Source organism: Aspergillus eucalypticola (assembly GCF_003184535.1).
Source record: "Aspergillus eucalypticola CBS 122712 chromosome Unknown BO83scaffold_22, whole genome shotgun sequence".
NCBI classification, from domain to species: domain Eukaryota; kingdom Fungi; phylum Ascomycota; class Eurotiomycetes; order Eurotiales; family Aspergillaceae; genus Aspergillus; species Aspergillus eucalypticola.
In genome coordinates, this window is record NW_020290296.1 from 1 (window position 1) to 52,185 (window position 52,185).

General features: G+C 50.1%; 17 protein-coding genes across 17 annotated transcripts; 6 read left to right on the plus strand and 11 right to left on the minus strand.

Annotated features, from left to right (window-relative positions):
• On the minus strand, window positions 1–1,070 carry BO83DRAFT_96448 (putative SIR2 family histone deacetylase (Hst4); the record flags this gene model as incomplete). The annotated part of the gene is made up of 2 exons (XM_025537751.1): window positions 520–1,070; window positions 1–428 (listed from the first exon to the last, which is right to left on the minus strand). Coding segments are annotated over exons 1-2 (876 nt in total), but the record flags the coding sequence as incomplete, so codon positions are not given.
• Window positions 1,071–3,876: 2,806 nt separating this feature from the next.
• Window positions 3,877–7,460, plus strand: BO83DRAFT_439436 (mediator of RNA polymerase II transcription subunit 16). The gene is made up of 9 exons (XM_025536176.1): window positions 3,877–4,260; window positions 4,327–4,669; window positions 4,719–5,438; window positions 5,493–5,712; window positions 5,766–5,891; window positions 5,950–6,060; window positions 6,114–6,380; window positions 6,436–6,567; window positions 6,619–7,460. The coding sequence occupies exons 1-9, from the start codon at window positions 4,115–4,117 to the stop codon at window positions 7,332–7,334; spliced, it is 2,781 nt and encodes a 926-aa protein (XP_025385378.1). The 5' UTR covers window positions 3,877–4,114; the 3' UTR covers window positions 7,335–7,460.
• A 246-nt stretch (window positions 7,461–7,706) lies between these two features.
• BO83DRAFT_380489 (60S ribosomal protein uL29) lies at window positions 7,707–8,983 on the minus strand. The gene is made up of 4 exons (XM_025531763.1): window positions 8,903–8,983; window positions 8,679–8,818; window positions 8,040–8,265; window positions 7,707–7,920 (listed from the first exon to the last, which is right to left on the minus strand). Exons 1-4 carry the CDS (start codon window positions 8,903–8,905, stop codon window positions 7,915–7,917), a joined length of 375 nt encoding a protein of 124 aa, XP_025385379.1. The 5' UTR covers window positions 8,906–8,983; the 3' UTR covers window positions 7,707–7,914.
• A 181-nt stretch (window positions 8,984–9,164) lies between these two features.
• Window positions 9,165–10,567, plus strand: BO83DRAFT_410065 (putative vesicle transport v-SNARE protein Gos1). The gene is made up of 3 exons (XM_025534185.1): window positions 9,165–9,515; window positions 9,580–9,693; window positions 9,762–10,567. Exons 1-3 carry the CDS (start codon window positions 9,450–9,452, stop codon window positions 10,263–10,265), a joined length of 684 nt encoding a protein of 227 aa, XP_025385380.1. The 5' UTR covers window positions 9,165–9,449; the 3' UTR covers window positions 10,266–10,567.
• Window positions 10,568–10,576: 9 nt separating this feature from the next.
• Window positions 10,577–12,005, minus strand: BO83DRAFT_96553 (mitochondrial ATPase complex subunit ATP10). The gene is made up of 2 exons (XM_025537752.1): window positions 11,373–12,005; window positions 10,577–11,295 (listed from the first exon to the last, which is right to left on the minus strand). Exons 1-2 carry the CDS (start codon window positions 11,807–11,809, stop codon window positions 10,602–10,604), a joined length of 1,131 nt encoding a protein of 376 aa, XP_025385381.1. The 5' UTR covers window positions 11,810–12,005; the 3' UTR covers window positions 10,577–10,601.
• Window positions 12,006–12,201: 196 nt separating this feature from the next.
• BO83DRAFT_318772 (DNA-directed DNA polymerase IV) lies at window positions 12,202–14,520 on the plus strand (the record flags this gene model as incomplete). The annotated part of the gene is made up of 4 exons (XM_025527752.1): window positions 12,202–12,628; window positions 12,692–12,864; window positions 12,916–13,266; window positions 13,321–14,520. 4 exons carry the CDS (start codon window positions 12,202–12,204, stop codon window positions 14,518–14,520), a joined length of 2,151 nt encoding a protein of 716 aa, XP_025385382.1.
• A 1,647-nt stretch (window positions 14,521–16,167) lies between these two features.
• BO83DRAFT_96564 (uncharacterized protein) lies at window positions 16,168–16,667 on the minus strand. Its single transcript, XM_025537753.1, has one exon. It carries the CDS (start codon window positions 16,600–16,602, stop codon window positions 16,318–16,320), a length of 285 nt encoding a protein of 94 aa, XP_025385383.1. The 5' UTR covers window positions 16,603–16,667; the 3' UTR covers window positions 16,168–16,317.
• A 219-nt stretch (window positions 16,668–16,886) lies between these two features.
• BO83DRAFT_380492 (uncharacterized protein) lies at window positions 16,887–20,219 on the plus strand. Its single transcript, XM_025531764.1, has 8 exons — window positions 16,887–17,096; window positions 17,178–17,779; window positions 17,878–18,401; window positions 18,457–18,568; window positions 18,619–18,986; window positions 19,042–19,431; window positions 19,488–19,677; window positions 19,733–20,219. Exons 2-8 carry the CDS (start codon window positions 17,284–17,286, stop codon window positions 19,840–19,842), a joined length of 2,190 nt encoding a protein of 729 aa, XP_025385384.1. The 5' UTR covers window positions 16,887–17,096; window positions 17,178–17,283; the 3' UTR covers window positions 19,843–20,219.
• A 744-nt stretch (window positions 20,220–20,963) lies between these two features.
• On the minus strand, window positions 20,964–22,851 carry BO83DRAFT_96616 (uncharacterized protein). The gene is made up of 5 exons (XM_025537755.1): window positions 22,564–22,851; window positions 22,444–22,487; window positions 22,207–22,391; window positions 21,059–22,144; window positions 20,964–21,001 (listed from the first exon to the last, which is right to left on the minus strand). Exons 2-4 carry the CDS (start codon window positions 22,444–22,446, stop codon window positions 21,235–21,237), a joined length of 1,098 nt encoding a protein of 365 aa, XP_025385385.1. The 5' UTR covers window positions 22,447–22,487; window positions 22,564–22,851; the 3' UTR covers window positions 20,964–21,001; window positions 21,059–21,234.
• On the minus strand, window positions 22,728–23,425 carry BO83DRAFT_96611 (uncharacterized protein). The gene is made up of 2 exons (XM_025537754.1): window positions 23,113–23,425; window positions 22,728–23,030 (listed from the first exon to the last, which is right to left on the minus strand). Exons 1-2 carry the CDS (start codon window positions 23,313–23,315, stop codon window positions 22,934–22,936), a joined length of 300 nt encoding a protein of 99 aa, XP_025385386.1. The 5' UTR covers window positions 23,316–23,425; the 3' UTR covers window positions 22,728–22,933.
• A 497-nt stretch (window positions 23,426–23,922) lies between these two features.
• Window positions 23,923–27,262, minus strand: BO83DRAFT_365844 (uncharacterized protein). The gene is made up of 3 exons (XM_025529683.1): window positions 26,064–27,262; window positions 24,547–25,990; window positions 23,923–24,492 (listed from the first exon to the last, which is right to left on the minus strand). The coding sequence occupies exons 1-3, from the start codon at window positions 26,802–26,804 to the stop codon at window positions 24,053–24,055; spliced, it is 2,625 nt and encodes an 874-aa protein (XP_025385387.1). The 5' UTR covers window positions 26,805–27,262; the 3' UTR covers window positions 23,923–24,052.
• A 1,135-nt stretch (window positions 27,263–28,397) lies between these two features.
• BO83DRAFT_439443 (uncharacterized protein) lies at window positions 28,398–30,902 on the minus strand. The gene is made up of 2 exons (XM_025536177.1): window positions 30,384–30,902; window positions 28,398–30,307 (listed from the first exon to the last, which is right to left on the minus strand). The coding sequence occupies exons 1-2, from the start codon at window positions 30,769–30,771 to the stop codon at window positions 28,593–28,595; spliced, it is 2,103 nt and encodes a 700-aa protein (XP_025385388.1). The 5' UTR covers window positions 30,772–30,902; the 3' UTR covers window positions 28,398–28,592.
• A 243-nt stretch (window positions 30,903–31,145) lies between these two features.
• Window positions 31,146–32,749, minus strand: BO83DRAFT_380496 (uncharacterized protein). Its single transcript, XM_025531765.1, has 4 exons — window positions 32,186–32,749; window positions 32,089–32,117; window positions 31,874–32,011; window positions 31,146–31,808 (listed from the first exon to the last, which is right to left on the minus strand). Exons 1-4 carry the CDS (start codon window positions 32,358–32,360, stop codon window positions 31,431–31,433), a joined length of 720 nt encoding a protein of 239 aa, XP_025385389.1. The 5' UTR covers window positions 32,361–32,749; the 3' UTR covers window positions 31,146–31,430.
• A 1,155-nt stretch (window positions 32,750–33,904) lies between these two features.
• On the minus strand, window positions 33,905–34,670 carry BO83DRAFT_419162 (uncharacterized protein; the record flags this gene model as incomplete). The annotated part of the gene is made up of 2 exons (XM_025534867.1): window positions 33,905–34,515; window positions 34,618–34,670. 2 exons carry the CDS (start codon window positions 34,668–34,670, stop codon window positions 34,017–34,019), a joined length of 552 nt encoding a protein of 183 aa, XP_025385390.1. The 3' UTR covers window positions 33,905–34,016.
• A 1,266-nt stretch (window positions 34,671–35,936) lies between these two features.
• BO83DRAFT_365853 (uncharacterized protein) lies at window positions 35,937–37,182 on the plus strand (the record flags this gene model as incomplete). Its single annotated transcript, XM_025529684.1, has 3 exons — window positions 35,937–35,981; window positions 36,034–36,051; window positions 36,098–37,182. 3 exons carry the CDS (start codon window positions 35,937–35,939, stop codon window positions 36,692–36,694), a joined length of 660 nt encoding a protein of 219 aa, XP_025385391.1. The 3' UTR covers window positions 36,695–37,182.
• Window positions 37,183–39,240: 2,058 nt separating this feature from the next.
• BO83DRAFT_342921 (nucleoporin Nup120/160) lies at window positions 39,241–43,593 on the plus strand (the record flags this gene model as incomplete). The annotated part of the gene is made up of 3 exons (XM_025528676.1): window positions 39,241–39,880; window positions 39,956–42,097; window positions 42,151–43,593. 3 exons carry the CDS (start codon window positions 39,241–39,243, stop codon window positions 43,383–43,385), a joined length of 4,017 nt encoding a protein of 1,338 aa, XP_025385392.1. The 3' UTR covers window positions 43,386–43,593.
• Window positions 43,594–44,548: 955 nt separating this feature from the next.
• On the minus strand, window positions 44,549–50,132 carry abcB (putative ABC multidrug transporter). Its single transcript, XM_025528677.1, has 15 exons — window positions 49,829–50,132; window positions 49,116–49,653; window positions 48,834–49,060; window positions 48,495–48,774; window positions 48,197–48,430; window positions 47,354–48,144; window positions 47,136–47,298; window positions 46,717–47,073; window positions 46,538–46,661; window positions 46,413–46,484; window positions 46,250–46,365; window positions 45,569–46,187; window positions 45,426–45,506; window positions 44,996–45,370; window positions 44,549–44,932 (listed from the first exon to the last, which is right to left on the minus strand). Exons 1-15 carry the CDS (start codon window positions 50,042–50,044, stop codon window positions 44,686–44,688), a joined length of 4,440 nt encoding a protein of 1,479 aa, XP_025385393.1. The 5' UTR covers window positions 50,045–50,132; the 3' UTR covers window positions 44,549–44,685.
• Window positions 50,133–52,185: the final 2,053 nt, after the last annotated feature.

A 52,185-nucleotide genomic window follows, 5' to 3' on the forward strand; every position in this document is an offset into this window, starting at 1 on the left:
CTCCGGGCATTCGGGGGCATCAGGACGGTCAAATAAGCCCGCATCGAAGTCACTCAGATGTCGACATTTCTGGCAAACCATCTTGTCAAGACTGCCATGCAATTGGATGGTGCGTGGCCAGGGCGCTTTGACGTTCAACGGGATCTGCGTGGCCAACGGAGGCATTGAGGTCTCAATGCCATCGATGTTTTGTGTGTAGAGACGAGTGAGACGGTTCTCCTGGCCCAGTCGCGCCAGCATGTGGTGGAAAGCTGTGGGAGAGGTCTTGGCTGCTTCCTCGGACAGCGACCGTACCATGTCCTGGAAGGAGGCGGTCAACGCCTCATCCTGGTAGACGGCTGCATCAAACAAGAGCTTGCCCGATGCTTTGAGGTTGTGTTTCTTCTGCAAAGTCTTAAAGAGACCGTCGGTCGAGCGGAAATCAGGAACTATGATAGATTAGAAAATACGAGGGAAAGAGGCAAGAGCGGACAGTCGCGTGGTGGTGACAGGATCAGGAGTGGGGATGGGAAAGCATACTTCCTGCGGAGGTGGAGATACCCGCACCGGCGATGACGACAATTTTGCGGTGACGCTGAATCGTTTTGACGAGATAGTCAATTTGCGACTGCTGTTCAGTGTAGGACAAGCCGGCGGTGGCCGACAGGTCGAGATGCTGAGTTCGGCGTTCTTTGGGGGCGGCGACCCGACGCTTCTTCCTGGCGGGCGGCAACTCGTCTTGGCTGCGGGCGGCGCTAGGCTCATCCGCGTCCTGCGACGGGGGCGGCGACGGATAGAAACCAGGCGGTGCCAGAGGTGATGCCGGCGCTGAGCTTAAACTCGAGCAATCCGAGTCATCATCCATGCCTAATGACGCCAGAAGACTTTTCGGAGACGAGCGGGAGGAGTTGGTGGTAGAGTGTGTAGTAGTAGTGGTAGTGGAGGTGGTAGTGGTGGACGAAGTGGTGGCAGTACGACGGGGCGCCATTTAGGTCAGGCCGTCGCGGTGACGAAGCAAACAGCGAGCACAAAGAGATCGGGGGAAGAAAAATTGGATTCGAGGGTGGGAGGGAAAAGACTCAAAGGAGGGCTCGCTGTTCACGGAAAGCTGGGGGGGATCAAAGCTAGATATCGTCCCGAGAGAAAACCATGGAGGACCGGAAAAGAAACGGAAAACATCAATTGACAAGTGGGAATGACGGTAAGGGGGATAATTTCGGACAGATATTGCTTCTTTGTTTTCCCCTGTCGTTCACGTCTGGCTCCCTTATTTCGGGCGGAGGTAGCAGCGAGAAGGGAGTTGGGTGGAAGAAGAAGAGGAAGAAGAAGAATGACGAAAAGAAGACAATGAAGGCAGATGAAGAAGAAGAAGAGGAATGGGCAGCACAGGAGGAACCGCCCCGTGACTGGGACAGCGCAAGTCTGGGTCGAGGACAGCAAGTGGTGAGGTCAAGTGGAAAACGGATGGAGAGGGAGAGCGAAAGAAAAGGGCTACTAGCAGCAAGCCAGCACAACTAGAATGGACTGACGGACTGCTGCTTGGGAGTGTTGCAGCAGGTTCGACGGCAGGCCGGTCAGATCCTCTCGCTTGCAGTGTGTTTATTTTGACCCACGGGTATCGCTCGGGAAGAGTCGATGAAGGCTCTGCATCAAAGAGGGCTAATGGGGAAATGGGGGGAGTTCGAGGTAGAGGAAGAGGGGATTGTCCTGCAGCAAAAACACAAACTCGGGCAACGAAGTGGTATGCTCAGAGGAATGTGTCTGGAAACAAGAGGGGTAGATAGATATGATCGCGTGTTGATCAAGTTGGGATGAATGCCGGTGGGAATGATGATATTGCTCTACTACACCTAAATTTACTAGTCAGTGTTTGGGACATGCTACTATACTGCTATGCTACTAACACTCACTTTGATTGCCAGTTACATTACATTGTTACGGGGTTGCAGTGACTATTGGGAATTTTCCCGTATCAACCCTGTATGGACAGCCCGGTGGGGGCTGGCTCTTGGGTGCATTTGGAGTTAACCTCGTCTTTTTACTCCTGCAAATTCGGTTTTGTGCTGCCAACCTCGTTACCGATCCCGTACCGCGCTAAAGGGGGCTGTCGGCCTGGGGAGCTTCTTCCATTGGCCGTGGAAGCTTCACCCAATTCTCCGGCCAACCACAGCCCAAACATATACTTGCCCGTGCGAGGCAATCCTCACCATGCCTTTCCCACACATTGGAGAGCCGGCGGAATGAACAAAGAGGTCGGATATCCCTTTGGTTTAGTGATTATCCCCTAGCATAACCCGAGTGGGCTCGACTGCAGTTATCAGAATCCCACATCGCGACCGTCATTCGCACTAGCCGGCCTCCGACTATCGTTCCGAATCCGTCGCGTCAAACGCTACGATTGTTGGGAAGGCTGAGCGTTTATTTCATAATCAGTAACCAGGGTCACAGGGATACTACTTTACGTATGCTCGCCATCTCCTTGCGGGGCTGGCCATCTGCCAGTAGAACTCTGTGATATAATTATCGTATAAGTCGTGAACCCATACTGGAATCATTGCTGCTGCCTTTACCATGTCATTGATGTTCACCTTTTGTTTGTGTGATCGAACCGGACACAGCATAATCCACGGACGGACCAGCGCGGGGTATCGGATGGAGCTACCAGTCAAATTATGCTTGAGGCATTTGTCGGAAAGTGCGGCGCTGTTTTAGCAAGAACTGGCATGATCCGGTTTTCCAGGGTGTCCGGATCTTCCACGGACTTTCGTTCCCCGCACCTGTATTATTGTTAAGCTGCGTTCTCTGCTATCTGAAGAGCGAACTTGAATGTAGATACGTGTAATTGATGAGATGTATTTGGTGATCACCACCGAGCTCTATGAAGGAGTCGCGTCGGTTATGTTCTCCCGCATCATCTGCCGGGCCTCGTGTTTCTTTCTCCGTCCGATCAGGCGCTCATCTTGTTGCTAGCAAGCCCGCTGTAAGACTGCACTATGACTGCGATTCAGAAATCCATCCCTGCTATAGAGGAAGGTGCTATGATTTCGGCGTGGTTTGCATTATATCATCCGTCCGAGATGATCGGACGTTGTTTGCGGGAAGGTGGATGATTCGACAAGTGAGGCGGGTTGAGCCCCGCTCTTTAAACGGTCTTCTTCTCCATCTTGAACGATGCAATAGACGCTTCTCTCGGATGACATGTCTTTTAGCCCACGAATTAGGGAATGGGATATCATCAGATAGCTCATATTCATTGCGGTAAGTAGTAGTAAGGAACCATCACGCATCATGCCCTTCCGTATCTGGTCTGAACATGTTTCTTCACAATGCCCTTGATGGCTATTTTTTGCGACTATTACTTCCGGAAATTCCTCAGTTCATGGAATTATGACGCATTTACTAACAGACAGTGATTATTGTATCTGAAAGGGTACAGCCGCAGCTGGCATTAGTGAGCAAGCGCTTGGTTGTAAGCCGACCACAGACCTCAAGCAAGTACTAGTGTTCCAAGGAGTAGTCATGATAGGGTTCACGATTGACGTATATAGGCGGGAACTATAGGGAATATCTGCACGGTCGCCTAGCACAGACTTGGCCTATTAACAACTCCTTCTGTTTTACATACTATCAGCCGGTGCTAGAATGGCAACTGCCACAAGGTGGTCAAGGTGGTCGTGCAGCTCCTGGAACTTCCCTCCAGCAGCGAAGTCCAAAGATGGATCTCGCCGATATCGTTGCGCCCATGGCTGGTGGGGCCGGTGTGATTGGTTGTCCTGGTTACGACAGCACATGACCTCACATGACGCTGACTAAGAGGCGCGGAGAGCTCCACCTGACCACTAGTCCCGAGTAATGAAACTATCATCTTGGAGAGTCAACTTAGCCCATGATCATCCTCCCGGCCAAAGGGTAGCGTCTGGATCCGGGGTTTAAATGCCATGAGGGTTCTGTTTGCTATCAACTAAGCCCTTTGCATATCATTCAGTGCCCCTCTGTGGCTACACCCCGCCCATCTTACCTGCGCAATTGCCTGCCGAGGTTCAATTGTATCGAACTATGATATCTGAGTCTTGCGATCACTGGCCTCCCAAGACATTTTACTTCCCCCATTGGATTTAGAGCTTCGCACCCCACAATGCCCTTAATGATGGACGATAGTATCAATGTTGACGATCTATTTGGCGAACCCACCTCCCTCGAGCTGGGCCTGCCACCATCAGCTTCTTCTGCCAGAGGCCTTGCCCAGCGTCTGGATGAGATGCGACTGCTTGGCTGTTGCCAGTAAGTTACTGTCTTCTGAGGTGTCGCGAAACCTAGCTTGGATCTGTAGGCTAATATTATTCAAAGAAAGATTGCATGGTCCAAACTGGGATGTATTGCTTACATCTCACAAGACTCCTTGAGGGTGAAAGTCCGCCATCTGCAATGTCGACCGTCGGATGGCAAGTGGGTGCTCAGCGATGAGACCCCTTTGATGCCAATCACCGAAGCGCACGGCGGGCATGCTCTCACTCACCTGAGTTGGAACGAAGCTGGTTCCGATCTGGCTGTGGTCGATGTGACTGGACGTGTCTCAGTCTATCACATCCCTTTCGCCCTCAACAGTGTTAACGGCCTTCGACAGCCGGCCTTTTCTCCCGACGATGGGTCTCAAATTGTTGGCATGTTGTGGCTGAACACCCAACGATCCGTATGTCGATCTGCGAACCACATCTGTCTCTCGATGCTAAACTTCTTAGGTGCATGCATTTTATCAAGCAGCCAAAGTACAGGGTCGCTGGGCTTACTCGCCGTTCCGTCGCCGCCCGATAGGTCCGTTTCACCCTGCAAATAAAGCGGCACTGCTATGCATTACACGTTCTGGATCTATGAAACTCTTGTACCAGAATCCGGACGGCAGATGGGATGACATCTCCGTGGATTTGAAGAGCACAAGCTACTCAGATCGGTTGCTGTCACATGCTGCTCTGGTAGCAACCCAGAACGGAATCCTTGTCGCTACTTACTCGATATGCCAAAAGATCCGCTTCTATCGGGTGCAGATCAACTGGAACCCGCCTCAATGGGACCCTGCACAACAGCCAAAGCAGACGCCACCCCAATTCCCAGTCCCTAGCTTCCGTTTCACGCACTCCAAGGTGGAAACGTCATGCACAGTGCCTGGGATGCCTCGGAATGACGGAGAAGAACCCGACATGATGCAGCAGTCGGTCTCAAATCCTCTATATAGCCTCAGTCGCCTGGATATAATTCTCCCGGCCTCCGATAACGCTGCTGGGACTACAGCGAACCCATGGATTGTTGCGGTTTTCTCAACCCCACCCCAAGCTACTCCAGATCATCCTGGCCCGCAAGGACCAGCAAGTGTAATTGTACGATGGCAATTGGATACTGCTGCTTTCACCCTTCACCCCAAGTTTGATGAAATGGCCACAAAACGAAACAGTACTCAGATGAAGGTACGTGAAGATTATCAGTACTTCATACAGACCGCGCTGACTCTTGGAACACAGCCTAGGCCTGTGCTGCGTCGCTTGGAAGACATCTACTCTGACCGCTATGTTATATCAGTGGACCAAATCGAGTACGGTAATGTGGTTGCCATCACTTACGATGATAGCTCCGTGTCTTTCTACGACCCGAAAACCATGGCATTGTTCAATGGTGTTGATGATGCGAATACGGTGACGGGCTTAGCTCAAGCGGGGTTTCACTATGCCCCAGACGCCTCAGGTTGTAGTGCCTCGTATTGTCGACCTGGAATGTTACTAACCGTGTTCTGATAGGTCAAGGTCAACACGTCTCTTTCTCGCCGAGCGCATGCGCTGCAGTCATGCTAGACAACGACGGCCAGACGCACCTCAAGGTTATGGAGCATTCTTACGGAGCCGAAAATGGTCTTTACGATGAAAGTGCGTTTCTCCTTTCTACCAGCTCAACTATCTGCTAATAAGGTTATGAACTTGGCAGACAAATTTTCTGCAGCCATTGCATCACTCACATTAGCCTTCTGCCGCGGATGTGGAAGTGAAGTCAACACAGACGATATCCTCTTAATTTTAATACAGCAACTCTCACAGGGTTCGTACCAACCTTCAACCCCGTCGATCATCAATTCTAATACTTGCTACCAGATGCCCAAATCACGTTCATCAACGAAGTTTACCGCGCACTGCCCATCAACTGCAATTTCACAGTGGAGCAGGAAAAGCTGATGAACCACCCCTATATTCCCAAGTGCCTCAGTATACAAGCTGCTCTGGGATTTGCCAATAAGTACAAGCCACGAAGTTTTGCCTCTTCTGTCTCTTGGTCGATTCTTCAGCTTCGCCACGCCGCCATTTTATACCCATTTTTCTTTCAGTACAACAAAGGGATTCAGGCAGAGCCACATGATCCTGGTAAGTAAGTTCACATTGACCTTGACGGAAGCTGCTAACAGCATGGCTCATATAGACGTCTTGCGTATGATGCTTGGAAACACCAGATGGGCACTTGACTTTTCTCTCTATATACTAAACGAGCTTTTCGACCTCGCCGATGAATTTGAAAGTGTATCGGCCGATCAGGAAGCCTTCAGCCAAAAATGTTGGTTAAATCCATACTCCGGAAACTGTCAACTGTACTAACGCCCCGTAGTGAAAACCACAAACTCACTAGCTCTCATCATTCTCCTCTCAAGCATGTCCCGTGCTTTCTTGCGCTTTATCTGCCGTGGTCTGCGTGGCATTCACGCGGGCTACACGAACGCATCTCTAGCCGGTGACTCTCGTCTACAGTATGCAGAGATTTGCCAAGCTTTAGATGCCACACCTGCACGAATTGATGTATACGAAAAGTTCCTTTCGGCGGTCGATTCGGCCGTACGACACGCCTACCATGGTGCCGGTTTTGGTGACACTGAACGCCCGGGGCCAGAGAAGGAATTACTTGTCAACGCCCGCATTCCTCCTGTCCTCGTTGCGGCTGTATCAACAATCCTTCGACAAACGGTACCGGGACTCAAGTCCGACGTCGACCGCATGGCCATCTACATGCACGACTACTCGTGGCTCGGGTTCGGATCCGACCGACGCTCGGAGTTATATCGGCGCACACGAGAAGTGGATATCATCAAGAAAACGCCTATCCGGATAACAATCGCACAAGGCTCGAATGGACCCCAGCTTGGGAAACAGAACAACCAGGGAGTGCTTCGACGGCGATGCGTCCGCTGCTGCGATGTATCTGAGGGCACATATCCACCTCGCTCAGTCCTTGCGTTCCGCATGATATTCAAGTTGGGCCATTTACGATCGTGCATTTGTGGAGGAATGTGGACTCTCGAGTCAGGTCTTAACGAGGTGGGGAAGTAGAAAGGGCTTCGACCCTGGCGGTCGTTAGCAGTTGCTTTTGGGAAGTTACGTTGATACCAAAAGGTTAGAATAGAAAGATTAAGGCGTGTGGTATAATAGCGTATATAGATGCAAACACGAATGGACAAGTATTACGATGTCAATTGCCTTCACCGTTGACTGGATTCGTACATAGGCCGATAGTTGACACCCCACCAATACGTAGTACTGTCTGCAGTTCGACCTCAAGCCCATATCCAATACTACTCGTTGTATAGGGTCAGTCATAAGATAGACTAATACACCTATAGTGAAAAATGACTACACGCGGAGACAAGATAATTATCATCTACTCCGCAACCACCATAATACCAATAACATAAATCTTTTTATCTCATGTCATGTCAAGCAAGGCCTTCATTTAAAAACATCGATCTGCATCTTTTCTTTTTTTCTAAGATACATAATCGATTTCTTTTTTCAAAAGAAACCGTTTTGATGAATCCGACCCCCCTCACGGCAAGGTTAGGTCAACCCGTCATCATTAAACGACGTTCCCGTTAACTCCATCCAGATCCAGAGACGACCCCGTCTTTAACATTTAAGCCTGTTTAGAAAAAAAGATACCAGTTAGTCAATGGCCTTGATACCTTTCTCGCTGGCTCTGCCTGTAGGGTAGCAAGCAAGAACCGAGAATACGGTTCTCTCTTCTGAGTGGCTTCGTACCTTAACAGCGTACTTCCGCTGGGGGAAGTGGATCTCCTGCTTGCGCTTGCGCTCGGTCTTCAGGGTAGCCTCGTGCTTGGTGAGACGGCGGCGGAGAGCACGGGTGAGCTTGGGGCGGAGGTCAAGAGGAGTGTACTTCTTGTTCTTGTAGAACAAGCGGAGCTGAGCGCGCTGGTTGGCGTTGATGACGGTCAGAACGCGAGCGATCGACTTGCGAACGTCGTGGCTGTTTAAAAAAGATGGTATATCAGCATCCCTGTTCTTCGTGTTCTTCTTCTTTCCTGATTTTTGTGCGCATGTGTGCCCATTTTCAATATGTAGGTGATGGTGGTAGATGAGTTGGATTTTGCGCCCTGTCGGAAAGTTTTTTTTTTTTCTCGGATTGGATTGATCTTGTTGTTCGTGGTCGTGTGCCCCTCGTTCCTTGCTGGTATGTCGATTTCATGGGTTGTCGAAATTCCCCTTGACTGGTATTCGTTTTCTTGTCTTTCGAACTGTCGAATCTTGTTGTCGTTTCCCTTCCTCCGGCCGTAATCCACAATCCGACAGGTGCAAATCTCATATCCTTCCCACCACACACGCACACACACACACACACACACACACATGAGGGGTTCGCAGGAGATGATTCAAACGCACATTCTGTGGGTCTTCGAGGAGGCACCGCCAGCGATCTTCTGGACACGGAGCTGGCTCAGCTCGGTCTTCAATTCCTCCAGCTGCTTGGTGAGGTCATCCTTGCTCTTTCCCCAGAGCTGACCAGCCTTGACCTTGGACGACTTCAAATAAGAAAAACACCGGTCAGCATTTCACGCAGAAATCAAAAACTGCGAAATAGCAGCATGCGGCGCAATTCAACATACCATGGTGGGCGGCTTCGTGTCGTATCGTACGGGTTGTCGACGTGAGGATTGAAGATGGACCGGGTCAATTTGGGATGTTCGTTGTGGGACTAGGGTTTGATTTTTTCTGGGTGTGCGGCGGCTTAAGCGGGCACGTGATTGTGGCTGGTGGTTGCCGTGGCCCAGTTGGGTGAGTAGTAAGTACTGCCGCGCCCCCCGGGATGACGCCGCCTCCGTCCGCCGCCCCGGCCGCCCTGACTTGGCCGTGCGATAGTGGGTTAGACTAAGGCTGGCTGTCGCTGCTGCTACTTGCTGTCGTTGTCGTTGTCGCTGTTGCTGTGCCGCCGGTCGGATCATGTTGCGTTGGTTATGACGGGGTTCATTCTGAAGCTAGATTTACTCTCTTCGTTTTATATTTCCGACTTGACGGTGTCTTCTCGTCGTTATCGGTGTCCTTGAATAACATCCAGTCTCATTCTACTGCCTACATACACACACACATCACTGGCACTTACCTACCAACCTTTCTATATACACCCTCATATTGTCGTAATCCTCCATCATCACCATGGCCACTTCAACCGGTACCGGCTGGGCTCAGCTCCGGCAGCAAGCCCGATCTCTCGAGACCCAGGTACGATCATCCGCTTCCTGTCACATAAGATGTGTCCTATCCTAACATTGTACATACATCATAGACCGAGAACCTTTTCCACACATACTCTCAATACGCCTCATTAACAAAGCTCCCTCCCACACCCTCGGAGGAAGAGCAACGGATTGAATCGCAGCTCAAAGACCTCCTAGAACGAGTACGCATCTCATCACTTATCTTACTACTCCATAACATCACATGAACTAACCATCAATCAATCATCAGCGCGACTCCCTAATCTCCCAACTCGCCCGCCTCCTCGACTCCGAAGCAACCCTCACCTCCTCCGCCCTCAAACAAAACAATCTCTCCCGTCACCGCGAAGTCCTCCACGACCACCGTCGCGAACTCCAGCGTCTCAAATCCGCCATCTCCGAGTCCCGCGACCGCGCTAACCTCCTCTCCAACGTCCGCTCCGATATCGATGCCTACCGTAACTCGAACCCGGGTCAGGCAGAAGCAGATTACATGCTTGAGGAGCGGGGTCGGATTGACGAAAGCCATAATATGATCGATGGGGTGTTGAGTCAGGCGTATGCTATTAATGAGAACTTTGGTCTCCAGCGGGAGACGCTAGCGAGTATTAATCGACGCATTGTGGGCGCGGCGAACTCGGTGCCCGGGATGAATGCATTGATTGGGAAGATCGGGTCGAAGAGGAGACGGGATGCGTTGATTTTGGGGGCTTTTATTGGGTTTTGCTTTTTGATGTTGCTTTGGTTGAGGTGATTGCTTGAAGCATGTTGTTTGTGGTTATTATAGTTGCTGCTTGCGTTGTCTATTGTGGGTTTGGGATGGGCGTTTGGAGGAGTGAGATTTGTCTCTTTTTTTTCTTCTCTATCCTTTCCTTTGTCTATGCGCTGTTTTTGCGTCTATACTATACAGAGATTAATGGTGGGGGGAGATTTGTTTCCTGGTGTCGGCTCAGTGCTGTCTGGAGCATATTCCACGCTCTCACTCAACACTCACGCAAACACCCTGGTATGTACATACACAGAGTCCAGAATCCAGTATGAACTGGGTGATCCCGTACCTGTCCAGCCATCCATGGCACACCAAACCCATCTAGGGCATAACAACCCGAGGCTTCTTCACAGCCTCACCCCGACCCTTCGCACCATCCCACTCCTGCGCCGGCATCTCCGACTGCAAACTGACCTTCTTCTCTTGCACCAACTTGCGCACCCCATTATTCAGCGCCTCCAACTCCACCGTCTCAGCAGGCCCACTGCCCGCCCACCGAATGCGACAATTCTCATCCAACAAATACACATACCCGACCTTCGAGTTCAACATCCCAATACTCTCCTTCAACCCATCATCCAACCCCTTCCGCACCAGGAAATACCGCTCATGCTGCTCCTCCGGCAACTTGGCCCGCATACGCCACATGAACATCTTCACCAACCCGGCCTTCAATGCATTCTCCTCCAGGTTGATATCAACCTTCTGCACCATTGCATTTCCCTCTGAGGCAATCGCCTCCCAAAGACCAGGGTTCTGCTCCTTGCCCGTGAAAGTAACGACCTGCGACTCTGCCCACACGCTAGAGAAGAGGTTCACGATTGTAATCTTTCCGCGGAAGAGAGTGGTCGTGTTCTGGGGTTCCTTTGGCGAGGCGAGAGTAATGCCGTGCATGTTAGGGAAGTAGAGGGCTTTGTCGCGCTTGAAGAGCCGCGGGTTCGACATGAAGGTTTTGCCTTCGTGGTAGCGCATGTTCGACCATTCGCGGAAGTAGGGCTTTGCGACCTGTCGGGTTCTGTAGTTTATCATTGAGAATTATTATTAGAGCTTGCATGAAAGAGTATAGGCTCTGGGGATAGAATGGAGACGTACAATTCTTTCCGCCGCTCAAGATGTCTCTCGTAATTCACGAAATCATCTCTCCTCTGTCGTATAGAGCGGTCATCGACACCCGTGTTCTGGCCTTCTTGTGGTGGGATCACTGATCCAATAGGTCGGTCCAGCGTCGGAGGTATGAAGTCGTCATCGCCGGGCTCGCTAGTAGGGGAGGGCACTTTGGATGCTGTCGCTGAGTAGTTTGCTTGGAATTGAGCTACTCTGTTGGTCTTGTTCGCGAGAGATGAAATGGGGGAGGGTGTCGTCGGCTTGGTTTCACTGCTGCTGGTGTCGGGTTTGCTGGCGTAGTAACGCAGCGCAGCGGTTCGGGGCCGGAGAGCGGCCGCACTGCGCAATTGACAGCTGAGGCAACGAGTGCTCTGGAGGAGCGTCGGCTCAGTTAATGAGGCTAGAAGCCCTGTGCGCTTCCACATCGTTGTAGGTGAGGTATCTGTGGAGAAGTAATTGAAGTGGGTTGGTTGGTTGGTTGGTTGAATGTTCGGCAGACTCTCTTCACTGGACTATCAATGATAATTGTTGCTGGAGATCCACTCGCCGAACAGGCCGAGTTTAATTGGCGGTCCCGTGACTTGGCGACATTTTCGTGACTGGGTATCACGCGTCACTGGTGGGATTCGTGCCACTCTGAAATGGATTGATTTGAATAATCTGACGTTGGTGTGGATGGATGGATTGTCTGACTGCCATGAACTCTGTATTCATGACTGCTTCCGTCAGATGATACTGTTACCTGCTAGGCAGCAGTGACGCAAGAACTCATGGCTCGCCGGATTTTGAGTCTCGGGACCTTCCACTTCACTATACCATGGCGACGATGGTGAAGGACAAGGAGGCCTTTTTCAGGGAATTAGAGCGTCTGGAATATCCCAGTGATGGTGAAAATGAGGATTTCAGCGGTCTGGTGCATCTCACGAGGAAGCGCTGTGAATGCCCTCCGTCTATCTCATTCACTCCGGCCTCAGACATAAAGGCTCCCGCGGCGCCACCGTCGGTGAGAGCTTCTACGGAGCCTTTACTTGCTTCTTCAGGTATACCTGATGTCAGCACTGAAAAGGAAGTTGTAACTACGTCCGAGCAATCACCAACACCAGCTGTGACCAGATCAACCTCTACAGACGTGATGCCGCGGAAAGCCAAGACTACACGTGGTGGCAGCTCTAAAAGAAAGGGATGTGGATTTAGGGCCTTTGATATTCCAGAACACCGGCAGATACTCAAGGGTCTCGTCTTCTGTCAGTATTATAACATCGGATGTGTACCGTTAAGCGTTCAGTGACACTAATTCGAAGGAGTAGACTACCTCCCCAACGACGACAGAACAAGACTTAGACGGCTCCAAATGCAGCGTGCGCGTGAATACGGTGCCTCGCGAGCAAGGGAATGGAATGACACCATCACTCATGTTGTTGTAGAAAGGTGGTACACGTACGAGAATGTCATGAAACATTTCAAGAATAAGCCCATCCCGGTAGGTTTAGGAGCTCATGCATTGTCAAGTTTAATACTAATGTCTCTGAAGAAAAATGTTGCTCTCGTGGACAGTAACTATCCTCTCCTATGTATTGGGGCCCGCCAAATATTGGACGCGACTCAAACTCGCTTTCGGGTCCGTGGCGCACCTGTTCCTGGGAGGGCTACAGAATCCTCGCCTGCGCGTGAGCCCTCGTCAAACGGGTCGTTGCCGATAAAGCCAGCGAAGGCGAAACGCGGTTACATTGATACACAGAGCACCGATGACGAAGCTGACACTGAGCTGTTCGAACCGGAGGTCGACGAACACCTGGAAAGTAAACAGATCACCGATAAATTGAACCAGGGTCGCGATGCCTTGGACGATGTGATCGAGGAAGTCCAGGCAATAAAGGACCTGGTAAGTTCCTCCCACGACGTACATCTCAAAGCCTTAGACTGACAAATGACTTAGCCCATAGAGATAGATTCAGCCGACGAGGCAGCAGCAGCCGGCGACGACCAGACCTCCGACTCATCAGACGCCGGGCCAGCGAAGAAGAAGCGAAAGACTACCGAAAAAGACGACTGGCAACAGAACTTCGTTTGCATGCAGAAGCACGACGCACAATCGAACTCGGAGAACCCCAACAGCCATACCATAGCCATCCTCCAGCAAATGCTAGAATTCTACAAGCGAACAAACGACCAGTGGCGCGTCCTGGCCTACCGCAAAGCCATCAGCGCTCTCCGCCGACAACCGCGTAAAATCAGCACCAGATTGGAAGCCCTAGCCATCCCAGGAATCGGACAGCGCCTCGCCGACAAAATCGAAGAAATCGTATCCACCAACCGCCTCCGCCAGCTCGAAAATGCCACCAACAGCCGCGAAGACAAGATCCTCAAACTCTTCACCGGAATCTACGGCGTCGGCATCAACCAAGCATCCATATGGCTGGCTGAAGGCTACAAAACCCTCAAAGACCTGAGAGTCAAAATCAAATTGACCCACAACCAGCGCATCGGCATAGAGCACTACGGCGACTTCGCCCAACGCATTCCTCGATCCGAAGTCGAAGAACACGGCGAAATCGTCCGCAAAGCAGTCCAATCAGCCGACCCAGACATGCAAGTCATCATCGCGGGCTCCTATCGCCGCGGTGCCCCAGACTGCGGCGACATCGACCTACTAATCACCAAGCCCGACGCCGAGATCAACCACATCAGAACCGTGATGATGAGAACCGTAATCCCGACGCTGCGTAAGCAAGGTTTCCTAAAGACCAGTCTGGCCAGCTCATCATCCCGAGACGGGTCCAAATGGCACGGTGCATGTGCCTTACCACCACCACCACCTAAGAATAACAACAAGTGGGAATCTTATAATACAACTACCCGCCCCTGGCGACGCATCGACCTCCTATTCGTCCCCGACGCAGAGATCGGAGCCGCACTGATCTATTTCACCGGCAATGACATCTTCAATCGAAGCATGAGACTACTAGCAAGCAGAAAGGGCATGCGGCTCAATCAACGAGGTCTCTACACAGACGTGCTACGCGGTCCTCAACGCGCAAAAATCAATGAGGGCCGACTACTCGAGGGCCACGATGAGCGTCGCATCTTTGATATTCTGGGTGTGCCTTGGCGCCCTCCGGAGCATCGCATTTGCTGATTGATGCGTGGGTGAGTGGGTGGGTGGCTGTGGCTGCCCCTTGACGGGTGACAGATAACATTTCTCGGAGTTGTCGGGAAGGGTTCTGCTTTTGCAGGTTGCTTTTTGGTTGGGGGGATTTTTTTTCGCCAGACCGACTTCTCGGTGTGCGTCAGATGCGTGCAGGCAGGGAAGGGCGGCTGCCGCGAGGAGGGCCTGAAATGAAAATTCTCGCGTTGGGAGGTGAGATGAGATGGGATGATGAAGGTTTGAGGGGGGAGGGAAGGGGAGTGTGGGGGTGTCAATTTGGTAGATGGATTGACGAGTGTAACTACCACTACTGGTACTACTTGGGTATGTGTGTGTATGGCATATGTTGGTATTGTTCTTCTGGGGGAGGTTTGCTTGCTTATTGTCCGGGGGGAAAGAGAGTGGGGGAGTGCGGTGAAAAGGCGGTCACGATCACTATCACTATCTCTTGGGAGTGCAACGATTCTTTGGACGCTTGATCAAACGTCGGTTGCGCCAAGGGGTAGCACAAAAACTATCTAGGCAAGAATTATATCCTACTGGATTGAACGAGCCTTTCCAGTTGCCGAACATGGTGGAAGGATAGGCGCAGGGATCCGGATGAAGTAAGTAGCTATTGGCCTGGATGATTTATGCTTCCGGTAGATGATTATGCAGGATAGAATGAATAAAGCTTATTGCTACAAAAGCTGTCATTTGAGAATCTTCAATTTGACGAGATAGATAAAGGACGGTTTCCAATCTACTAGAGCCACATATTCCTGTCCTTATATATACCTACTATGCAATCTAACAGCCAGCAATCCAGCTATGCTGGGGGGCGATTCTTGAAGATAGGCCAGCATTGACTGGTCTTAGCATATATCTCGGTCACACTTGTCGAAGGGGATATCAGGCAGATACCCGAAACAATGTGTGGGGTAACTGGGAGAAAGGATGCTGATATCAAGTAGTTATATTGTCATTAGCTTCCTCCCATGCGCTGAGTGTGAAGGATAGCTCCCCGAAATGCTTTTTGAAACAGGCCATTTGCCTCGTCGCTCGAGCCAATAGGTGCCCAACAAAGAGTGCAGTCATACTCTTCCGAGTTTGAAAATCAGACATTAATAGCGAAGCCAGCCAAGCTATAACCACCCTGCACAAAGGCCTCCAGGACCAGAATCCGAATCTCTGCGGGGGAAAAAAGAGTGCTAGGAAGTCATGTTAGCTGATATTCAGGATATGGAGATCAGTTTTCACGAATGACGAGAAGAGATATAAATGATCGAGGGGTAGGCAGTTTAGTTAGCCTTGTATGAGCACGTAGCTAGTGATTTGTAGAGTTAGTGATCTGATGGTGTGGAATAGGGTTTCCGTAATTGATGCTCTCGATAATGTCGGCGGGAGATGAGTAGGAATGATTGAGTGATTTTTTTTCCCTTCTTTCTTGACTGCGGGTTTTCTCCATCTTATGGTTGTTCTTAGATGGCTTCGTTGCTTATGAGACATCTATTATCTGATTATTAGGGACAGTGATGATGCAGAGCAAAAGATAATTCGATTGTGTATCCATAAGAATAATCATTTTGTCATCTTCTCCGGCAGCGGAGATGTTATCGGAAGAAATCGCTCATCGGTGATAGTGGCAGGTAGTAGGAGAGGCTGCAGGCTGCTGCATGCAACTATGGAAGTATGCCTAACTCGGCAATAGAGCTAGTAAGGTAGGAATGGGATGGAATATGTGAGGAACAGGGGGAATTCAAGAAATCTAGCCAGTTCACATCTTCCGCGATGACTACTAAAGAAAAGTCAGAGTCTGGCGGATACTATGGTTGTAATAAATACAAGGGGTAAAAATGAACTATTTATGGTTAAGATAGATGGAGATATGATAACCAAGACATGATGAAAGAGAGAGCGGTCAGGGAGTGTTTCACAGTGGGGCCACAGGTTTCCAGCTAAAGTTCTTTCGACAGGTATCAAAGGTAAAAACCAAAGTCGAGTATCACAAGAGCCGATGCAAGCCTGGCTGATCATGTCCACTTTATAGGCTGAGAGCCCTGCCACACCGCTGAAGGTGCACATAATCATCATGCTGTATATACCATACACAGACTATGGCCGCGCCAAAACGGAGCTGACATGTCCGTTGGCCTTTCTAGACAATTGTTCAATGTATTTAGTAATTTAGTCCAAAAAGAAGGAATGTATCTAACACCAGTCACCGATCTCATCACCGCCTTTCATGCGGTGAGGCGCATCCCAACCGAAACCCGTGACGGAGCAGGCGGCCAGTGACAGACCGCCCGTAGAAAAGTCGTGGTTTTGCCGCTGCTTGCTCCAGATTTCCCCTTCATCCCACTCCCTCTGCTGCGCTGCCTCATTCTACTCTCGATCATTGCCTGCATTTCTGGCACTATTCCTCCCCTAGATCCTTCAGTTACCCTTAGCCCATCCACTCCCATCTTTTTAAACCTGGTGCGGCACCTTCCGAACGGCGTGGTGGGTTCTGCCGGTCGGTGTTGTGGCCAAGCTGCTATTTTGCCATCCGTTTCTCTCTCACACCCCTCGTCTTCTCGAGACCCTGTGTGCGTCACTGTCTCACGGCTCCAGCGTGCGCGCTGTGCCTTTCTGACCCGGTAGATCTGTCGCTTACAATATCTTTACAGTGCTCTTTAACGCGCAGTTCCTTGCTCAAGTCATCCCCCCATTTTATTGTGTTAATCCCGGTCCCTCCTTGCCGAGTGCCCGCCCGGCCACACACTTTCCCTCTCAATGGGTCGCAAACCGAACCAACTCATCCTCGAGTTCTTCATTCGAGGCCAGAAACTCGAGGACGCCAGTAATCGCTACCAGCACACGTGCAAGGCCTGCGGAGAGAAATTCCCCAAGGGTCGCATCGACAGCTTGACCAACCATCTCGTGAAGAAGTGTCAAGCCATCCCGTTGCGCGATCGGCAACGCGTCTTGTTGCGCCTTCACGAACTTCCCGATCTCGCCGATGGCGACCAGAACAAGGATGTGACGAGTAAGGGCAAATCGGTGGATCTGCCCTTCACTACACGCCAGAATTTCGATGGCCTCAATGTTTTGGCCGAGGCATCGCGCCAGGTTGGTGCGTCCGACCAGACGAAACGGGGCCCTGCATACACTCAGTCGGTGACAGTTGGGGGAAAGACCGTGGTCGTCGACCCGGCCCTCGAGGCTGAAGGCTTTCAAGGTCATCCTACACAGCCGGACCAGGTTGAAGAAGATGCGAACAACGCTCCAGGTAAGTCTGTGTTGTGACCCTACCTTCACTCAAGCTCCATTCACTCATCCCGCTTCCTTTGTCTATCTGCGGCGCGCTAATGCTTTAAATCTCTCAAGGCACTCCTCAAGGTTCCAACGCCTCTTCTGTACCTTCCCTGCCTAGTTCCTCTCAAGATCAGCCGCAAGCCGCAGCCGCATCCCCCCCGTTGCCAGACGTTTCGTTGACTCCGGACCCCACCTCCAATGCGCGCCAGTCGCAACTGTCCATGATTGCTGCTTCCGCTAGTGAGATGGTGCCCCACGGTCTCCCAATGGATCACGATGCTGGTCTCACCGACGGTATGCCTAAGATGAGTCCCTCGTGGAACCAGCAGCTGTCAACCCAGGAGCAGCTTCTCTTCGACAGCCTCCACGAACATGATCCCACTCTCACTGCAGCTACACAGCGCGCTGCTTCCTTCCCCCGTCCTATTGCTATGAACCCCAACTCTCAGGCCAAGGGCTTTGTGAACGAATTTGGCAACTCCACCAAGCCTACCAAACCGAAAGTGCGCGGTCGCTTCTCCGCCGCCCGACGCCGAGAGGTTCAGGAAGTTCGCAAGCGGGGCGCATGTATTCGTTGTCGCATGCTGAAGAAGCCTGTAGGTTGGATGCCCTCTAGTCTTGAATATGGTTTCTAACAAGTCCTGCCTCTAGTGCTCCGGTGACAGCCCGTGTACCACCTGCGCCAGTGTTGAGAGCGCCCGCTTGTGGAAGCACCCATGCATTCGCACGCGCATTGCCGAAGAATTCGAGCTGTACAATGCAAGTATGTAACTTGGCCTTGGTGGTGGTTGTCACACGCACTAACCACCGCAGATTTGCACGCTACCCTTGCCTACCACGATGTGAGCGGTATCCGCAACCAAGTCAAATTCGAACACTACGCTGGACGTATTGAGGTTACCCACTTTGAGGAGAGCATGGTCTACGTTACCTTCAGCGGACTCCAGGGCCACAAGGCACCCGCATCGACGCTTGACCCTCAGCTCCAGGCTCTTGGAGATGAAACACAATTCCAGGGCCCTCTTCACGAGCTGTATCTGCTGGACAGTGATGCAGATGATCTTCCTGGAAAGATCGAGATGTACATCAAGAAGATTGCGCCGTTCTTCTATGAGCGGGAGGCTTCGGACTTCATGAGACCAACTTTGTTGCTTGCAGCGGAGCTAAGCCAGCAGAAAAAGGTATGTTCCTCACTTGAATCGCTGGGAAGCCAGCAGTGTTGGTTGACTTGTTCAGGACGTGTTGCTCGAACGGGTGCTGGAACTCTGGATTGCCACTCATATTCTGGCCGATGGGGAATTGCAGTGGAAGACTTTCTGCAACCCAACTCTTCCTCCCACATCGATGCACTCTCTTGCACAGCCATCAGACGACGGCCGCACACCCATCGATAGTGTCACCAACAGCGAGTCGTACGAGCTCCTATGCAGCCAGCTGCGGGCCGCAACCGAGAAACGCGCGTCGCAGTTGAGCAAGTCGGTCATGAATGATCTCGAGCGGCGACTGCTTCAGCGCCAGCAGAGCGGCTGGTTCGAGACCTTCCTGGTTGCGCTTATTTTGTTGAATTGCGTGGAGCGGACGTGCTGGCTATTCAGGTCCTGGGACGATGAGAACTTTGCTCAGCGGGTAAGCTCACCGCCATACTTCAAAGCGGTCTGTCCGTATATTAACTCGTTTCGCAGTGGCCTTTGGACAAGCGCCCACCATACTACGCCAATCAAGGCGATCGCTTCTCCGACATCCTGCACATGTTGTTGAAGATGCGTAGCCTTCCGCCCAAGGCTACTCCTCGACCAGATACCGGCATCCTAAAAGCCGTGGATGGTAGTGACGAGAACGCAGCTCGTTGGTTTGACATGATCAAAGTGACTCGTACGTATCCCACTAGGCCTCGAACCTCAATTGAATTACTGCTAATTACGAACAGCTCTCTTCCTTGAACAACGTCAAGCCACCGTTTTTGACCCTGCTGACTCCCGCTCGCTCGACCTCCGCTACGGAGCCAAGCTCCTCCCACCAACGAACGTCTACACCTAATCCTGCCTTGCTGCTTCTTCTAGGCTCTTTTAGTACTGGTTGACGAAACAGAAAGAAAGCACAAAAAAAAACAAAGTAAACGACTTTGATGACAACAACAACAACATTAACAACAACAAACCTTGAATTAAGCAGGCTTCTCTTTTCTTTGCCTCTGCACTATCACAATCCATGATTGACCTGTTGGCTCTAGTATATGGTGTAGATGGATGGGCGTGAGTGTAGGCGTGGGCATGCGAGGAAGCAAAAAGGAACGACAGGAAGGACGGACGGACGGACGACGGAGAATGAATGCAGCGATTATGTGTGTGTGTTGTGTTTCTTCTTTCCAAATTTTCAAACCCCCCCTGTAGTAATGTAACCGAACGAAATCCATACCTGTGTTTGATTCACGCCTGAGGGCACTTGCTGTAAACCAATATATTTCAAGAACCATGTCCACATGGGTTTATCAACACTACATAGTATGATGGCAATTTGACTCGCTGACTATCTAGACTACCTACTACTATCTAAAACCTAACTAACTATTTATCATGATTACTATAACGTACCTGTAGTAGTTATCCATTCATTCATTCATTTATTATTTCTTCATATATTTTTCTTCTCCCAAGTAGTTAGTTAGTAGTTAGTTAATAGTATATAACTCAACTAACCCATCATTTCCATATCTCCAACTAACTACGAGATTGGAATTTGCAGCAGGTAAATATAATTACAAATAGTAGTATATAACTTCGCTTATTACGTCCTACACCACTAAGACCCTCTTTTTGATATACAGCAACACTAAAATAACTAATAATGTGTCTGTGCTCCGTGTAATAGGCTGATACTATTGCTTGCTATAGTTACCAAGAGTTACTATCCCCTGTCGTTTGGCTGCGCTATTCGTTGGATTTGTGGGTGGAGGGTGGTAATATATGTTTATGCTACTAGTACTAGGTCAATACGCATTTCTATATTCGATGAGAAGGAAAAAGATGGGTTGTCTCGCCCCTTCTTTTATTCTTCTTCCCTCTTTTTGGTACTTCTTTCTTCGTTTCTTTCTTCGTTTCTTTCTTCGTTTGTTCGGGTAGAGGTGTCGTCTACTGATATCATACAACCAAACCGGTGTACACTTGCATAATTACTATCTCCTAACCTATCATTGTGGCTGACAACTCGTCATTCATTGGGCAATATAGGAATAACAAGGCAAATCAAAACTAACACAATGTTAAACAACGCCGTCTAGCTAACTTATCAAAGTCCCAGGACGTCACTATCAAGATAAAGTAAACGGAAGAGAGAAAGATTCAATGAGCGTTGTCGCAGAAAAGAAACTGAGCCCAAGTAAAACACCTTTCTAAGACCAGTGTAGCCATATCATTGAGGCGGCCCGTTCATTTATATTGGTCTATCCGGTGCTTTATAAGGGTCATTGGGGTCTAAAGGGGGCAAATAGAGTGGCCCATCACGGGGGGGCCAATGCAAACCAAACTCGGTCCAATATGGCTTATCACGCGGAATAGACAGGCCATCAGTTGCCAGAGGATGGGGGAGAGGCTTGCGAGTCGTTGATGGGGTAAAACGATTGCTCCTGGATTGTGCATCTGATCTGCTTGGATTCTCCGTATCAGGGCTAACCTGGACAAACTTTGGGATAGGCGCCTTGTTGATATCGAACTGAATATGATAACCGTCCGGGCTCATGGCTCCCCATGTAAGGCCTGAACGACCAATTTGCGAGATCAGATTGGTCGCAGCCTGGGAAGGCCCCTGGCGTGGTGGCACTTCGTCTGTCGAGATTGGATGGCGGCGGCTGTGGTCATTATTTATAGGCTCGCTATTCGTATCGGAGTCGTAGTTGGTAGCAACCTCGGGGTTTTTGTAAGAACTCCCAGTACTGGAAACTGGTTTTTTGTCTTTTGAACGGCCGTCAGAGTCACCAATGGTAAACTCGTCTCGTTTGGGATCATCGCTTTTGTTGACGTCGACAGGGCTGAAAGCTCTGGTGGTGGCGGTGCTTTGAGAGGGAGTCAAGATGCCACCATCACTAGAAGTACTGGGGTTGGTGGTGATCTGAGAGGGAGCTACGATTTCACTAGCGGCACAATCTTTATCCTCACTATCCGAGAGACTGTAGGTTGGCGGATAACGTGTTGTGGGCGTTTCATCGTCAGAACCTACGGGATCGCCATCCTCGAGAGTCGCTGAGTTAGATGAGGGTGATATAGCCGGAAATCGTCCTCCATCAAGGCGTTCCTCAAGCAACACGTAGTAGGTTTCAGCTATCTTATAGCTAGCAAGGTAGTTGCTGCGGCTGGTCAGCAAGAGTCTCACTGCACGCTACTGTCTCATAGGCGAAGCACAACTTACTAATTCAAGGGCATCAACTTCGCTTCCATGGCACTAGTGACCATCATCAGCAGCTCTGTCTCATAGACCAATTCCTTGTCTGTCAGATCAAGTAGGGGACAGCCATCTGCTATCGGGAGACCCGTAGCATCCGACAGCCAATATCGGTCGTTGTCTTTCTCGAAAAGAAATAAAATCTTGGGCGCCTAGTGGGTGTCAGAATATACCTAGCCGAAATTGCTGAAAAGGATAGCAGACCATTGGATTCTGGTGGCGTACGACGTAATAATAAGATGAAGGAGCTAATGCGAGATTAGTATCTGAGCACAACAGTATCCTCCATGTGAGGCTGAATGTAATGTTAATGAGCAGACTTACTGTAGTATGCTAGGCACTTCACAAAGGCTATTGACTTTTCTTCTTATTAGCTGTCTCCTCAGTCCTCTAGCGTTAGGAACCACAGAAGGCCAGGCAGCGCAGGTAGAGAGTAAAGGTAGAGTCTTCAGCGTATCTCAAATAAAAATGAGTAAAAGAGAAATTTGACCATTAGTACAGCCACAGTTAATACAAAAAGAATGGGAATCCAAAAGCAGCACAAGTCCACCCACATCTATAAGAGAGTAAAAAGAACATGAAAAGGAGGAAGGAGTGAACGACTAAATAGGGAGCGGACAGGCAAAAGGCATCACATCATCATGATCATACAACATGAAAAAGCATACCATCCATCATACATCATCATCACACATCAGGCAACCGTGACCTCCTGAACCTGCTCTAGCACCACAGCATAATACTTCCCTTCTACAGAAGTATCGTGGTACGGCCCAGCACCTACCAACGCCCTACATCAAGCTGAACATTAGCATTTTTCCTTGAAACCCCTCATAGAGAAAACAAAACATATACAAAAGAACCACCACTCACCACCCCTTATACTTCGGCTGATTGAAAATATCCGTAAACGCTTTCAGGATCCGCAACGGCAGCTCCAACATGGAAGGCATTTCCGGACCATCACCGCAAATCGGTAGCCCCAGTTTATTGACTGGAAGATACACAATCTCGGACGGACTTTGCGGATTACGCGCCTCCTGGAAGATCAGAAGGCGCCTCGATGGGGGTGGCATCGTCACTATGTTCTCTGGCTGGTTCTCGGATCTATTATCCGCGAAGATGGACCAGTAACCCCGGTTGGCGTGCGCTTGCTAAGTTGGTCTCCCAAAATGGCGTTGCGATTATCCACTGACGATGCTTTCCACTTTGCTGAGAACAATTATGAATTTTGCTAGTGGATGAGCCGAATTGGAGACCCGTTCTGTGCCAAGGGTAAGCCTTTATTTAGGAGGCATCATGCAGGTTGAACGCACCAGATCGGGCCAAGATTATTGCGAGGTTGAGATTGAAGCCCCACTGAGAGTCTGGAAGGTCCGAGAGCACGATGCAGCGAATGCCCTGAAAGGAAAAGGTAAGAATGATAGTACCGAATAGATACTGCGTGGATGCAGCGGACTTTCGCGCGGCGCGTCGCATCACCAAACACGTGCGCGGGGGCGGGGACTGCCTTATCGGGAAGCCCCTTATCGTGACCTCCACTTTCCCGATTCGGAAAGGAAGTTTTCGCTGTGGTGACTCGCCCATGGTCTTTGTGCTTATAGCACCAACTGGCAACTTTTCTTCTTAACATAATAGAAAGATGGTATATATAATATATGTGAAACCAATAAGTGTATGCATGCAATGGCTAAATCGAATGTCAGGGTATCATAGCAAAGGCTCTCGCCCAGACTGCCTCATCAACAAACGCCAAAAGCACGAATTGCCCCGGCAGTATCACTTCCCCGCGGAACATAGGACTATGTACAATCTACGTATCAAGCTCCCCATTTAATACGCGTCGAGCCGCATCTAGACGCCGTCTCAGTAATCGCACCTGCTTCGGGTCCGGGTTCTCGGACGTCGTGATGTTCTGCAGGTCCAAGCAGACATTGCCCAGACTCTGGAACAGCCGCTCTAAGAGATGAGTGTCATCATCGTTCAAGCCCAAGTTCCCCTTTGCAGTGGCACTCGGGTGAGGGCTGGAAGCTGCGCGGACGGTGGACACGAGAGATGATACCAAGGATGTCGGCGTGGTAGATCCGGTGGTTGCAGAGTCTGACCGTCGCGGAGGCAAGTTGGTCTCAGGATAGAGGCTAGCTTTATCCCGGCGGCTGGGCTGTCTGCGAATGGCCCGGGGGGTTTCTTCATCGTCCCCATATTGGGCGCCATTGGAATCATCTACATCCGAAGGGTGGTTGTTGCGTAGCTCTAGTGACAGTTTAGTTACTCACGCCTTGTGAGATGCTCTTCATGAATCCTTACCATCGTTGAACTTCCGGTCCCAATAGAGGACACTTTCAAGATCATCACGATCCCCTTCGGTAGCCGTAGCAAACGTCGCCACGGTGGATATGGAGGTAGTGCTATTTGCGCGAGAATGGCGGATGGAACGGTGGTCGATCGGCCGCGTCGTTTCCACAGACGAGGTAGAAACATTGCTCTCGCGTCGCAAGCGAGCCTGCGTGTAGTTTCCTAGAGCGCTATGTAGGATGAAATGCTCATAGTCGAAAGCATCCTCTCGCTCCTCGTGCGGTGTATCCTCCAAGCTCTGTGGAGCCGCTGGGAAAGCCTCCAACGAATCATCAAACTCATCATCCAGGGGTTCGCGCAAGATCTCGTCCAAGGCCTGGCGATCCAATCCATCATCGGCGCCATTTATGTAATATTCACCCTCTTCTGCGTCCTCATAGAGTGTCCCTGCAACAGACTTTCCGTCATCGTCGTCCTCCCTGGACTCGTAGCCCCCATAGTTCGGCTCGGCATGCGATGCCTGGGTAGAAGGCAGTTCTCGTTTTCTTTGACTCGTCTGACGGGATAGACTTGTCTGACGGGAGACACAAACCTCGGGCTCATATCTTGCACTTCCATAGTCACTGCGGTGCTGGCTATCTTGCGTATATCCAGCAGACCGCCCATTCCCAGTATTAGCATCAATATTGGTCCGGCGCTCTTTCACCTCCGCTGCACTGGGTGCCCATTGGTCCGTTGCGGAAAGAGGGCTCGGGGTCCGCAAACTCTGCATGCTGCGTCGACGTAGGTTATCCTCCTGGGCTCTAACCTTTAGGCTAGATATCTTGATGTGAAGGCCCTTCATCTGATCCTGGAGATCCCGCACCTGCAGCTGCGACTGGGATCGAGAGGGGGGTTCATAAGTTGGTTGGACCGAATTGGGTCCGTTCATGGTCTCAGAAGACTCATCCTCGATTACTTCCTCGGAAATGCCCAAGCCTTTCGGTGAATCAGAGGCGGCTCGCGGGTTCGACACCGGAGGCGAAGAACGGATTTGTGGCCTCTGCATCGATGACACGGACGCACGATGGGTGAGATACGCACGCGTTGGATCATAGCGGAAGCTTCGCTCGTCATGATGAAGGTTGGGGGCCGTGGTTGAGCCGAGAGCGCTCACCGACCGGGAGAGATTGCGCTCAACGGCAGGCAGACTCGATTGCGCCGCAGAAGGTAAGTTGGTTTCGCTGTGAACACGGGAATGACCGTTGTTATTAATTGCGTCTGGGGATGATGTATAGGTTGCGCGTGGTCGATTAGCTGAGCCTCTGCGGTCGGCACGGGAGATGGATTGGTACAATCCACCAACTGGCTGACCCAGTCCCAGGGGTTGGTGACCCACGGATGGCGTTGGTGATGCCGACAGCGACGGGGACGCACGCATTGACGTACGGGCTCGGCTTAGATTGCCCTCCATGAGCTGCATACCAGTGCGACAGTTAGTCATTGATCGGGAATATCTTAAGCGGACCTGAAACACATGGCCAACATACCGTGAGGCGCTTCTTCGCATTCTCCAGAATTCTCTCCGCCTCGGTGCTCAAAACAGCCGACGAGAGCTCCACCCCAGATCCGCCTTTCTCCGTGGTCGCCATTAGACTCGGAGTCGAACCATTTCCTTCCAGACTGTCAATCGCAGACCGTACACCTTCAGGGACTTGGTGAGAATTTTGAACCGTAACGCGACTCCCCTGGCGGTCCTTAGCGGCGTCCTGCGACGAGTCGCTAGCACCACTAATTGTCGAGCTAGACGAGCTGCTCCACGCCGCCATTTCCCTAGCCTCCGCCTCAGCCGTCTCGCGTTGTGAGACAGGTGAACCAGCGATCCGACCCGCCTGAGACAGAAATGGAAGGGTCCTCATGTGCGCCGGCGACGACGAGACACTATCCTCCTCCCCGATGTCCGACAATCGACGACTAGAATCCTGAACTTCACTTGGCCACATGCGACGCGCGAAACCTATTTTCTGAGGCCGGCTGCCATATGAGAGAGCAATACCGGCGGAGCCAACGCCTCGACCCTGGTCGTCAACATCATCGGGTGCCGTGCGGTTCTCGTAAAAGGACTGGAGGTTGGACAAAGAGGGGAGGTTGAATGGCGGGGACGGGGTGGAGGACTCGCGCTCATTGTGGTCGAACGGTAAGATCATATCGGGATTCGAGAGGGTCGGCGATGGGGGGATCGGAGGAGGTGGTGGACGAGGAGAGTGTCCAGCATCCTCGGCGGACAGCATGCTTATACCGTGCTGTCTAGCTGTTGAGGCCGGTGTATGGTTTCTAATGACGAAAGAAATCAAAGTATATCCCAGCACACGACAGGAATCGGCGCTCAGACCCAGGCCATCTGCAACTAGGGGAGGGGATGAAGGCTCGTCTGGTTCAGCTGGAGAGGTCTGGGCCTGCAGGTAGGACCAGGATTGAAGGGATGAAGGTCAGTGTGGTAATATCTGCAAGAGGGGATCTGCTGCTGGAGATGCAGAGATGCAATCGCAAAGTCAATCTGAGACAGGTTGGGCACTACCCTGGTCGAATCAGCGAGTGTGGAGGGCGGTGGCAGGCGAGGTCAGCGTGGACTTCGATTAGAAATTAGGGAAATAAAAACAAATTAGAATTAAGCATTAACTATTAAAAGCATCGAAGACGGAAAGAAGCAAAAAAAAAGGAAATAGAAGGAAAAGGAAACCGAAAGGAGGGAATAAAATTTAATGAAAGAGAGAGAAGGCAGCAAGGACGCGAACAGGTCAGGAAAGAAGAGGAGTCAAATTGCCAGTTCAACAAATGCAACCAGTTCAGTTCAATTCAGTTCAGTTCAGTCCAACACCAAGAGAAAATGTTCGGGGAGGGGGGGCCAATTCCAATCTGGGTTTGGGGAAATTTCCACTGCCATAATTATCCTTGTCCCTGCCTTTTTTTTTTTTTTTTTTTTTTTCTTTTCTCACCCGTTCCCTTTTTGCCTTTTTTTTCCCTTCGTCTCTTTCTCTACCAACCTCAATTAGGCAGGGATCTGAGCTTGTCGCTGGAGATCCTCAATCAACGGTTCAGGACGATAAGAATCCTCAGGAGACAGTGGGTTACTGGTTCATGGGAGAGATGGAGCAACTAAACACCTACTGGAGAGGTGGAGTGAGACCGAACCAAAGAACCGAACAGACAGGGGATGTACAGTTGCTACTACAGTAGTAGTAGTATCATCTAAGCCATGGTACATTGTTCCCTCTCGGTTACCCACAGACAGCTACTTGAATGCATGCATTTCATCTAACTAAACCTTGAGAAACTTCCAGGATATAAAATGATCATTCATTTCCACCCCCCCTCATCATTACTATCACTGCATCATCAACAAGCCCGGTTCCAGCCCGGTTCCTGAACCACCAACCAATCCCGGAGATCGTCATTTAACGATCGGTCCGGCCTAAATTCAGCTGCACCATGGAACCAACCTCATTCGGCCATACTAATTTAAGTTACTATGACTACTGACTAACTCCGTACAGAGCTGAGATCTTCTCCCCCTGAGATTATGAAACACTATCCTTCTGGAAGGCTACCTGCTGAGATGCATCAGGAGTAGATGCCTGGGGTGGAAGCTGTGCAGCTTCTCTGGCTTCTTGGGAGTGGCGTCTTTAACGCGGGACGTGCGGTTTCAGAATCTTAGGGCCATGGGGGCGGTAACATCCGTTTTGGGGGTGTCTTTTCTGCGCTCGCTGCTACCCTACCTTTACACTATCTTTCCTATGGTTGACTATGGGGAAGTGTAATGTGCGACAACACAATACTTTGCTACGTCTTGGAATCATGCTAAATAAATAATAAATATCAAAATGCTTTTTTCTGACTCGTTTTGGTCCCATGTCTATCACAGACCCTGTACAGATGGAGATATCACCTATAAAGAAAAAGGAATCAATATAATAAATCCAACGAACACCTCGATGAGCAAATGAAATGCGTTTGTAAAAGAAAAATCCCGGCCAATATTACAATGTTCCCCTGCTAAGGGACCGAAACGGAAAGACTCTCTACCGGATCTTCTCCAGCAGCAGCTTCGCACCACTGCTGACCGGGCTGCCCTTCTTTCCATCCTTGCTGGTCTCCGACGACGCCTTCTCCAGCGCCTTCTTGTTCTTCTTCAGTGTCTTCAACAACTCGGCCTTCTTCTCGAAGTCGTCCGACTCCGCAAGAGCCACCACGACGAACACATTGGATCCCGTGGCCCACGACATGGTCTCTTCCTGAATCTGCTCGTAAAGAAGACCGTGGAAGTTGAGCGGAGGCTGCACCTTCTCGACCTTCTTCTCGGCGGGGTTGAACCGTCCACCCTGAACCAGCGACTTGAGCAACCGGCCCACGAACGGAGAGTCCTTGGTGTCGGCTCTGGATTTGGCGGCCTCGGCCACGGCGGCCAAAGCGGCGCTCTTGTCTCCATCGGCGTCGAACAGCACCTCGGAGATGAATTGGCATCCGAAGCTCGTCTCGAGGAGAGAGTCGGCACGTGCGGCAATGAGCTCGAGCACGTTCGCCGACGCAGCCTTGACCAGCTCCTGTCGTCGAAGCTCGGGGTCCTTCTTGGAGGTCTCCTTGCGGATTTCGCGAACCTCCTTGAGCAACTCATGGTCGCCGTCAGGCAGAAGCCACTTGACCCTGTCGCCGACAAACGGATACAGGATGGGGATACGCGCTGTCAAGTCGTTCACTTGGAAGAGCAGCTCTTCGTTCCGAGCCTCGGCATCCATTCCCTGGTTCAGGAGTTCGGGGAAGACCAACTTCGAGGTAAGCTTGGTATCATCAATAACTTCGTACGCGGTCAACAGAACCAAATGTCCGTGGAGATCGCCGGCCATCATCTTGATAGTATCTCTGTAGAAACGGGTAAGGAGCTTGCGGTCCTTGGCGTTGGAGTACGCCAGACTCAACGACATCACCCGGGCACCGGACTTGGTGAAAGCCAAGTTCTTGACCAGGTCTCCCTCTTCATCGCCCTTCAGCAGCTCAACAAACTCGTTAGCCTCGGAGCTGCCCGGCTTAGTGTTAAGGTAGTACTGCAGCATGGCGTCGTGCAGGATGGTGAAACCAGAGTTGCGCTTCTGCACCAGCTGGTTGACAAGCTCCCAGAGGTAGTGCATGATGGGGCCCCTCTTCTCCGGGTGCGCCTCGAGGATCTTAGAGAGGTCCGCATCGGGCGGGCCGTTCTTGTTATCCCTGAAGATGACGAATTCCGGACCGTACCACTCACGCAGGAGGTTCGCCTTCTGTTCCTTCGTCGCAACGGTGCGGTAGATATCGTCGAGAATCCAGGACCCCTCGGGGTGTCTGATGAGTCTCTTGACATGTCCGTAGAACTCAGGCACGATCAAGTCACGAACCTCAGCATCACCGTGAACAATCAACTTTCCGACCAGGAACTTGGCATACCGGCTCTGCGCAAGCTCGTTATAGCTACCCTTCAGTTCCGTGGCGATCATCTTCCGTTGCTCCATGTTGGCGTATTTGAGGGCCGTCTGGATGACGCGGACCGAGTCATGCTTGAAGACAAAGTCCTTCACACGTCCAGTAATGATTTCAAAAAGCTCCTTGATGAGCTTCTTCCGCTCCTCGAGCGGAACATGAGACTTGCGGCGCAGCTGCTCCCACAGCTTCTTCGAGCGACCGATCATATCAGCGTTGGGTCTGGCGGCCTTGCGCTCTTGCAGGAGGGCCTTTTGCTTCGCATGCGATTCGCGCGACGTAGACTTATCTAAATGAACAAAGGCAACAAATTAGTACCAGTCCTTTGCACCAGAGAGGAACTTCAATCAATCAATCAAGCATACTTTGCTGGGCATCCGCATCCGCAGACTTGGACTTCTTCCCAGTATCTTCTTCCTCCTCAACATCTTCCATATCAACATCCTCCTCCTCGTCATCCTCATCATCCAAAGCATCAATCTCCGAATCATCAACATCATCCAGGTCAAAATCATCCTCATCATCATCTTCATCATCCTCAGACTCAGACTCCTCCTTCTGCGCCTTCTTCTTACTAGAAGTCTTCTTATCCTTCTTTCCACCCTTATCGCCCTTCTTCGACAACACAGACTTGGAAGCCTTCACGGGGGCCGCAGACGACTTGCTCTTCTTCGCGGGCACGGACACCGGCGTCTTGGTCCGTTTTCCATTGCGCTCATCACCGGCGTCTACTCGACGCTTTACCCCGACCATGGTGAATATGTCTGGAAATCGAACGAAGTAAAGGCTATACCCTTGAGAAGAAAAATGAAAACTTCTCTGGCGGGGATATGAGATAGAAGGGAAAAAAAAATATAAAATGGTACGCCGCCCGCGGGTTAGCTTTGCTCTTTTGGTCCGGAGAATGGACTTTTTTTTCCCTAACCGTTTTTTGCTTTTTTCGGGGGACAGGGCGGTCGAGATTTGGTTGGGTTTGTTTTGTTTGCATTTGCTGATAAGAAGGTTGTCCGTCTATAACTTATCTATTTAATGGGGTTCCCGCGGGTGATGGTCTGGATTATTGTGAATTAGATGGTTTGGTTTTATTGGTTTATTGATTCTTTATTGGATAGATTTGATGATCTAGTCGTGTTTATGAATGCAGTTAGAAGAAAAGAAAATTCGCATGCAGGAATCTCTATCGATGAATCTAAAGAAACATCAAAAGTCACCGATGCAAAGCCCCGACAGCGCGCAATGCGATTAGATTTAAGCCAAAACCCACACAAATGAATCAGACAAGCAACAAGCACAACTGTCGGGGGTGATTAAACAGAGCAAGAAGAAAAATGACACTTCAATGGTAATCCCCATCCAGACGCCTACAGATTATGAATTACCCAGTATATAGTTACACACCCCCTGGGTTCGTATCACGCATCATGCACTTCCGATTCCGCATTAACCGGCGGTGCTTTGAAAATACCTAGTTCTGAGCCCGGGTTGCTTGGGCCTCTTTTACGGCCCGGGATGTGAAATCCAAGAGTCGAAGATTTAGAGGAACTGGAGTTCTGGGAGGAGTCGTTTGTAAAGTCACCGAACCGAGAGAAGATGCTCTTCCGCTTTGGTTTGACCTCGTCGTCGTCGAGCGCAACCTCTTCGTATTGCTCTTCTTCCATGGCTTCTGGTTGCTTGCTTAGATTGGAGTAAAGTGTAGATGGTGTTGATGTTATATGGGAGACTCGAGAGTCAAGCGATGTCCGAGATGGCATCGTATCGGTATAGCATATGGGGGATCGGGCGGAGATATCCTGGAGGCGCAGTGTAAGTCACTCTTGCGACAAGAAAGTAAGATCAAGTACGGATGGGTGATTACAAATGATCGGCGATACGAATCGAATGATTCGCGAGATATCGAGAAGGGTTCGTTCTCATTTACGAGATCGCGATGGTGCGAGGATCTCGGGGAACCAGGGTACTTGCGCCAGAAGCCCTGTTTCTCTGGAGGTGAGGGCTATTGACATGTGAGTTACTTGTTCCGCATGCGAATAAGACCCGCCATGTGATTGTAACGGTAGTTGGTTCACATACGGGATGGTAGATTCCATTGGCGTCGACGACTGGCGGGAAGAGGATAGAGTTAGCGGGGTAAATTAAGGATCCATTGAAAGGGTCTCAGGTGGCATACCACTGAGTTTATATTCAGGTGGCTCATTTTCGGAACTCTTCCTGAAGTTCAAAGGACTCGAGCCATGAGTGTCGAGTGAGACATGACTAGCAGAGTTATCGTTGGGAGCGGCACTGACTTCCCCGCCATTGGGGGCAGTGGACTTCCTGGACAAGAAGTTGCGGAACGGCGCCATGGTGAAATGATAAGGAAGGGAAGCAGTCACGCAGACGCAAATAAACGGAGGGTCCCTGACAGGAGAATAAATATGCTGAGGTGGTCAAGCAACAATGGCGAGACCTGAACCGGGCGAGTTTGCTTGCCAGGATGTACAACGCTCAAACCTCACATGATCGGCGGTCTCGGGCATCGGTTCAATTTATGAAAGGGTTGGTTCATCCGCTGGCGGTGCAATCACAATCTGTTGGACGGGGTCGTTCCGACTTTTGCGAGGGGTAAAAGAAAAAATTGGAAGAAGAAGAAAAAAAAAAATACTAATGGTTTTCAACACAGTTGATTTGCCACTGAGTTGTGTGCAACGAACCTATCCAGACTAGCCAGGCATTCTGATCTCTCACTAGTCAAAAACAAGGCCGGGGTACTTGGGCATATCATCATCGCCCTTTATCCCAGGCATTGTAGTTCCATACTAGTGTCCGAAATAGCGTCATTGTGCCCCATTCATGTTTCTTTCTTTTGAGGGGGTTTATTCATCACCTGACTAAGCATCACCTTATCTTGGTAACGTCAACAATCCCATCGTATACGTAGTCTACTTGGTGCTATTACTACATGACTACAAACTTTAACTTTGACTATTCAATGGTTACTAACTTTGTCCCTCAAACTCCCCACAGTTCTTTTGAACTCTGTGGTGGCTACTAAATTGCATTGATTGTTTTTTTTGTGCTCTGCTTTCCCCCTTGCCGCATGCTAATCTGCATGACCATGACCTGCAAGAAGATACCACTGGGAAAGCTCACGTTCATTCATATCAAGCAAGGCGACATAGCTCGCTGTTGATCATACTTACTTGCAGTGGCGTCGTCAACTTTCATAAGTCAGAAGTTGTGGCTTGCAGAACCCCATCCTCATACATGCCAATATATCCGATACAATATCCCATTGGCTGTGTTCCCAAGCCAGGGGGCACATGCAACCTCTGCCGACTGTGCTTCTATCTAGATACCTCTGACTAGCTATATTGATGCAAACTTCTTAAGTTGCGAACAGCATACTATGTGCATTGCGCTCTGTATGTATTGATCTCTTCCCGGCTAGCAGGCTGATAGACGTTCGAGTCGATTGTGCTCTAGCCCGAAGAGGGTTGGCCTATCTTTCCTGGATCTTCATTGCTTCGACAATTGACACATAAACAGCATATACATATCCCAATGGCAGCTATGTTCATGCCGCTTGTGTCTGATCAAACATTGGCAAGAGCCTCCACTGTTGTGCCTCTGAACGCTGCCGACCTAGTAGCATGCGGCCAACATACACACCTTGGAGGGCACCTACCCGTGAAGCTCTTGCCAAACATAACTGAGACGGTGAGGTGCCTGCCATATCTACTGGGCGTCTAGATTGTATTATCACTCATCCCATCGTCTTTTCGAGACACCTCATCTTGATTCCTCTGGATCATTCCCCTGGTGACCTAGATATCACCATAACTTGAGAAAGTATAGGTCAGGCTCTCCACGTTTTGCTACGGGCAGATAATCGAGTCCCGTCTGAGATGGCGACAGAATTAATTCGCAGTCTGGGTATATGATCTAACATCATGTGTCCCCAGCCTACTGTACTATCAACTATCACCATGCCTAAGCTTTCAGCGCTGATTTTTTCGATACTATCGATTTTCATTTTGGCCGGCGTAGTCGCTTCCACTGCTCTCCCCCAAAATATCAGACGCGAAGTTACCGCACCCTACTGTGAAGATAGAAACGGCCGCCTGATTACTACTCTGCGTCGTGACGTTCGTGACGACTACAATGCCGATGTCAAAGCTATCAGCAACTCCACTCCGGAAAGAATAGCCGCCCCTCTCTGCAACGACAATTCTCAATGCAACCTTGGCCAAATTTGCAATCAGGGGTTCTGTGTCGCAGGTTGTAAGTCCAATGTGGACTGTTCTCGCTTTCACACCTGTTCCAAAGGGTCGTGCACAGATAGCCGTGGCAGCAGATGCGCCCCAAATCGGAGCAGATGTTCTCTCAGCGCTGAATGCTGCTCGGGTCGATGCAAGCGCTGGGGCGGTCTCCTGGGAAGAAGAAGATGCAGGGGCTTTAGAGATGTGTGAGGTTGTTGGCCTAGCTGCTTCTATTGAAGTTTTGTGTGCAGGTTGATGGCTTGAGGGAATCGCAGCATCGTCTACCTATTGTGGCGCTGAATGTGTGTTGCTTTCTTTCGAGCACAACTCTAATTCCTACCGTCTCACCTATTGCACGAACCATGTATCAATATCAGAGCGGGGGGAATGAAAGAAAGCATCTTTAGACGCCATGGTGATTGCAGTTTTTGTTCAATGTAACAGGCCAGTTACGCTTAGACGTAGGGGACACTTTGAACCTTACTAGTGTGTATCCGTGTTGTCACAACCTCACATCGACTAAAGGAGTGGGTAATGTAATAATGTATTCACTAGATTGAATTATATATAATACGAAAATCTGCAATTCCCCCATATAATGAGCGAGAATCGAGTGAATACAAGTTGCAGTAAGTAGTATATAAGGAAGGTACAATAATAATATTTAATATCTGTCACGGATAGTCCGGTGGGAGGTCAGCCGCCAAGTCAATAACCTTGCTTAGGTAATTGCCAGCGGGACTGGTGCCTGGTACGAATCCCGGGGTCGTCATTGTACTCGTGCGAGTAATCCACGATGCTATGAGGCGCTAAGCAATGGAAGTGACCCTTGAGGGAAGCAATTCTGCAGAGACATTTCCACCCCGGGATGGCGTCGCCAGATTACACCGTCCCGTTACAGGGAAATTGGCACTTTGGCTGGGCAACTACTATTATCTTCTTTTTGCTGTTTTATTTTTGCCTCTATATGTGAGCCACCGTCCCTTTTCATTTCTTTGGTAATGATTTTGTCGCTCTGCTTGCTATGTTTTTGATTATTATAGAATCTTTTCTGAATGTTCAAATGTAGATGGTTGCTCATGATTTTCAACTACTTGTTGTGTTGGGCTTCGGTTCCGCAGCAGTATATATTCAGTATGGTCGTCCCCTTCCAATCTACCTCGCTGGCCACCTCTTCGAGCGTGCTGTGGCATGGAACCCGCTTCCCTTCAAGTGTATATAGAATATGCGACACGTTAGTTATTCTTGGTCAATATTTGAAGTCCTTGTCCGTTAATGCACTATTGAATCTAGCTGGCATCATTGTTACCGTTACCGTGTCGCATTCACCTCACAGATGATGAACCTTCTTTCCCCCATTGCAGCGCACTTGCACCTTCCTTAGCTACTAAACATATAGAGAAGGACCAGTTATCTGCTACCCTACCTGGTAGTTTCCATCTCTCATCCTCCAATTTTCGAGCATCATACATCGTTCAGCATACCCCCCCGGGCCCACAACTAAAGCAGCAGATCCGACCTCGGCATACTTCTTCCTACAGAAGTGTCTGTGACAGTTACAGCCCACGCCAGCGCAGTCACCTGGGAGAGGCCTTCCTGTGTCTAGCTCAGACCACTGCTATCCTGCATCTACACCGGCTGCATCCCCCATCAAAAGTCTTCTTACTCACCGAACGCATCATGCATTTCTGGGTTGGTTGGGCGCTCTGGCAGAAACTGAGCTTTGTAACATACCCAAGGCTTTAAGAACGAGGATTGTCACTAACCTAACGGCTAGGCGCTCGCAGGTCTTCTGGTAAGGGCCAGTACTACATTGATATACATTCTACTGACACGTCAAGGCATTGGTACTGGTGTACTCATTCATCGTCCTAGCCTACAACAGGCGAAAGACACAGAAGTATGCCACCGCCGAAGCACGACAGAAAGCAGAGATGCAACCCATGCTGGCCGAACCGAGCGAGATACCGTTTGGTGCTAGAGCTTTGGAGAAGGGAATTCAAGTAGAAGGAATATGGACACCCGACTGCCGTTCTGCGAGACAGTCCACCACTCACTCGGGTAGTAGACCTGAAAGTGTTGCGTCGGTACCTAAGCCGACGTTGATGGCACTGACAGGAGATGATATCCAAGGCCTTGAGCGGACATACCAACGGGCACCTAGCCCGAGCCTCTATGACCAGTGCAACTCCCCCAAGGTTCTAGACATTGAATATGGACAATCAGAGTACATATCTCTCCCACCAACCAACCAGTCTCTACAGCTGGATGGCCTCATTAGTATTGAACCGGAATGCTCTCCAGATCTAGACAAGCGTCGCTCAAGGTGGTTTGGTGCGCGAAGCTCCTGGGTCAAGAAGCCCTTCGATGGCTACAAAAGAAGATCAACACCAGAGGGTAAGATCCTGAAGTATATTGGCCTGAACTCGAAAAGCTAAGCATACACAGGGCTTCGCCGCACTTCATCGGAGAGCTTCAGAAGAAGAATCAGCAAACTCATAGACGAGAATATCCGGACAAACCCAGCCGAAATATATCAACTAAGAGCCATTAACCAAGAGACGCTCGAAGGCCGTAGAACGCCATCACCGACGAGGTCGCAAGGGTTTTCAGTTGCCGTGCTATGAGGTGTGAGACCAGATTGTTTTGCCAGCCTTCCAGGCAGCCTCTGCTGTTGACCGTCTTACAATCAATGTCAACAATACTATTGAAGAGGCCCATAAACGAATCGTTGGATATCATTGAGTCATTGATAAGCCTCGTTCACCATGATGAACTATGTCGCGAAACAAATGCACGCCTGGAAGCGTGCAGGACATGCAACGGAGACAGAATGTATTTCGTTCTTTTTCTTTTTTCTTTTCTTTGTGATACAGAGCAAGTATGTGCTTCGTAAGTTGAATAACACAGGCTTGACCCGGCATTTACTGTATTAACGTAGATATAGAGGGTACTCATAGTTGTAGGTGAATGGCCCACCCAAGGCAACAAGCTGATGCCAGTGGGCACGTGATGTCGCGACTGCCTGGACGCGTCCACAATCTCAACATGACTTGAATAACGCGCTGCGACAACGGCAATTTGCCACCATAGAATAAAAAGACAACGGGTCTCTGGAAAATTTTGCCTTATTGCACACGGAAGCTGGATTGTGTATTGCAATCCATCCAGTGTTGAAATCTGAACTACATCAGGAAACCGCAACTGATCTAGACGCGTGTGTGCGCGGTTAACAGGCTACATCTATTGCCCATTCCCTCCAAGATCTTTGCAGTATAGCTACAGAAGCCACAGAATTCTGACGCTACAGAAGTTTGAATTCTTTGCGAAAGATGACTGCCGACGCTGATACTCAGAATGAGTATGACGATGGGCTTCCAGGTCCCGGAGCGCCCACGCCACTCTCTTCCCTGGAGGTGAGCATTTCAAACGGCAAATCAATATGACTAGTGATGTGTAGGTTAAGTTCGAGGGCTGATGCTTTTCGTAACAGGGTGTTTCGGGCCTGACAAGTAGGGATATCAAGCTGTTTGTTGATGCTGGATACAACACCGTTGAGTCGGTTGCATATACGTACGTCTTTCCTTCGCCAGTCTGCTTATGTGCCATCGTCCAATTTCAGCTCTGCTCACAACCACGTTCTTGCGTATGGTATAGGCCAAAACGTTTGTTGGAACAAATCAAGGGTATTTCGGAACAGAAGGCCACCAAGGTCTTGGTTGAGGGTGAGTGTTGCTCTTATGGTATTGGGACTCGTACGCGACGATCTTGTCTGACTCCATAATTTTGTAGCTATGAAGCTTGTGCCGATGGGCTTTACTACCGCGACAGAAATGCATGCGCGACGAAACGAACTCATCTCAATTACGACAGGCTCTAAGCAGTTAGACACCCTTCTTGGAGGTGGCATCGAGACAGGCTCTATCACGGAGATATTCGGAGAGTTCAGGACAGGAAAGAGTCAAATATGTCATACACTCGCCGTGACTTGCCAATTGCCTTTTGACATGGGCGGAGGAGAAGGAAAATGCCTATATATTGACACAGAAGGTACCTTCCGACCAGTGCGTCTATTGGCGGTTGCACAGCGATACGGGCTAGTGGGAGAAGAGGTGCTGGATAATGTGGCATACGCTCGTGCGTACAACTCAGACCATCAACTTCAGCTACTCAACCAAGCTTCGCAGATGATGTGCGAGACTCGTTTCTCGCTCCTTGTTGTTGATTCTGCCACTTCTCTGTACCGGACAGACTTCAACGGTCGTGGTGAACTGTCGTCGAGACAAACACATCTTGCGAAGTTTATGCGTACCCTGCAGCGCCTCGCTGATGAATTTGGTATCGCGGTTGTCATTACGAACCAGGTCGTTGCCCAGGTGGATGGTGGCCCGAGTGCAATGTTCAATCCGGATCCAAAGAAGCCAATCGGTGGTAACATCATTGCGCATGCAAGTACGACGCGGTTAAGCTTGAAGAAAGGACGGGGTGAGACTCGGGTCTGCAAGATCTATGATAGTCCATGTCTCCCTGAGAGCGATTGCCTGTTCGCTATTAATGAGGATGGTATTGGGGACCCGAGCCCCAAGGACTTGGAGAATGACTGAAAAGGGCGCGGATAGATTCTCAGGCTACGAGTTCATGATTATAGTTGTTTTGCTTGCATGTATAGGCTGCGTACATAATAATAGCCTCGGGGAATTTCCCGATATTTGACTAGTATATCATTTCTTTGTAGGAAGAGTCAATTCGCATTATCCATGGAATCGATTGGTGTAGTTGCGGAGATGCAGCAAGGCGGTGGCAGCTTTATTGCTGGGGGCGGCGCCAAGACCTGTTTTTTCTGGAGCGCCGAAAGAGCTTCAGCTTCTGCCCTTCAACTCCGCCGTGCAGCGACTCCTCCCTCCAATTACCTCCATCGGCCATGGAGACTTGAACTGACCATTAACTCCAGATCGTGAAGTGTGGTCTGTTCCTTAGTCAAGTCATGGCTAAAATCTACAAAGATACCCGGGTCGACCTCCGGCCGTACTCGCCGAACACCGTCGTTAACATCCCGATCTCGACCCAAGAAAGTACGCAAAGCCGCGCGCGATTCTCGGTCATCTCGAGCCCCAACCGTGACGAGCCGGTCGCGAAGGACGAAGACGAGTTTTCCAAACGATACCTAGCGAGCCAGGGTTCGATCTATTTCCGCAAACGCAATGTCTACCCCCGGACCTATCTGTGGAGGGTTGTCGATAACAGCAAGATCTTGGAGATCCAGTGCGTGGATCTGACCAAGGCTGGTATCGAGCACCACGAATACAATGTAACACTGCGCTTGGAATTTGAGGAAGGAATTGTCCCTTCAGGTGTTGATTTTGCCGATTTGGAGGAGCACGAAGCGTTGAGCGTGTTCGTGATCACCACCTCCAAGACCCTCCACACCTTGACGCTACGCCCCGAGTTCTTCCGCAGGACTGCATCAATTGACAACAACATCTCCGACTGGTGCAAGACTTTCAATCCCGCACCTCTCACATTTTCTTATCCACACCGTCTACATGCGAGCAGCCCGCTGGAGCTGTTCGTGTCTCTCGACAATGGCGCGCTTTTGCGCTTGACCAGGAAGTCTGGTGACGATGGTAAACCCACTATCCTTGTTTAAAATCACCACTTGTCACACAACCGCGATACTGATCTATCTTGATGTGTCTCAGGCTCACACTGGTCTCCCCTGACCTTCGACGAGAGAACTTGGGGCTCGTCGATTCGCGGGCTGGTCAAATGGCATGCGCAGCCGTCAATCAAATACCAAGGACGCACCCTCGAAATGAGCGCGCCAAACGCTATCGCCACTACAACTGATCAGACCTATGTATTCGCTGTCTGCTTGAATCACACGCTCAAGATCTGGAACCTTGCTACCAACAAGTTGGCCGCTACGAAGGACCTACTGGACCGTGATGTGCAACCGTCGGAGGAATCTCTGTACTCGCTGAATCCATCCGAAACTTCCTTCATCAGGGTCTTTAATATGGAGCGTGCGCTTGACGGTGCGTACCGTTATTACGTCGTCACCTATTCGCCGTTTGAAGACGGGCTCTTCAAGTTCTGGGCCGTCAAGGGAGGCCTTACGTCGCCGCTTGTTATTGAGGATCTATACCCGGGTGCTGCATTGAAGCCTCTGGATCCAGACTCGACCGGGAGCATGTTCTGGAGTATCGCCGACTTCCAGATCAAGCCTGCTGAGGAAGGAAAGCGCATGGAGCTGTGGGTTCTCTGGAGAAACAGCAGCCTGTACCAGCTGTTTACGCTGCATTTCAACTTCGAAACTCTGGTGACGGATTGGAAGTCCAACTGGGCGTCTACGGTTATGGACACCCGCGGTCAGGCATACCCCCCTGTTATGGCCTTGTCTGACGTGGTGGATCCGACGGAGAAGTGGCTCGAATTCCTTTTGCAGCCCAACAAATACTCGACGGAAGTCCTTGAGACTGCCCTTTCTATCTATCAGGAGGCACTCAGACCTCTGTCGTCGCCCGGCACGCTGAAGAGAAGCGCCCCTCTTGCGGAAAGGCTCTGCTCTACCGTTGCTGCCACTGTCTCTCTTCGCAAGTACGCCGATGATGGGATGGACTTCACACGGTACCGAACAGATACAGACTCGAAGTGGCGCCAATTTTGGCAGATTGCGGATGATGTCAACAAGAGAAGGTTTGAGCCAGTCTCTCTTGCATATGACACCTACTATGAGACACCGTGGATGGTCCTTTCCGACAGCTGTGCTGTAATTCGTGAATGCAGCGCAACCGAGCTTATTCTACATAACTCCGGCCCAGAGCTTCGCGCGGAAGCACCTAAAATCGTTGATCGCTGGAGGCACCGGAACCTGGATTCGGAGATTGGCAGCCTTTTTGAGGATGCCTCTCACCTTGTAAACGTTGCCTCCAGCTTCCGGAGGAGCTTCGCTCCCGAACTCGAAGTGGCATGCCAGGGCGCCCTTGAAGCAGAGCTGTTCACTGAACCCTCCATCTCTGTGCAGGATAGAATGGAGGCGTTCCGCGAGCGATGTGATTTTGGAGAGCAAATCTCCAACAAGACATACGATGGTCTGGTTGGTGCCGTTAATGAGCGTCTGAACATCTTCAGCTTGCCAAATGAAGTCTTCTACACCATTGTGGACACGATTCCGCTGGGCTTCCCTGGCAAGGACTCTGATCTCGTCAACACCCATTTCGGTGTCAAGGTCATCGTCAACGGTGTCCAGGAGACGATTTCCTTTACGCGAAAGACTCTGACAGACCTCTTGTACATGATCCTTTTCATCGATGGTGAAGTTCAGCAGGAGGAAGACTCGACGTTCGACGCCGCAGACTTGTTTGTCGCTATCATAACCCTCCTGAGGGAATACGAGATGATGTCTTGGTTGAGCTCGAATTCCCGCAAGTGCTCCGACAGACCGGCGAAGGCCACCGACGACATGCCCGTCACCTCGTTCTCTGTTAAGGACGCGCCAGTGAATAAGGGTGGTGAGAGGATAGCGACTATCCTTGAGGATCTGTTCGCTAGCGATATTAAGCCCCGTCAAGCCGTCGGCCTGCCTCAGAGCTACACGATATCTCTTGGTATCCGCGATATTCTCTCCTGGGTGACTCGTCAAGGCGAAGTCGCCTACCCCAATGCTCTTGTCTACATACAATGCGACCTCATCGCTAAGAACAATATCGACCTTGCATGGGACTTCCTCCGCTTCCAAGCAAGCACATCCTGGGCGACCTATGTCAAGGGTAGGCTGTATGTTGCCATGTCCGAATACGATACTGCGGCTTTGTATTTCCGCAAAGCTGCCTATCTTCTTTGTAAGTCCTCGTCTCACATACCCGTTGTGATCCCCCTGTCTGACCTTACACAGCATGCGGAAAACCCCTGGGTAACCTGCACGAGATGTCCTCGACCCTCCTCGACATCGTCTCCGTGGACTGCTTCCACAACGGTCTTCCCAAGTACTTCCAACACATTTTGACGATATTTGAACATGCGCGCTCGTTCTCCCACGTCGCCGACTTCGCCAGTCTCGCGCTACAGGCCCTTTCCAGCGAGCACGGAAGCGAGCAAGACCCCGAATTCGCCAGCCTACGAGCCGATCTCCTCTCACGTCTGTTCTATGCTTCTCTACAGAACTGCCAATTCGACCAAGCCTACTCGGCGCTGGCCAGATACAGAGATCGCGCACTGCAGAAGTCCGCCCTGAGCTCCCTCATCACCGGCATCCTGGCGGCCTCAGGACCAGGCACCGCTGGACTACAGAAGCTCCTCCACTTCCCGACAACGCTCATCCCCAACATTGCCTCCCACGTAGACGACATCCTGGCCTCGCTTGCCCGCAAACAGACCTCCTTCAGCTCCTACCTCGACACAGAGAGCAAGTGGGCTGACAGCACCCCCGACTACCAGCGAATCTTACAAGCATACCGCATCGCACGGGGCGACTACCGCGGCGCAGCAGAGATCGCCTACCGCAACGTCCAGCGCCTCCGCCACGCCAGAGACCACTCAACCCATCTAGTCCTCACCCGGGCGCGAGACACCGCCGAGGACAACCGGCCCATCGAGGAAGACGATCCGGAGAGCAAGGAAATCCGCCACGAGCTCCTCTCCCTCATCAACCTCCTCGCCTGCGTTGACAAGAGCGAATCCTACATCCTCGTGGACAGAGACGGACCCTCCTCCTCCACGTTCAACCCCCTCACCGACCGCCGTCGCAGCAGCCTCGCCCCCGCCGACGACGACGGAAACGTCTTCATGGAAGACGCCGAAGCCACCACCAGTACTACTGGCGGCCCGGCCTCTCCCACCACCCCCTACAGCTCCTCATCCCACCCCAACCAACACCGTCGCCTCAGCGCCAGCCCAACCGCCATCCGTCCCTCCAGCCGTCGCGACAGCAAATCCTCCATCACATCCGCCACCATCACAATCCCTCAACGTCGCGTCATCGTAACGCTGGACCATCTGCGTCGCGAGTTCCAGACCGAGCTGGATCGCGTCAGCCGTATCGAGCGTGGCGATTGGGAATTTGGAATTCTCGATGACGGTGATCCTGTCGGCGGTGGCCAGGATCATGATGATACGATGCTTCTCGCGTAAATTTGCTACTTTTAGCTTCAAAGCTGATATCGCTTTGAAATTTTTCCTTTTATTTTAACTCATTGTTTAACTATTTCCTTTTTTTCATTTTCCCTTATTATTTCCGTCCATCCAGTCAGTCATCTAGTACGCAATAAATACGGGGAGTTGAAAGGAAATCTCTTAGTTTAGTCACTACTTTACTATCTTATTATCTAAAGTTGGTCATAACTAATTAGCTAGGTAAGTTGCCTTGTTACAACTAGTCTAGTCTAGTCTAGTCAAATCGATTCGGTTACATCGTGATCACCATTGTTCTCATTCAAATTCTTTTATTATTATTATTAGTATTATTATTATCACCTCACCAAGTATTATTTATTCTACTAATATTCAATAAGGGTCAATCTCCGATCCGGAACAATTTCCTTGTTTTCTTTTTTCCCCCAACCCCCCTCTCTCTCCCGCATAACTTCCTGCTCGCTCGATCGATCGATCTGGGGCGGCTGACTGGCTGACTGGCTTTGCTGAAAGGGATCGTGTATGTAACTATGTATGTATGTATGTATGTATGTATGTGTCCTGTAAAGTACTGACTCGTCTGAGAAAAAGCGGGATATTAAGGTTAAAAAAAAAAAAAGAGGCAAGAGCAAAAGGGTAATAAGGTTCTATTCTAAGCCTAGAGAAATCATTCTGCTATGATGCTATCCCGTTGTGGGTTCTATCTAGCTCAAGCAAGTACCGAATGGTTCTAATCTAGAACATCGGGAGTGTTGATCATCTCTCTCTTGAAACAGCTTCCCATGAACTGATACTATTACATATTTTTTTGGTGAAATCATGTAAAAATAGTACAACGTGGGATCAGGTCCACATAAGTCCGGATCTAGTTTGTCATGGAAGAAATATTATATGCCGGGTGATTATACCGGAGAGGATTAGTTTGGGTCGAGTTTCCTTGATTTCTTCCCTGTTCCTTGCCGTCGAGGCATCCAGAGTCATGCAGTGCCTAGTGTGGGTGGGACAGGACACGCTAAGGGATCGGGTCCATCCGCTCGCCCCCGCTCTCTTCCAAGAAATCGGGGAATGGGTGAAGAAGTGGCCCTTCTTCAGATCAAATCTCGTTTTCGCACATGTTCGCAGGAAGGAGAAACTCAATTATATTACCCGCTCGGATAGATCGAGCTTAATATTTCATCATTAAATTAAACCCCTAGATTTTAATTACTATGTATGTACCGTCATGAAATGTGACCCATCATGGTTCGTATGTACCTCCCTGCTGGCCGCCCCACGCCGTCAAATCAGCTAGCCAGTCACACTAAGCCCGGGGCGGCTCCTCCTGTTCATCCATCGCCAAACTTGCATAAAGCCTGCTGAAGTGTGACTTGTCTGAACAGAGCAGGGTATGCGGGTTTCCGCACTCCACTATACGACCCGCGTCTAGGACGACAACCTTGTCGTAGTCGAGAATCGTGTCAAGTTTGTGCGCAACGGTGAGAATGGTGTGGGAGCTAAATTTTTCGCGGATGATCCGTTGCATTATTTCGTCGGTTTTGGTGTCCACACTATGCATCAAATCCTGGTCAGTACTATGCCCGTGGTCCTGGGTTGGAAGGGAACGTGCGTACCTGCTTGTGGCTTCATCAAGGACAAGGATATTTCCTGGCCGGAGAATGGCTCGTGCGAGACAGAATAGCTGTTGCTGGCCATGAGATAGGAAGAGATCATCGATGTCGACGCCAAGGCCGCCTTTCTCCTGGACCTTGGAATACAGGCCCACGCTCTTGAGAGCATGCGTAATGGCTTCATCGGAGAAGCACCCCGTCGGATCGGCATTTGCTCTCACACTACCCTTCATGAGAAGGGGGCTCTGAGAAACGCCATTGATCCGCGAGCGGATTCCCTGACGTGGCAATTGGCTTATGTCGAGTCCGTCAATCAGAATATGGCCGGTAGTGATATCCACCATACGGAACATGCTCATGATGAGTGAGGTTTTACCACTAATCGAATGATATTAGCAGCTAAGTGGCACAATACGTCGGTCTGATTCCTTACCTTCCAGTCCTGCCACAAATACCCACCTTTTCACCACCATGTATGGTCAGTGATACTTCTTGAAGGACCGGCTCAGAGGCCCTACATCCGAGTAGAGTCAGCTCCCAGGCGATGTAGTGAAAGGGATATCCAGCAATTCCTACCTATACTCTGCGGACACAGATTTGAACTCGATCTCTCCGTTCGATGGCCATTCCGGTGGTATCTCACGGTTTTCTGTAGGTAGATCCTCTGACGGTACATCTTCTGTGAATGTTCTGACACGATGGATCGAGCCAATGTGTGTTTCAAGATTCGTCCAGAAGGTTATCAGGAGTTTGATGCTTTGGCTGAACTGGATGACGTTTAGCAATGCCACTCCAACGTACCCTGCGCTAATTGAGCCCTTAAGCACCACAACAAGCACAATTAGCAAAACTGCAATGCCTGCAACCACCATATCTAAACTGAGTGTAAGCCAGCGTTGGATGGCGTATAGAAGGTAGAAAGGTTTTTGGGAACGATCCAGCAGCATGTCATTCTTCTCTTGCAAGGCCTGTTGCCACCCAAAGGCTCTTAGGGTAACCAGACCACTAAGACAATCGGTAAAATGCGAGAAAAGTGGCGCTTTCTCTTCCAGATCTAGGAGCCGTAGTTGTCGAGATGTCCGGAGATACATCTTCTGTATGAGGTAGACGATGAGAATCACCAGTGGGAATGAGATAGCGGCGTATTTCGAAGCAACGGCTATCAAGATCATCTGAGCTATGCAAAGAGCGAGAGCTAATAAGAGCCATCAGTAAGGGATAATGCTAAGAGGCTCATCTTGCAGCCTTGGAACCTACTTGCAAACGTGTTGATAGCAGCAATGGGAAGTTCCATGTCGATAAGCTGCAAATCCTGACTGAACCTGTTGAGAATAGCACCGCTATCGGTCTTTGAGAAGAACAACATTGGCGCACTATTGATGAGTTAGTGTGTATTCCTCATCTGCCATGTGGGACATACCTGAGGACTGTAGTCAAGAGCTTCCGGTGGAAGACCTCTCCAGATCTTGGCACCATAGTAATCACCATCTGCCTAGATAAGAGTTAGCTAGAGCTTTGCTCAGGGCTGTAGATTGGATCACCCACCAACAACCAACCATGAGGCAGAGCATGCCGATAACACCGAGCATAGCATATATCCCGAGATAGTATCCTGTGTGCTTGCCAGGTTCCGCCTCATTCGAACTGGCCCACCAATTCACCCATATGCCTGCCTCAAAGTCAGTTGATAGCTTTATCATTGGAGTTGTTTCTATAGCTCGTACTTGGAAAAGATATGCAGAAGACAAAGCTCGCTATAGCCACAATAAAGACAATGGTAGGAACCCAACCAATAGCTTTAACGTAGTATAGGTAGATCGACAAGTCCCCGCCTTTCCCTTGTGTTTCTGTATCAGCACCGGGCTCAGTCTCAGTACTTGCAATCTTCGGCTTTTCTATGGTTTCCACCTGAACACCTGATGCGGGGAACAAATCTGCTTTGTAGCCCCAATCGGGAAGACCAAGAGCAAAACTGGAAACATAGCCACCAGTTGCATCAAGGGCCTTGAAGCTTCCTTGCTCGATCACGTGTCCGTTCTTGTCAAGTACGACAATGTGGTCCGCATAAGGAGCGCGTTTCACTATTTGCTTGATTAGCATAACCTAAAAAAAATTGCAGGACCTTGGAAGAGCCGTGACTTACCCGAAGAAGATGCGAATATAATGGTCGAATCTATCGAACGCAAGAGACCATGATTCCCAATCAGGTGGTGGAAGATATGATCTTCGGTTGTGGCATCCAAGCTGCTGAACACATCATCTAGAATTATAACACTTTTGCGAGAATAGACTGCTCTGGCTAGTGCCTACTGATATTAGTACAAGTCGATCTGCAGGTATGGATGCAGCCTGGGCACCTACAATGCGTTGACTTTGACCACCACTAAGAGCAACACCCTTGCTCCCAATCACCGTTTGATCACCCCGTGGTAACTGTTCAAAATCTTCTGCCAAAGCACAGGCGTATATAACTGACTTATACCACTGGCTATCAAAGGCAGACATGGCGACAATGCAATCACGGATGGTTCCGTTCATGTGCCAAGGAGTCTGCTCGCAGAAGCTAAGGCTATCAAGGGAAAGTTGGATGTTCCCTTGAAGGCAAGGCACTTCTCCAAGGAAGGCTTGCAGTAGTGTAGACTTTCCGCAACCAGAGGGACCGATCAGTAGAGTCAAGCCACCTTGGGGAATCGACATTGTCAAGTTCTTCAGCAATGGCTCCTTAGTCGTATCCCATCCAAAAGCGCCGTTTTGGATAGTGACAACATCTCGAACTGATGAAGGCAAACTTTCCTTCGACGATGGGAAAGAAGTTGATCTTGACTCAGTCGTGCTAACCTCTGTGTCCTTGATTAGAGCCAAATGGGACTTATCGTCCAGCGCATAGGATGAAAGCCCGGTCGACTTGTTTCTGGGATCGATGTGCTCCTTTTGTTCGAGAAATTCCTCAATTCTTTTGAACGACCCAACTGACCCAGCAAAATTCATTAGAGCCATGACGAGAGACAACAGAGGGTCTGACAAGAGCGAAAACAGAGACAACGATGTATAGACAACTGAGGTCGTCAAAGCAGCATCATTTCCTCGATCATGAGAAATTCCGACGAAAGCCCCGAAGGCAAAAATAGGCGCAAATATGCGCGTCAGCCAAGCTAAAAGCGTATCGTCAGACAAATTCATCCATATTGCAGTCTGTAAGCTTACCAAGGGCCATATTCCAGACCAGAAGCTTCCGGAATCTCCTGGAGATGCTCAACTCGTCCAGACGTAGACCATGAACACTTTTAAGAAGCGCTGATTGAAGACCAAGCATCTTGATACCTTTCATAGAACCAAGCATAGATGATGTTGATGAGATGCGCCTCTCAATAGCCTCGAGCCACTTGGCTTGTCTTGACATAACGAAAGACATTGCTATAAGGGAACCGACCAACGCCACTAAAAAGAAAGAAGGTAATGTAAGCTTCTATGACTTCCAAGGAGTCAAGAAGGGCAGCCTTACCAATAGCGACACCAACAGGGACGACGCAAGATAAGCCCAATTGCCTTTCGAGGAGGTAGATGGCCAGACCAATTTCGAGGGCATTACCCCAGATATCATGCATGGTCTGCCAACCTTGCACGATTCTCTCAATGTCTGCGCTCATCAATGTGACAGAAGAAGCCGGATCCGCGTCTTTAGTACTCAAGGTGCACGCTTTTTCGTAGATCATAGAAACCACCCCGCCTCTGACCATTGTGATGGATCGGTATGTTAGATGCTGATACTGGCCCATAGTAACCTAATATCACACGCCGTGTGAGAGACTGAAGAAGAGCAGAAAAGGCCTAATTTACTTACTCCTAGCCCAACATAAACGAGTATATAGGCACCAATTAGACCATATCCAATGTTGTCCGTGCTTGTGCTTTTGGGCTGCTCCGAGAATGATAGAGACCTTTCTAGCAACAGGGGTTGGCAAATGTTGAGGGCAGCTAGCATGATCCGTGGTGGAATCACGGCTAAGATTGGCCATTTGAACGCCTTCAAGCAGGCGGACAACAGCGAGCTTCCACCATTTTCCTTGTCTGCCAAATGTCAACGCCATTGACCCTGGAACTTCCGATATATAGAGAATCTTACCCTTGGCAACCACACCCTTCAAGATACGGTGCAGCCTCTTGGATTCCAACTGTTTGTCGAGGGCAAACAAATCGTCAACACCCAGGACTTTGGAAAACCCGCGGCGGAATAGAGAGTTCAGCCACCAGAAGAAAGACCTGTTGTAGATGCCCGCGAGAGCTTCGGGCGGGTAGTTTTGATACGGATGTCTGAGGATGTATCGCTTCTCCGTGGCTTCCAGGATGAGGAGGAGAACTTTGAGCCCAGCACCCACGGAAGTAATAATCGCAATAACTTGATTAATCCCCTCAGGATGCCGCAGCCAGAGCGTTCGCGTTTTTGCTATGTCGAAAAGTAGAGTCGCGCCAAGGTAAACGTTGAGAAGAAAAGACGGCCTGACTGACAGATTGTGTTCTGCATACGAGAAAAGACAGAGTAGCAGAATTCCCACGGTCAATACGGCGTTCGCAGCAACTGAGGCTTCCGTTCGTCTCGCAGATGGAAGGGCCCATAGAACCGTCAGGGCCAGATTTATGCCGCTTAATGCGAGCCATGAGACCTGTGAGAGACATATGAAATACAATGGTTAGCGACAGGATCGCGGGGTCATTGGGAAGTCACGGGTTCGACCAAGTCCGACAGAGTCGCGCCTGCCTATTCGAGCAGGTCGACGGATACGCTCGTTTCGGCAAAAAGGCAGGCAGGCAGTCCGGAAGAAGAAATTGGGTACGTACTGTCTTTGCCCATGCCAGCCAAGAAGCTACGACTTTGCGCGGTCTTCCCAGTAGATGACCGACTTGAAAGGGTATTAACAACAGAACAACGCCCAAAGGTAATACCCCCAGGATTAACTCTTCGAAGAGCAGCGAAAAATCAAAGCCACTTCGACAATATGAGGGGGGAATATGTAGAGTGCTGTCCACCTGCTGGCAGGAGAGGAGTGCCGCCATAACTACCTACACCCGGAATTCCATTTACAACCGCGAAGGTAGGTATCCAGAGTGGGATGCAACGATATGCTTTTGGGGCGACAGGGAGTCACTGTAGATTGTTAGGTTTTATGTTCAGCAAGTCTTACTGAGGTTGACTTGCAACCTTTTGTTTTTATTTTTTGCCTTACGAAGCCTAGACTACCAGCTCTTCAGGGATGTGCATTTTTCTTAGTTTCTTAACCATTGTAAATACCTAATACTAATCGATAGGGCCTCATGATCAGGGGCAGTGCTAGTCCGATTGTCCTCGCATACAATGATATAATAAGTATGCTATTTCTAATACTATGTCTCAGTTTTCACATTGTATTGTTTTAATTTTCATTTTCATTCCTTGTTTTTTTAATTATTTTTTTAATTATTTTTTTATTTTCTTATTTTTTTTTAAAATTACGCATGGGTTTAAACGTGTCTATTACTAAATTGGGACTACGTATTTTCCTTCTTATTTTGGAATAATACTTCTTTATTTATCCATACCGGACTCCACCTGGAACTAAGTACTTTCCGATGGCGATTAGCTACGTTGCAGAGTCCCCAGGGCACTCGGCTGGAGATCCACCTTGGGCTCTGCACCAGCGCATCCATGAATGGTTAAGGAAAGCGAGCTTTTTTTCGAGCAAGATGATTCGGCCCGTTCCACCCAATTCCTGCTCGAATGCATGTTTGCTTTCCCCCCGGTCCCCTTCGCAGCATTGCTTTTCTTGCCTCGCGCAAGCGTTATAGGCTATCAATTCTCCTTGCCCTCGCATGTAACGTAACGATGACTTTTTTCTGTTCATGGGACCACGACCGGCCAACACGAGTTCGGTTCGAGCCTACATAGTACATAAGCCCATCGAGCTGATGAGAGGCGCTCCTCAAGTTCAGCAGGTACACGAAAAATCAAGCCCAGTTCGTAGTTCGCCCCCACTGTTTTCGATGCTAACCATCCCATCCGTCCGAAGACTGAACTGAGCCCGCTGGCCAAGCTCGCTAATGGGATAGTGTACCTTCCCGACCATTGTTCTCAAGCCATTGTTCCATCCGTCAGACGTGGGCAAAAAAGCCACGAGCGGACCGAATCAAAAATAGGAAGTTGTGTACTAGGATCCAGTAGTATCTACCTGCCTCAAAGCAAGCCAGTCCACTGAAAAGGCGCTTCAACTACTAGTGAGCGGTCTGGAAGCCCATTTTAATGCCGTACACAAAGTGGCAGACGTGATTCAAATCCCGACTGACACCGAAGGTGGCCACTGACCGCTAAACTCTGGAGTATTGAATCTGATCCCTCATAAAGCTCCCAACCCAGCTTTCCCCGCAGTGGGATGCGAAACCTGGATATAACCGAGACTGCTAGATAGAGTTTGCCTTGCAAACCCCCTTCGTGTTGATCCTGACAAATCCGAAAAGGATATAGACGTCATCATAACAGGGCGCTTTTGCGAATCTACAACGAAAAGCAAGGGAACGGCTGAACTTGACATATCGGCCATGTTCTCCACTAGATGACAATTCCGACGAGAATTGCCATCGAATCGGGGATATCGCCCCCATATCCACAGTTTTAGAGACCAATTTTAAGGGAACTGATGCTTACCTACGAGGAGTATGACATTGGGTACATAGGGACATACCGCAGTCAACCGACTATTGGGTAACTTGTGTCCAGTCTCACGAGAACAGAAGCATGGTGGCAAAACATTCGGTCTAATCGGTCAATAAATACGACCATAGTCCGGAGGCTAAAGGCTTCCAGTCAGCAAGCTAGTTGCAAGCGAAGTGTAACGTTGTTTCTACCCTTATGTGTGTAGAAGCACTCAACGTAGTAGTGGCTGAGGACCTAAGGTAGGACGGGTAGGATGGTCGCCACAAGCGGGATAGCAATTGAGAGTTGATTGTCTACACCCGGGATCTCGGGCAGCAGACCTTTGGTACCTGCTTTGTCGAGAGGTGTGTGTGTATGTGTGTGAGTGGGTACGGAAGAGCATACGTCCATGGTAGGGAGGCGCCCAGGAACTAGAACCAGAAGAAGAGAGCGGCGCTCACGGTTTAGGACACCAGTGGGCGACCACTGTACCAGTAGATGGACGATGCAGAAATTCCTTGCATCTTTGAGA

What these genes read in the sequence shown, in the direction of transcription:
- BO83DRAFT_439436 (XM_025536176.1), top strand. Translation starts at nt 4,115, where the DNA reads ATGCCCTTAATGATGGACGATAGTATCAATGTTGACGATCTATTTGGC. An exon ending in GGCTGAACACCCAACGATCC is followed by an intron (nt 4,670 to 4,718) that starts GTATGTCGATCT and finishes TAAACTTCTTAG; the next exon opens with GTGCATGCATTTTATCAAGC. An exon ending in AATACAGCAACTCTCACAGG is followed by an intron (nt 6,061 to 6,113) that starts GTTCGTACCAAC and finishes ACTTGCTACCAG; the next exon opens with ATGCCCAAATCACGTTCATC.
- BO83DRAFT_380489 (XM_025531763.1), bottom strand. An exon ending in TCCTCGAAGACCCACAGAAT is followed by an intron (nt 8,266 to 8,678) that starts GTGCGTTTGAAT and finishes TTTTTTAAACAG; the next exon opens with CCACGACGTTCGCAAGTCGA.
- BO83DRAFT_410065 (XM_025534185.1), top strand. Translation starts at nt 9,450, where the DNA reads ATGGCCACTTCAACCGGTACCGGCTGGGCTCAGCTCCGGCAGCAAGCC. An exon ending in CCCGATCTCTCGAGACCCAG is followed by an intron (nt 9,516 to 9,579) that starts GTACGATCATCC and finishes CATACATCATAG; the next exon opens with ACCGAGAACCTTTTCCACAC. An exon ending in TCAAAGACCTCCTAGAACGA is followed by an intron (nt 9,694 to 9,761) that starts GTACGCATCTCA and finishes ATCAATCATCAG; the next exon opens with CGCGACTCCCTAATCTCCCA.
- BO83DRAFT_96553 (XM_025537752.1), bottom strand. Translation starts at nt 11,809, where the DNA reads ATGTGGAAGCGCACAGGGCTTCTAGCCTCATTAACTGAGCCGACGCTC. An exon ending in CTTGAGCGGCGGAAAGAATT is followed by an intron (nt 11,296 to 11,372) that starts GTACGTCTCCAT and finishes GATAAACTACAG; the next exon opens with AACCCGACAGGTCGCAAAGC.
- BO83DRAFT_96564 (XM_025537753.1), bottom strand. Translation starts at nt 16,602, where the DNA reads ATGATGATTATGTGCACCTTCAGCGGTGTGGCAGGGCTCTCAGCCTAT.
- BO83DRAFT_380492 (XM_025531764.1), top strand. Translation starts at nt 17,284, where the DNA reads ATGGGTCGCAAACCGAACCAACTCATCCTCGAGTTCTTCATTCGAGGC. An exon ending in AGATGCGAACAACGCTCCAG is followed by an intron (nt 17,780 to 17,877) that starts GTAAGTCTGTGT and finishes AAATCTCTCAAG; the next exon opens with GCACTCCTCAAGGTTCCAAC. An exon ending in AGCTAAGCCAGCAGAAAAAG is followed by an intron (nt 18,987 to 19,041) that starts GTATGTTCCTCA and finishes TGACTTGTTCAG; the next exon opens with GACGTGTTGCTCGAACGGGT.
- BO83DRAFT_96616 (XM_025537755.1), bottom strand. An exon ending in AAGTTGATGCCCTTGAATTA is followed by an intron (nt 22,145 to 22,206) that starts GTAAGTTGTGCT and finishes GACCAGCCGCAG; the next exon opens with CAACTACCTTGCTAGCTATA.
- BO83DRAFT_96611 (XM_025537754.1), bottom strand. Translation starts at nt 23,315, where the DNA reads ATGCCACCCCCATCGAGGCGCCTTCTGATCTTCCAGGAGGCGCGTAAT. An exon ending in CAGCCGAAGTATAAGGGGTG is followed by an intron (nt 23,031 to 23,112) that starts GTGAGTGGTGGT and finishes AGCTTGATGTAG; the next exon opens with GGCGTTGGTAGGTGCTGGGC.
- BO83DRAFT_365844 (XM_025529683.1), bottom strand. Translation starts at nt 26,804, where the DNA reads ATGCTGTCCGCCGAGGATGCTGGACACTCTCCTCGTCCACCACCTCCT. An exon ending in ATGCGAAGAAGCGCCTCACG is followed by an intron (nt 25,991 to 26,063) that starts GTATGTTGGCCA and finishes ACTGGTATGCAG; the next exon opens with CTCATGGAGGGCAATCTAAG. An exon ending in GGACCGGAAGTTCAACGATG is followed by an intron (nt 24,493 to 24,546) that starts GTAAGGATTCAT and finishes AACTGTCACTAG; the next exon opens with AGCTACGCAACAACCACCCT.
- BO83DRAFT_439443 (XM_025536177.1), bottom strand. Translation starts at nt 30,771, where the DNA reads ATGGTCGGGGTAAAGCGTCGAGTAGACGCCGGTGATGAGCGCAATGGA. An exon ending in GGATGCGGATGCCCAGCAAA is followed by an intron (nt 30,308 to 30,383) that starts GTATGCTTGATT and finishes TTGTTCATTTAG; the next exon opens with ATAAGTCTACGTCGCGCGAA.
- BO83DRAFT_380496 (XM_025531765.1), bottom strand. Translation starts at nt 32,360, where the DNA reads ATGGCGCCGTTCCGCAACTTCTTGTCCAGGAAGTCCACTGCCCCCAAT. An exon ending in CCAATGGAATCTACCATCCC is followed by an intron (nt 32,012 to 32,088) that starts GTATGTGAACCA and finishes ACATGTCAATAG; the next exon opens with CCCTCACCTCCAGAGAAACA. An exon ending in ATTCGTATCGCCGATCATTT is followed by an intron (nt 31,809 to 31,873) that starts GTAATCACCCAT and finishes CTGCGCCTCCAG; the next exon opens with GATATCTCCGCCCGATCCCC.
- abcB (XM_025528677.1), bottom strand. Translation starts at nt 50,044, where the DNA reads ATGGCGGCACTCCTCTCCTGCCAGCAGGTGGACAGCACTCTACATATT. An exon ending in TCGTTTATGTTGGGCTAGGA is followed by an intron (nt 48,775 to 48,833) that starts GTAAGTAAATTA and finishes GTGTGATATTAG; the next exon opens with GTTACTATGGGCCAGTATCA. An exon ending in GGTCTGGAATATGGCCCTTG is followed by an intron (nt 48,145 to 48,196) that starts GTAAGCTTACAG and finishes ATACGCTTTTAG; the next exon opens with CTTGGCTGACGCGCATATTT.